Raw genomic sequence first — 61,346 nt, forward strand, 5'->3', positions numbered from 1 at the left:
AGTTCTACGATAATTGAGAATTTCAATAAGCATTTTTCTACGGCTGGCCATGCTTTCCACCTGGCTACCCCTACCCCGGCCAACAGCCCTGCATCCCCACAGAAACTTACCCAAACCTCCCCCATTTCTCCTTCACCCAAATCCAGATAGCCGATGTTCTTAAAGAGCTGCAAAATATGAACCACTACAAATCAGCTGGGCTAGACAATCTGGACCCTCTCTTTCTAAAATTACCTGCCGAAATTGTTGCCACCCCTATTTACTAGCCTGTTCAACGACTCTTTCACATCGTCTGAGATCCCCAAAGATTGGAAAGCTGCCACGGTCATCCCTCTCTTCAAAGGGGGAGACACTCTAGACCCAAACTGCTACAGACCTATATCTATCCTACCCTGCCTTTCTAAGGTCTTCGAAAGCCAAGTTAACAAACAGATCACCGACCATTTTGAATCCGCCATGCAATCTGGTTTCCGAGCTGATCACGGGTGCACCTCAGCCACGCTCAAGGTCCTGAACTATATCATAACTGCCATCGATAAGAGACATTACTATGCAGTACTGTGCAGCTGTATTCATTGACCTGGCCAAGGCTTTCGACTCTGTCATTCACCACATTCTTATCGGCAGACTCAACAGCCTTGGTATCTCAAATGACTGCCTCGCCTGGTTCACCAACTACTTCTCTGATAGAGTTCAGTGTGAAATCGGAGGGCCTGTTGTCCGGACCTCTGGCAGTCTGTATGGGGGTGCCACAGGGTTCAATCCTCGGGCCAACTCTTTTCTCTGTATACATCAATGATGTCGTTCTTGCTGCTGGTGATTTTCTGATCCACCTCTACGCAGACGACACCATTCTGTATACATCTGGCCCTTGGACACTGTGGACACCTTTGGACACTGTGTTAACTAACCTCCAGACGAGCTTCAATGCCATACAACTCTCCTTCCGTGGCCGCAAACTGCTCTTAAATGCAAGTAACACATGACTCCAGTTCTCCAGTTCTCTGCTGCCAATGACTGGAACGAACTGCAAAAATCACTGAAGCTGGAGACTCATATTTCCCTCAGTAACTTTAAGCACCAGCTGTCAGAGCAACTCACATATCACTGCACCTGTACACAGCCCATCTGTAAATAGCCCATCTGTAAATAGCCCATCCAACTACCTCATCCCCATACTGTATTTATTTATTTATTCTGCTCCTTTGCACCCCCAGTATCTCTACTTGCACATTCATCTTCTGCACATCTATCAATCCAGTGTTTAATTGCTAAATTATAATTATTTTGCTACTTCGGCCTATTTATTGCCTTACCTCCCTTATCCTACCTCATTTCCACACACTGTATATAGACACAGTTGTAAATGAGAACTTGTTCTCAACTGGTTAAATAAAGGAGAAATAAAATAATACATCCATTACAGATGAAACCAAAACAACATAATAATATAATAATAATGATAATAATAATAATAATGGTACAGATGTTTTATATCCTAATCCAAGAATCGAGGCTAAGATAGTATTACCAGCCTCTTCCTCAACACACGCCAACATACCACACACACACACAAACAACACACACACACACCAAAATACCACACACACACACCAACATACCACACACGCACACACACAAACACCAACATACCACACACACACACACACATACACCAACATTCCACACACACACGCACACACACACCACACACACGCACACACCAACACACACCACACACGCACACACACACACCGCACTCACATACATACATACACACACACACACCAACACAAGCACACCCACACACACACCACACATACATACACACACACCGCACTCACGCACATCTTGTGCGTTGTGTACCATCCTCTGGGCTTCACACACTGACAGCTGTCTATTCTGAGCGAATAGAGATTAGATTGATCTGTAGTGCACACGCGCGCACACACACACACACACACCGCATGCACACACACCACACACGCGCACACACACACCGCATGCACACACTCAACCTCTGCATCAGATATCCCCAGAAGCTTCTCATCAGTGTTTCCTTCCACAGTATGTCACACACTAAGTCTCTCCTTCCTTCACTGTCTCTCCTTCCTTCCTTCACTGTCTCTCCTTCCTTCACTGTCTCTGTCTCTCCTTCCTTCCTTCTCTGTCTCTCCTTCCTTCACTGTCTCTCCTTCCTTCACTGTCTCTGTCTCTCCATCGTTCACTGTCTCTCCTTCCTTCACTGTCTCTCCTTCCTTCACTGTCTCTCCTTCCTTCCTTCACTGTCTCTCCTTCCTTCACTGTCTCTGTCTCTCCATCCTTCACTGTCTCTCCTTCCTTCACTGTCTCTGTCTCTCCTTCCTTCACTGTCTCTCCTTCCTTCACTGTCTCTCCTTCCTTCCTTCACTGTCTCTCCTTCCTTCACTGTCTCTCCTTCCTTCCTTCACTGTCTCTCCTTCCTTCACTGTCTCTCCTTCCTTCACTGTCTCTCCTTCCTTCCTTCACTGTCTCTCCTTCCTTCACTGTCTCGGTCTCTCCTTCCTTCACTGTCTCTCCTTCCTTCCTTCACTGTCTCTCCTTCCTTCACTGTCTCGGTCTCTCCTTCCTTCACTGTCTCTCCTTCCTTCCTTCACTGTCTCTGTATCTCCTTCCTTCACTGTCTCTCCTTCCTTCACTGTCTCTGTCTCTCCTTCCTTCCTTCACTGTCTCTGTCTCTCCTTCCTTCACTGTCTCTCCTTCCTTCACTGTCTCTGTCTCTCCTTCCTTCCTTCACTGTCTCTGTCTATCCTTCCTTCACTGTCTCTGTCTCTCCTTCCTTCACTGTCTCTGTCTCTCCTTCCTTCCTTCACGGTCTCTGTCTCTCCTTCCTTCACTGTCTCTGTCTCTCCTTCCTTCCTCTCACTGTCTCTCCTTCCTTCCTTCACTGTCTCTCCTTCCTTCCTTCACTGTCTCTGTCTCTCCTTCCTTCCTTCACTGTCTCTGTCTCTCCTTCCTTCACTGTCTCTCCTTCCTTCCTTCACTGTCTCTCCTTCCTTCACTGTCTCTCCTTCCTTCACTGTCTCTCCTTCCTTCACTGTCTCTCCTTCCTTCACTGTCTCTCCTTCCTTCACTGTCTCTCCTTCCTTCACTGTCTCTGTCTCTCCTTCCTTCACTGTCTCTGTCTCTCCTTCCTTCCTTCACGGTCTCTGTCTCTCCTTCCTTCACTCTCTCTGTCTCTCCTTCCTTCCTTCACTGTCTCTCCTTCCTTCCTTCACTGTCTCTCCTTCCTTCCTTCACTGTCTCTGTCTCTCCTTCCTTCACTGTCTCTGTCTCTCCTTCCTTCCTTCACTGTCTCTGTCTCTCCTTCCTTCACTGTCTCTCCTTCCTTCCTTCACTGTCTCTCCTTCCTTCACTGTCTCTTCCTTCCTTCACTGTCTCTGCTCTCCTTCCTTCACTGTCTCTCCTTCCTTCACTGTCTCTGTCTCTCCTTCCTTCCTTCACTGTCTCTGTCTATCCTTCCTTCACTGTCTCTGTCTCTCCTTCCTTCACTGTCTCTGTCTCTCCTTCCTTCCTTCACGGTCTCTGTCTCTCCTTCCTTCACTGTCTCTGTCTCTCCTTCCTTCCTTCACTGTCTCTCCTTCCTTCCTTCACTGTCTCTCCTTCCTTCCTTCACTGTCTCTGTCTCTCCTTCCTTCCTTCACTGTCTCTGTCTCTCCTTCCTTCCTTCACTGTCTCTGTCTCTCCTTCCTTCACTGTCTCTCCTTCCTTCCTTCACTGTCTCTCCTTCCTTCACTGTCTCTCCTTCCTTCACTGTCTCTCCTTCCTTCACTGTCTCTGTCTCTCCTTCCTTCACTGTCTCTGTCTCTCCTTCCTTCCTTCACGGTCTCTGTCTCTCCTTCCTTCACTCTCTCTGTCTCTCCTTCCTTCCTTCACTGTCTCTCCTTCCTTCCTTCACTGTCTCTCCTTCCTTCCTTCACGGTCTCTGTCTCTCCTTCCTTCACTGTCTCTGTCTCTCCTTCCTTCCTTCACTGTCTCTGTCTCTCCTTCCTTCACTGTCTCTGTCTCTCCTTCCTTCCTTCACTGTCTCTCCTTCCTTCACTGTCTCTCCTTCCTTCACTGTCTCTCCTTCCTTCACTGTCTCTCCTTCCTTCACTGTCTCTCCTTCCTTCCTTCACTGTCTCTCCTTCCTTCCTTCACTGTCTCTGTCTCTCCTTCCTTCACTGTCTCTCCTTCCTTCACTGTCTCTCCTTACTTTACTGTCTCTCCTTCCTTCACTGTCTCTGTCTCTCCTTCCTTCACTGTCTCTCCTTCCTTCACTGTCTCTCCTTCCTTCACTGTCTCTCCTTCCTTCCTTCACTGTCTCTCCTTCCTTCCTTCACTGTCTCTCCTTCCTTCCTTCACTGTCTCTCCTTCCTTCCTTCACTGTCTCTCCTTCCTTCCTTCACTGTCTCTCCTTCCTTCACTGTCTCTCCTTCCTTCCTTCCTTCCTTCACTGTCTCTCCTTCCTTCCTTCACTGTCTCTCCTTCCTTCCTTCACTGTCTCTCCTACTCTACTCCACTCCACTACACAATCAATACTCTTCCATTGTAGCTGATGAATGGCTGGCCTCCTGCTGGTCCCAGAGAACACTGAAACCGATTCTCACCAGGCTCTAGTTTAATGGAAACATGGGAGATCAATAAAGGTCATATGTAGTTTCAGTCGTCCTCATCAGACACTGTGCAGGACAGGGCTATACCAGAGGACATATTGAGAAAAACCCATTTACAGCCCACACTGTTGAAATACAACATCAAACTAGTAGTGACTAAGCTGCCACACATGATGTTTTGAAACATTACTTAATTAAGCGTTGTACAGCGCCTTGCCAGGGACTGGGAGTACTACCGAGTACTACCGGGTACTACCGAGTACTACCGAAAAAGATTGAGAGTTGGTGGTGTTTCCTCCTCATAGCCTCTAAACACTGAGGGTGTTTCCTCCATAGCCTCTAAACACTGAGGGTGTTTCCTCTATAGCCTCTAAACACTGAGGGTGTTTCCTCTCTCTATAGCCTCTAAACACTGAGGGTGTTTCCTCTATAGCCTCTAAACACTGAGGGTGTTTCCTCTCTCTATAGCCTCTAAACACTGAGGGTGTTTCCTCTCTCTATAGCCTCTAAACACTGAGGGTGTTTCCTCTCTCTATAGCCTCTAAACACTGAGGGTGTTTCCTCTCTCTATCGCCTCTAAACACTGATGGTGTCTCCTCTATAGCCTCTAAACACGGAGGGTGTTTCCTCTATAGGCTCTACACACTGATGGTGTCTCCTCTACAGCCTCTAAACACTGAGGGTGTTTCCTCTATCTCAAGCCTCTAAACACTGAGGGTGTCTCCTCTATAGCCTCTAAACACTGAGGGTGGTTCCTCTCTCTATAGCCTCTAAACACTGAGGGTGTTTCCTCTCTCTATAGCCTCTAAACACTGATGGTGTTTCCTCTATAGCCTCTAAACACTGAGGGTGTCTCCTCTATAGTCTCTAAACACTGAGGGTGTTTCCTCTCTCTATAGTCTCTAAACACTGAGGGTGTTTCCTCTCTCTATAGCCTCTAAACACTGAGAGTGTTTCCTCTATAGCCTCTAAACACTGAGGGTGTTTCCTCTCTCTATAGCCTCTAAACACTGAGAGTGTTTCCTCTATAGTCTCTAAACACTGAGGGTGTTTCCTCTCTCTATAGTCTCTAAACACTGAGGGTGTTTCCTCTATAGCCTCTAAACACTGAGAGTGTTTCCTCTATAGCCTCTAAACACTGAGGGTGTTTCCTCTCTCTATAGCCTCTAAACACTAAGGGTGTTTCCTCTCTCTATGGCCTCTAAACACTGAGGGTGTTTCCTCTCTCTATAGCCTCTAAACACTGAGGGTGTCTCCTCTATAGCCTCTAAACACTGAGGGTGTTTCCTCTCTCTATAGCCTCTAAACACTGAGGGTGTTTCCTCTCTCTATAGCCTCTAAACACTGATGTTGTTTCCTCTCTCTATAGCCTCTAAACACCGAGGGTGTCTCCTCTATAGCCTCTAAACACTGAGGGTGTTTCCTCTCTCTATAGCCTCTAAACACTGAGGGTGTCTCCTCTATAGCCTCTACACACTGAGGGTGTTTCCTCTCTCTCAAGCCTCTAAACACTGAGGGTGTTTCCTCTCTCTCTAGCCTCTAAACACTGAGGGTGTTTCCACTCTCTATAGCCTCTAAACACTGAGGGTGTTTCCTCTCTCTATGGCCTCTAAACACTGAGGGTGTCTCCTCTATAGCCTCTAAACACTGAGGGTGTCTCCTCTATAACCTCTAAACACTGAGGGTGTTTCCTCTCTCTATAGCCTCTAAACACTGAGGGTGTCTCCTCTATAGCCTCTAAACACGGAGGGTGTTTCCTCTCTCTATAGCCTCTAAACACTGAGGGTGTCTCCTCTATAGCCTCTAAACACTGAGGGTGTCTCCTCTATAGCCTCTAAACACTGAGGGTGTTTAACATCCTGTCTAGTGGAGAATTAGATCCTTCTGGAGTATATAGTTTAACGTCGTTTCTGATCATTTCACAGTTTAACTCATTTTGTCCGGCATTGCTGATCACTTTGCTCAGACCACCAGCCGTGACTAGAGGTTTTACAGTAAGCACTGCAGGGTACTGTATTTGCCTCTACAATTAAATGTTGGAAATATGGGAATGGGTCGTCTCATCATTACACCTCATTCTGCCTGCTGGTTCTGATATCCATTGATCACGCTAGTTCTGATATCCCTTCATCACACTGGTTCTGATATCCCTTCATCACACTGGTTCTGATATCCATTCATCACGCTGGTTCTGATATCCATTCATCACGCTGGTTCTGATATCCATTCATCACGCTGGTTCTGATATCCATTCATCACGCTGGTTCTGATATCCATTCATCACGCTGGTTCTGATATCCATTCATCACGCTGGTTCTGATATCCATTCATCACGCTGGTTCTGATATCCATTCATCACGCTGGTTCTGATATCCATTCATCACGCTGGTTCTGATATCCATTCATCACGCTGGTTCTGATATCCATTCATCTGGCTGGTTGTGATATCCATTCATCACACTGGTTCTGATATCCATTCATCTGGCTGGTTCTGATATCCATTCATCACGCTGGTTCTGATATCCATTCATCACGCTGGTTCTGATATCCATTCATCACGCTGGTTCTGATATCCATTCATCACACTGGTTCTGATATCCATTCATCACGCTGGTTCTGATATCCATTCATCACGCTGGTTCTGATATCCATTCATCACGCTGGTTCTGATATCCATTCATCACGCTGGTTCTGATATCCATTCATCACGCTGGTTCTGATATCCATTCATCACGCTGGTTCTGATATCCATTCATCACACTGGTTCTGATATCCATTCATCACGCTGGTTCTGATATCCATTCATCACGCTGGTTCTGATATCCATTCATCACGCTGGTTCTGATATCCATTCATCACGCTGGTTCTGATATCCATTCATCTGGCTGGTTCTGATATCCATTCATCACGCTGGTTCTGATATCCATTCATCACGCTGGTTCTGATATCCATTCATCACGCTGGTTCTGATATCCATTCATCACGCTGGTTCTGATATCCATTCATCACACTGGTTCTGATATCCATTCATCACGCTGGTTCTGATATCCATTCATCACACTGGTTCTGATATCCATTCATCACGCTGGTTCTGATATCCATTCATCACACTGGTTCTGATATCCATTCATCACGCTGGTTCTGATATCCATTCATCACGCTGGTTCTGATATCCATTCATCACACTGGTTCTGATATCCATTCATCACACTGGTTCTGATATCCATTCATCACGCTGGTTCTGATATCCATTCATCACACTGGTTCTGATATCCATTCATCACACTGGTTCTGATATCCATTCATCACGCTGGTTCTGATATCCATTCATCACACTGGTTCTGATATCCATTCATCACGCTGGTTCTGATATCCATTCATCACACTGGTTCTGATATCCATTCATCACACTGGTTCTGATATCCATTCATCACGCTGGTTCTGATATCCATTCATCACACTGGTTCTGATATCCATTCATCACATTGGTTCTGATATCCATTCATCACGCTGGTTCTGATATCCATTCATCACACTGGTTCTGATATCCATTCATCACGCTGGTTCTGATATCCATTCATCACGCTGGTTCTGATATCCATTCATCACGCTGGTTCTGATATCCATTCATCACGCTGGTTCTGATATCCATTCATCACACTGGTGCTGATATCCATTCATCACGCTGGTTGTGATATCCATTCATCACGCTGGTTCTGATATCCATTCATCACACTGGTTCTGATATCCATTCATCACACTGGTTCTGATATCCATTCATCACGCTGGTTCTGATATCCATTCATCACGCTGGTTCTGATATCCATTCATCACGCTGGTTCTGATATCCATTCATCACACTGGTGCTGATATCCATTCATCACGCTGGTTCTGATATCCATTCATCACACTGGTTCTGATATCCATTCATCTGGCTGGTTGTGATATCCATTCATCTGGCTGGTTGTGATATCCATTCATCACGCTGGTTCTGATATCCATTCATCTGGCTGGTTGTGATATCCATTCATCACGCTGGTTCTGATATCCATTCATCTGGCTGGTTCTGATATCCATTCATCACGCTGGTTCTGATATCCATTCATCTGGCTGGTTGTGATATCCATTCATCACACTGGTTCTGATATCCATTCATCTGGCTGGTTCTGATATCCATTCATCACGCTGGTTCTGATATCCATTCATCACGCTGGTTCTGATATCCATTCATCACACTGGTTCTGATATCCATTCATCACACTGGTTCTGATATCCATTCATCACACTGGTTCTGATATCCATTCATCACACTGGTGCTGATATCCATTCATCACGCTGGTTCTGATATCCATTCATCACGCTGGTTCTGATATCCATTCATCACGCTGGTTCTGATATCCATTCATCACACTGGTTCTGATATCCATTCATCTGGCTGGTTCTGATATCCATTCATCACGCTGGTTCTGATATCCATTCATCACGCTGGTTCTGATATCCATTCATCACGCTGGTTCTGATATCCATTCATCACACTGGTGCTGATATCCATTCATCACGCTGGTTCTGATATCCATTCATCACACTGGTTCTGATATCCATTCATCTGGCTGGTTGTGATATCCATTCATCTGGCTGGTTGTGATATCCATTCATCACGCTGGTTCTGATATCCATTCATCTGGCTGGTTGTGATATCCATTCATCACGCTGGTTCTGATATCCATTCATCTGGCTGGTTCTGATATCCATTCATCACGCTGGTTCTGATATCCATTCATCTGGCTGGTTGTGATATCCATTCATCACACTGGTTCTGATATCCATTCATCTGGCTGGTTCTGATATCCATTCATCACGCTGGTTCTGATATCCATTCATCACGCTGGTTCTGATATCCATTCATCACACTGGTTCTGATATCCATTCATCACACTGGTTCTGATATCCATTCATCACACTGGTTCTGATATCCATTCATCACACTGGTGCTGATATCCATTCATCACGCTGGTTCTGATATCCATTCATCACGCTGGTTCTGATATCCATTCATCACGCTGGTTCTGATATCCATTCATCACACTGGTTCTGATATCCATTCATCACACTGGTTCTGATATCCATTCATCACGCTGGTTCTGATATCCATTCATCACGCTGGTTCTGATATCCATTCATCACGCTGGTTCTGATATCCATTCATCACACTGGTTCTGATATCCATTCATCACGCTGGTTCTGATATCCATTCATCACGCTGGTTCTGATATCCATTCATCACGCTGGTTCTGATATCCATTCATCACGCTGGTTCTGATATCCATTCATCACGCTGGTTCTGATATCCTTCATCACGCTGGTTCTGATATCCATTCATCACGCTGGTTCTGATATCCATTCATCACGCTGGTTCTGATATCCATTCATCACACTGGTGCTGATATCCATTCATCACACTGGTGCTGATATCCATTCATCACACTGGTTCTGATATCCATTCATCACACTGGTGCTGATATCCATTCATCACGCTGGTTCTGATATCCATTCATCACACTGGTTCTGATATCCATTCATCACGCTGGTTCTGATATCCATTCATCACACTGGTTCTGATATCCATTCATCACACTGGTGCTGATATCCATTCATCACACTGGTTCTGATATCCATTCATCACACTGGTTCTGATATCCATTCATCACGCTGGTTCTGATATCCATTCATCACGCTGGTTCTGATATCCATTCATCACACTGGTTCTGATATCCATTCATCACGCTGGTTCTGATATCCATTCATCACACTGGTTCTGATATCCATTCATCACACTGGTTCTGATATCCATTCATCTGGCTGGTTCTGATATCCATTCATCACACTGGTTCTGATATCCATTCATCACACTGGTTCTGATATCCATTCATCACACTGGTTCTGATATCCATTCATCTGGCTGGTTCTGATATCCATTCATCTGGCTGGTTCTGATATCCATTCATCACACTGGTTCTGATATCCATTCATCACACTGGTTCTGATATCCATTCATCACACTGGTGCTGATATCCATTCATCACACTGGTGCTGATATCCATTCATCACACTGGTATCCCTCACAAACGGCTTAATACTTATATAGATGAAATGTTTATTTCTTCAAACATGCAACATTGTGTAACATAATCATTACTTAAAAATAAAAATAAACATTGAATTACCCACAATCCTATGAGAACAGAGCCTCTTGGCAAGATAGGAAATACAAGAAGATTAAAATTAGACTTCCAATGTGTTCAATCCCTTAATTATCTCTTTCTTTGGTTGTCCTCATAAAAGATACTTTTTACATTTTGAGCAAAAAATTAAGTTGGATTTATTCTGATTGTTGGTATGCTTTTCTGATGACGATGTCTATAATTTATTTAGAACTCAAGGCACACTTAACCAGCATGGCTACCACAGCATTCTGCAGCGATACGCCACCCCATCCGGTTTGCACTTAGTGGGACTAATGATTTGTTTTTCAACAGGAAAATGACCGAACACACCTCCAGGCTGTGTAAGGGCTATTTGACCAAAAAGGAGAGTGATGGAGTTCTGCATCAGATGACCTGGCCTCCACAATCACCCGACTTCAACCCAGTTGAGATGGATTTGGATGAGTTGGACCGCAGAGTGAAGGAAAAGCAGCCAACAAGTGCTCAGTATATGTGGGAACTCCTTCAAGACTGTTGGAAAAGCATTCCTCATGAAGCTGGTTGAGAGAATGCCAAGAGTGCGCAAAGCTTTCAGAAAGGCAAACGGTGGCTACTTTGAAGAATCTAAAATCTAAAATATATTTTGATTTGTTTAACACTTTTTTGGTTACTACATGATTCCATAATGTGTTATTTAATACTCTTGATGTTTTCACTATTATTCTACAATGTAGAAAATAGTAAATAGTAAAAGAAAAACCCTTGAATGAGTAGGTGTATCCAAACCTTTGACTGGTACTGTAAATATTTACTGAGTTTCTTTTATATCTCCTAGATTTAAGGACAGACTCTTCAAAACCTTGTTTCTAATTGATTTATTTTTTGACTGTCCCTTTTGTATAAATGTGTTATTCAATGCTTTTCTATGGGCTTTAGAAGTGAAGTCCAAAATCAATATTTTATCGAATAATCTTTTTCTATATGTGTTTTTACCTAAAAGTGTCCTAAGATTCTACATCTATATGATCCATAGTATAAGCATCCTAAAACAATTCCATATGTCTTAGACTCTAAAGAATTAAAAGATAAACATATACATGAAAACATTTCACAGCGAGAAAGAGAGGAGTTGACACATTTAGCCAATAAACCCTTTTTTCCCCGTAACGTTTTTGAGTGATTTAAGAAGGAATCTCAGATGTAACTTCTAACGATCTAAAAAAAAAAAGCTAAATTCAGTTTTCCATCAAAATAAGAATTATTGTGAGCTAATTGGACTAATATATCACAAGAGAACAGATCATTTGCCCTTATGAAAATGTAAAAAGGAATGTTAGACTATTTTCTGATAATTGTGCTGTTAATATGTGCCTGATGTTAAGACTACGGACTGTTTATAAAGGGCCTATTTGCGAGATTGCCTTGTCATTTTAACAGACATAGGCTAGGTCTACTGACTAAAATCAGGGGTTTTGATTGTAATTCAACTTGCCATGGTTTAGTTAGCTAGATGCAGGTAGCCTATAGCACCTGATAGCCTACAGTAAGTAGCCTAGACATAATGTGAAATTAACGATTTAGGAGCTTGCTTGGTTCAAATTGACAGACTGATTTATTCACCATGTACAGCGAGGTAATACGTGCTCCCGTTACCCAGTAGCCTGCTATAGGCTACTGGGGATGTGGTGGTAATTTCAATCACTGAATCAAATATTAAAATATAGATATGACCTGAATAGGCTTGTCAACAACAGACAGTTTTTTTCTTTTTTACCTGGAGCCTAATCTGACTGTTACCTTCAATCTAATGCAGTTATTCCCCAGGGGTACGCGCAATGCCGTCGGGGTACGCGCAATGCCGTCGGGGTACGCGCAATGCCGTCGGGGTACGCGCAATGCCGTCGGGGTACGCGCAATGCCGTCGGGGTACGCGCAATGCCGTCGGGGTACGCGCAATGCCGTCTGGGTACGCGCAATGCCGTCGGGGTACGCGCAATGCCGTCGGGGTACGCGCAATGCCGTCGGGGTACGCGCAATGCCGTCGGGGTACGCGCAATGCCGTCGGGGTACGCGCAATGCCGTCGGGGTACGCGCAATGCCGTCGGGGTACGCGCAATGCCGTCGGGGTACGCGCAATGCCGTCGGGGTACGCGCAATGCCGCCGGGGTACGCGCAATGCCGTCGGGGTACGCGCAATGCCGTCGGGGTACGCGCAATGCCGTCGGGGTACGCGCAATGCCGTCGGGGTACGCGCAATGCCGTCGGGGTACGCGCAATGCCGTCGGGGTACGCGCAATGCCGTCGGGGTACGCGCAATGCCGTCGGGGTACGCGCAATGCCGTCGGGGTACGCGCAATGCCGTCGGGGTACGCGCAATGCCGTCGGGGTACGCGCAATGCCGTCGGGGTACGCGCAATGCCGTCGGAGTACGCGCAATGCCGTCGGAGTACGCGCAATGCCGTCGGGGTACGCGCAATGCCGTCGGGGTACGCGCAATGCCGTCGGGGTACACGCAATGCCGTCGGGGTACACGCAATGCCGCCTGAGTACGCGCAATGCCGTCGGGGTACGCGCAATGCCGTCGGGGTACGCGCAATGCCGTCGGGGTACGCGCAATGCCGTCGGGGTACGCGCAATGCCGTCGGGGTACGCGCAATGCCGTCGGGGTACGCGCAATGCCGTCGGGGTACGCGCAATGCCGTCGGGGTACGCGCAATGCCGTCTGGGTACGCGCAATGCCGTCGGGGTACGCGCAATGCCGTCGGGGTACGCGCAATGCCGTCGGGGTACACGCAATGCCGCCTGAGTAGCCTCGTTTTACCGCCAAAAATAAAATGTAACCATCTAGAGTTCAGCCAAATAACAACACAATGTCAAATACAGGAAGTCAAATAATTAACATCCAATCACATTAACCTTCAATCTCTAATCTTACCTCATTTACTCACACTGTATATAGATTTTTCTACTGTTTTATTGACTGTATGTTTGTTTTACTCCATGTGTAACTCTGTGTCGTTGTTTATGTCCCACTGCTATGCTTTATCTTGACCAGGTCGCAGTTGTAAATGAGAACTTGTTCTCAACTGACCTACCTGGTTCAGTTAAGTAAAGGTGAAATAAAATTTAAATAAAAACTCTCTCGCGGGAATTCCACTAACGGTCCGTATGTAGCCATGATGTTGGTGTTGGTATCTGTACTGATGGAGCAAAAGCCATGACAGGGAGACATAGCGGAGAGGTAACGCGTGTACAAGCAGTTGCTCCTGACGCCACTTGGGTACACTGCAGCATCATTATTATTATTATTATATTATTATATTTATAATTATTATATTATTATTATATTTATCACAATTATATTATTATTATATTTATCATTATTATATTATTATTTGTGCTCTGGTCCTTTAAGAGCTCTTTGTCACTTCCCACGAGCCGGTTTGTGACAGAAACTCACATTCATTCTTACATTTATTAAACGTATCGTATAGTGTGTGTGTGGCAGGCTTACAATGATGGCAAAACAACATTTGAGAGTGCGCTGCCCCTGGTGTTAGAGGGGGTACAGCTGGAGGTTGAATGTTTGAAGGGGTACGGGACTATAAAACGTGTGTGAACCACTGCTCTAATGGATTCTAACAACAGCTGATCACCTGGAGCCTAATCTGACTGACTGTTACATTCAATGTAATGTATTCTCTGACTAGGTATCCACCTTTCCCTTTCTAATAGCTGATCGGCAGTTGTGATAGAACTGTGACCATGATCACAATTGATATCTTCCAATTTAATTCATTAAAAATGTCCATTAATAATACATTTATAACAAGGCTACAACGACAAAAAATAAAACTGAAGTTATAGGCTATTTATTAAATCCGTTTGTCAGCTCCAGGTAGCCTACGCAAGTGGCACAAATTGTTGGCAATGACTCCAGTGATATCGTCATTTCAACATATTTATTGTATAAAATGGTAGGCTACAGATGGCCAACAGATGTTTCATTCTCCAGATTTAATGTCAGTTTCATTGTGAACTTTTCCCCATAACAGAAGCAGGAGAGGGAGTTCCACAACTTCCATTTGGAATGTCCACTCGAGGCCCGAGAACTGAGCATGCGTAAAACCCCTCGCTTGATATTGTTTTCTAGAAGCAACGCTGATATTAGATGGAGTTTAAACCCCTTCCCGAACGAATTTATCTAATGCGCCTAAATTCGTTTTCCGGTGCTTTGCCACCGTTATTTCTTGATCAGCTCTGTTTATTTAATCTTTATTTAACTAGGCAAGCCAGTTAGGAACAAATTCTTATGTACAATAACTGACATCGCTGGGCCAATTGTGCGCCGCACTATGGGTCTCCCAATCACGGCCGGTTGTGATACAGCCTGGACTTGAACCAGAGTTTGTAATGACGCCTCTAGCACTGAGATGCAGTGCCTTAGGCCCGTGTCTTGATGGCTTGGGAGCTTCCTTGAAGGAATATTGTATTTCGGTTTGCAGCGCTTCACAGCGGTGTTGCTGAGGAGACGCTGATGGAAACAAGACCCAGGACTGGACTGAAGAGATCTAAATATGGAGATAGCGTAAGTTCAGTGATGGGGAAACGAAGCTTTCTGAAGCATTGAGCATTTATAGCCAATTGTGTCGAAAATGGGTTGATTACTCGGGGCGTTGGTCAACACAGTGTACAGTAGCGACATCTGCTGGTCAAAACCATTTAAACAGACAAAGTATAGATGACGTAGAACACGCCGTAACGCGTGCCCAGTGTAGCCATTTTTCTCTTCTACGGAAACCAATACTAAACCAATCAGGTTTTTTATTTTATAATAATGTAGAAGCACACAAATAGACAATGAAACATATGCTAGGGGGTACAACAAATGGCATATTATACAAAAACCTTAAAAGAAACAACCATATTGATTGTTTTAACAGCTTTCTGATTAGAAGAATGTAGAATGGTCTTAATGTACTGGTGGAATTCTTTATAGAAAACACGGAGGAGTGGTTTTATATTAGTGAATTTACATTTCTGAATATGACATTTTGCCATTAGCACAATTAGATTTATGAGGTAAAATTGTTTTTCTTTATCTTTATGGATATTAAATTCTGAATAAGGAAACACCTCTAAATAACATGAGAGTTCCAGACGGAACAGCATCAAAGACTATGGAGAACCCTCTAGGTGTTACAGGGATATGGTGATGAGATTTTTATTTTTTTAAGTCCTCAATTAACAATCCTTCTGCATTAAAAAGTTGACTCACCAGCAGGATATGATTATTGAACCAATTCTTAAAAAATAAAGACTTGTTTCTATACAAAATGTCCTTATTGTTACAAATGAAATACTTAAGCGGGAAAAACATGCTTATATATTAACGACCACGCTATGAATACTTGTCTATGAAACGCAGATCATTTTGCAGGAATCTTATCAGTGTTATAGTTACTATAGTTACAAAGTAACGTAAAATTGAAGCCACCAAAACAGGAGAAGATATAATGAGGGATGAAAATCTAACATTGAAGTTGGATTCTTTAAGAAATGTTTAGCCCAATTTATCTTAAAAGTATTATTCAAAGTAGGAACATCTAAAAAAAATTGAGCCAACCATATTTATATGTGTTCATAACGACAGATTTTGGAAAATAAGGTGTACGATTTTTCCAGATGAAGTTGGTGGTCAACTGTTTTACCTATTTAGTTGTCAAGATATCGGGACTGGGCTGCATATAGGGACTGGGCTGTATGTAGGGACTGGGCTGTATGTAGGGACTGGGCTGTATATAGGGGACTGGGCTGTATGTAGGGACTGGGCTGTATGTAGGGACTGGGCTGTATGTAGGGACTGGGCTGTATGTAGGGACTGGGCTGTATATAGGGGACTGGGTTGTATATAGGGGACTGGGCTGTATGTAGGGACTGGGCTGTATGTAGGGACTGGGCTGTATGTAGGGGACTGGGCTGTATGTAGGGACTGGGCTGTATGTAGGGGACTGGGCTGTATATAGGGACTGGGCTGTATGTAGGGACTGGGCTGTATGTAGGGGACTGGGCTGTATATAGGGGACTGGGCTGTATGTAGGGACTGGGCTGTATGTAGGGACTGGGCTGTATGTAGGGACTGGGCTGTATGTAGGGACTGGGCTGTATGTAGGGACTGGGCTGTATGTAGGGACTGGGCTGTATGTAGGGACTGGGCTGTATATAGGGGACTGGGCTGTATGTAGGGGACTGGGCTGTATATAGGGGACTGGGCTGTATGTAGGGGACTGGGCTGTATATAGGGGACTGGGCTGTATGCAGGGACTGGGCTGTATGTAGGGACTGGGCTGTATGTAGGGGACTGGGCTGTATATAGGGACTGGGCTGTATGTAGGGGACTGGGCTGTATATAGGGGACTGGGCTGTATGTAGGGACTGGGCTGTATGTAGGGACTGGGCTGTATGTAGGGGACTGGGCTGTATGTAGGGACTGGGCTGTCTGTAGGGACTGGGCTTTATGTAGGGACTGGGCTGTATATAGGGACTGGGCTGTATGTAGGGACTGGGCTGCATGTAGGGACTGGGCTGCATGTAGGGACTGGGCTGTTTGTAGGGGACTGGGCTGTATGTAGGGGACTGGGCTGTTTGTAGGGGACTGGGCTGTATGTAGGGACTGGGCTGTATGTAGGGACTGGGCTGTATGGAGGGACTGGGCTGTATGTAGGGGACTGGAGATACCTTCATCTTTAGAAAGCAATACTCAACCTTTCAAGGATAAATCCCTCTGCAACCAATGGTTCATCTTCTTTTAGTTTTTTTTCAATAATAGTTATGAAATGTAATGAGCATCTTTCCTGTTGATCCTTAGACATGGCAATCCCAAGGTATGGTACCTTTTCCTTGACTGGAAAATTGAATATAGAGGGTATCACAGAGTCTTAACAGCAAACATTTCACACTTATTAACTCTTGATACTCCCCGTCCCGGATCCGGGAGCGTAATCATCGACTGACGCTAATTAGCATAACGCAACAGACATAAATATTACTAGAAAATATTCCTTTTCATGAAAATCACAAGTGAAATATATTGAGACACAGCTTAGCCTTTTGTTGATCACCCTGTCATCTCAGATTTTGAAAATATGCTTTACAGCCAAAGCAAGACAAGCATTTGTGTAAGTTTATCGATAGCCTAGCATAGCATTATGTCCAGCTAGCAGCAGGTAACTTGGTCACGAAAATCAGAAAATCAATCAAATTAAATCGTTTACCTTTGATGAGCTTCGGATGTTTTCACTCACAAGACTCCCAGTTAGATAGCCAATGTTCCTTTTTTCCCAAAATATTATTTTTGTAGGCGAAATAGTTCTTCACGTTTGGCTGAGAAATCGACCGGAAATTACGATCACGAAAATGCCGTAAAATATTCCAAATTAGCTCCATAATATCGACAGAAACATGGCAAATGTTGTTTATAATCAATCCTCAAGGTGTTTTTCAAATATCTATTCGATAATATATCCACCGGGACAATTGGTTTTTCAGTAGGACCGATTGGAAAAATGGCTACCTCTGTATTTTACGCGAGAATCACTCTGAGAGCCATCAGGTGACCACTTACACAATGTAGCTGTTTACGGGTATTCTTCAACACAAATGCATAAAACTATGTCACAATGCTGTAGACACCTTGGGGAATATGTAGAAAAAGTAATCTGGTTGATAGCCCATTCACTGCTCAATAGGGACGCATTGGAACGCAGAGCTTTCAAAACACGAGGCACTTACGGATTGGATTTTTCTCAGGCTGCAAAATCAGTTCTGTTATACTCACAGACAATATTTTTACAGTTTTAGAAACTTTAGAGTGTTTTCTATCCTAAGCTGTCAATTATATGCATATTCTAGCATCTTGTCCTGACAAAATATCCTGTTTACTTTGGGTACGTTATTTTTCCAAAAATGAAAATACTGCAACCTAGTCACAACAGGTTTAAGGTTTAGGCAAAGACCAGATGCTTTGGAAAATATATTTATCACATCGACTGCTCTAGGAATCTTGTCAGCATCTTTAATAAAGTTGCTGTTATCTGCTAGCTGACTGATGACTGATGACTGACTGATGATAATATCTCTGTCAGCAACAGAGATCCCTTTTATATCGCTATATAGATCCCTTTTATATCGACCAATCAGGTGGTTGTTCAACAAAAAAACGAAGCTTCTGACGTCATTGAACACGTGCTTCTGATAAAGTGATACAACCGTCGGATTACTGCTTCCACTTTCAGTAGTTGATCCATCTGGAGAGACTTCAGAAAGATAGGGAGGGTGTTGATCCATCTGGAGAGACTACAGAAAGATAGGGAGGGTGTTGATCCATCTGATTTGTTTAAGAGACGTCTGGATACTGTGTATCAGGATGTTGTGTCCATTTACACAGATGGTTCAAAGGATCCAAGGACAGGATGTACTGGGTCAGCATTTGTAGTGCAGGAATGTTGGGTGGCAGTCAGGAAATGTATTACAGATCATGTGCAGTGTGCATGTGCACCGAAGGACAGTCTCCTGTCCTTTATATCACGTAGCAGACAAGACCTGCTTTATGAGGTGCTACAAACCCATGGCAGGAGTAAACAAATGGATATACAGATCATATTTACATGGGTCCCAGCTCATGTGGTAGTGGCAGGGAACGAGGCAGTTGATGTACTGGCTAAACAAGCACTAAGTAGTGGGGATGTTGATGTGGTAGTTTCAATGAGGAAGGCAGAGGCAAAAAGCTTGATATGGACAGTGAGGGTGCAGAAATGGCAGGAGCAGTGGATTAGAGATACTAAGGGCAGGCATTTATTTCAAGTACAGAGGAAAGTTGGGGAGGGGAGAACAGCAGGAAGGGACAGAAGAAAGGAGGCTATATTTACAAGATGAAGGGTGGGACACAGCCAGTTGATTAAGGCTGGGACACAGCCAGTTGATTAAGGCTGGGACACAGCCAGTTGATTAAGGGTGGGACACAGCCAGTTGATTAAGGCTGGGACACAGCCAGTTGATTAAGGCTGGGACACAGCCAGTTGATTAAGGGTGGGACACAGCCAGTTGATTAAGGCTGGGACACAGCCAGTTGATTAAGGCTGGGACACAGCCAGTTGATTAAGGCTGGGACACAGCCAGTTGATTAAGGCTGGGACACAGCCAGTTGATTAAGGGTGGGACACAGCCAGTTGATTAAGGCTGGGACACAGCCAGTTGATTAAGGCTGGGACACAGCCAGTTGATTAAGGCTGGGACACAGCCAGTTGATTAAGGCTGGGACACAGCCAGTTGATTAAGGCTGGGACACAGCCAGTTGATTAAGGCTGGGACACAGCCAGTTGATTAAGGCTGGGACACCGCCAGTTGATTAAGGCTGGGACACAGCCAGTTGATTAAGGCTGGGACACAGCCAGTAGAATAAGACATGTGAAATGAAAGCATCCAACAGGAAAATGTGAGTATTGCCAGGAAACAGAGACAGTGGAGCGTGTATTGATACAGTGTGGACATTATTGTAGAGAAAGAGAGAGGATGAGATCTAGTATGAGGGAGAAGGGGGATACAGGAAATTAGTTTAAAGAGTATATTGAGTAGAACGTCATTAGATATAGTCGCAAATATTGTATATTTTTTAAGAGCAACGGGGCTGACAGGTAGGATTTAGTTTCTCCGTGTCTCTGGCTACACTCCAGTACAGTAGGTGGCGGTAATGCACCATAATAATGGATGCCAACCGCCGAAAAACCCCACCGAAGAAGACGGAATACTGCTTAGTGATTTCAACGCATACCTCGGAGCTCCGGTATCAAATGTAACATAACTATATAAACATTTAGAATAGGTTTTACTTGACTTGGGAAGTTGTGAATTCCACACGTGACTGATTTTTTTGTCGAGGGAGAGTGACAGCTACACAGATTTGTTTGATAAATATCTGCTCTTCAAATCTATTTCTGTAATTGTTTTCTCAGCCTGAACTGCAGCTCGGAGTTTCAGGATAAGACGGTGAACGTGCAGTGTTGATTTCGGGACAAGAAGTTTCTGATCAAAACAGTCAGGTAGGTTTGTTATTACTAAACTTCAACGTTGGTCTGCGCTGTCCACTGTGAGTTCATGTCATTTCTAAGTTTGCTTAAAAATGTGTTAATATCTCATTCACATTTGGAAGACTATAACATGGGTGGGTATAATTTGTGGAACTTTCCAACAGTAATCTGTTCCAAAAACTAAGTAAATAACAAGGTTTCCAACAAACAACGCATACAAAGTTGTATTGCGGCCGAATAAGATACCGGGTAGGGAGTGGGCTAATTCATTAAGTGTTTAACTCACCACGTTTATTCCGAAAAATGTCTGTCCTCACTCTGGTAGCCTATGGACAAAATTTAAGAATAAACTACGTGGTGAGTTGATGCCTATTCGTTCGCAAGGTTAATTGATCGTGCTACATTGTATGCATTATTTGTTGGCAACGACGTTTTTGGAACATATCCCTGTTGGAACGTTCCACAAATTATACCCACCCCTATAACATCTCTACTGTGCCACTTTTATATGGAGGGGAGGCTAATCTACATTTCCCCCTTTTTAAATACAAACTGAGTGTACAAAACATTACATGCTCTTTCTATGACCAGGTGAATCCAGGTGAAAGCTATGATCCCTTATTGATGTCACTTAAATCCACTTCAAATCAGTGTACATTTGTTGAGGAGACGGGTTAAAGAGGGATTTTTAAGCTTTCAAACATGGATTGTGTATGTGGCATTAAGGGTGAATGGCCAAGACAATAGTCTGAATGACTAAAACCAGGTAGAAAGTGTGCAGAAATGATCATTCAACTTTTAATTTTTTTTTACCTCTGAACTCTTTTTCTTTCAATTAGTATTTTCAACAGTTATTAGCAGCACTATTTAGTGAATTTGGTAGATTTTTGATCTCAAACCAGTGAATTTAACATTCAAGTATATGGGCAAAACTGAATTATTGACAATGGAAAAGTTGTTCCCTTGTCATGTAATTGGTACATTTACTATCAATCTAGTTTTCCAGATTGCATTTTGACCCCCCACCCCCCAAAATGGATCACGACAGACAACCTGGTTCAATTTGGGTCTGAGGCAAAACCAGTTGAGAACCACTGTATTAGGCTAGCCCAATACTGGACTACAGGGGCTTATCGTTACTCCGTATAGTCCAAGGACCTTAGCTAGCTGCATGTTCTGTTTAAAGGCCAATTTGGCTCTGGAAGCCGGAACAGACAAATACTACATCCTGAACGTGAATCGATTCTCAATTGCGGTACGGTTTCTAGAAGCAAAAATCCCTTTACTTTCTTATCACATCAAAATAATTTCACAACTGAAAAATACACTCTTACCGGTTGGTGCCAACAGTATTTTTCTGTGACAACATGTTGGTGACATCATTCTCCTGTTTAGGAGACGTAGATGGCTAACTGGCATCTGTCTTCCATTAACACGCTCTTATATGGACATATGACTGTGTTGGGACACTAACCCTAACCATATATCAATTTCACACTAAACCTAACCTAGTGTATCAATTTAACCTTATTTATATATACAGTGGGGCAAAAAAGTATTTAGTCAGCCACCAATTGTGCAAGTTCTCCCACTTAAAAAGATGAGAGAGGCCTGTAATTTTCATCATAGGTACACTTCAGCTATGACAGACAAAATGAGAGAGGAAAATCACATTGTTGGATTTTTAATTAATTTATTTGCAAAGTATGGTGGAAAATAAGTATTTTAAAAATGTACATACAAAAAACGACTTCAGGGGATTCTCAAGTTGGATTTGATTTACCTTGAATATTGCAAGCCATTTGTGTAGACTATTATCCAGACAACCTGCTGAGTTTAACCATAGAGACTGAATTTATCTACCAGGCGACCACTTTTTCCTCATTGTTAGGCTATTTGATGTGGAATCTTTACAAAAGTTTATAAATGGAAGCTAAATCCGGTATATAGATAATATACTGCATAATCAAACACTCCCTAGTCAGCTAGTGTTTTGAGGGTGGACTGACAGTATTATTTGGCGTTAAATAGACTGGTTTTACGCACGACAACTTTCTAACCAAGCTGGGAGATAATTCGAGGACGGCTCATGTCACTCGGGTTCAGCTAGAATATATATGCAAAACAATCTATTGGTAGCTGATCAGTGTGTTGCATAAAAAGTATTTTTTTACCGAGGGGCTCCAACAGTCACACTGTTTAGTGAGTTCAACAGATCATATCAAATAAAGGTTCAATAAATCAAATCTGAGGCAGTAAGGGATGACCAGGGATGTGCTCTTGATTAGTGTGTGAATTAGACCATTTTCCTGTCCTGCTTAGCATTCAAAACATTTACTTTTGGGTTTGAGGGAAAATGTATGGAGTAAAAAGTACATCATTTTCTTTAGGAATGTAGTGAAGTAAAAGTTGTCAAAAATATAAATAGTAAAGTACAGATAAATACATAAACTACTTCAGTAAAAATACTTGAAAGTACTACTTAAGTACTTTACACCACTACAAGTGAGCCAGCTGTGATCAGTACCATCAGGAACTCGAGGTGGGCCGGCTGGAAGCTGGGTATACCCCACTTGGGTTCTTGAGAGCTAATCTAAAGTAGGACTTGTGGGGCGATAGATGTACATACTGTTCCAGCTAACCCTGTCCATGAATCATTCACACCTACCAGGTTTCTACAAACCACCTTTCAAGCTGAACCTGTTCTTATTTATTTCAAATCCCCACATAGCTGATGTGCCCTTGTAATGAAGGCAGCCAGGCATGTCTGTGTAGTTGTCTACACCCTGGTAACCCTGCTGAAACTATTTGCCTGCCTGCCTGTATTGCTGTCTGTCTGTCTTGCTGTATTGCTGTCTGTATGTCTGTCTGTCTGTATTGCTGTCATGTAACACTACCTCTCCCCCTTCTCCAGGGAGATGTTACTGTGGGTGTTAGGAGTGTTGCTGCTGCTGTTCTCCAGTCTGGATGTGTGGTACTTCGTGCGTGCGGCGGTCACGCTGGTCAGGGCCTGGTTCCAGAAGCCGGTGTGGGACGTCCTGGGGGAACAGAGTGTGTCGGGACGCGTCCTGCTTCACGATATCGACCTGGGACACATGAACAATGCCAGATACCTCCGGGAGTGTGACTTCGCCAGGTTAGATGGGTCCCAGGAAGCTGAGTTCTCTGTTAGTTTTAACATATTCCTTTACCCCAGTAGCTCCTAACCCCTAGAGGATTCCTTTACCTCAGTAGCTCCTAACCCCTAGAGGATTCCTTTACCTCAGTAGCTCCTAACCCCTAGAGGATTCCTTTACCCTAGTAGCTCCTAACCCCTAGAGGATTCCTTTACCTCAGTAGCTCCTAACCCCAAGACGATTGTGTGTGTGTAACGTCCTGTACTTCCCCAGTACACCCACACAGGGTGTATGATGGTGATGTGGAAATGTTGTCCTCTCTCAGGTTCTCCCTGTACAGTCGTAACGGGGTGTTTAAAGCCTGCAGAGCCCTGAGGGCCACCATGGTGGTAGGGGCCACTACTATCCGCCTGCGCCGGGCCCTGTGCCTGGGGGAAGCATTTGAGCTGCGCACCAGAATCATGGTCTGGGATGAGAAGGCCTTTTACCTAGAGCAGCGTTTCGTCTCCTGCAGGTGTGTCTGCTAGTATAATGCCTTATGGACTTCAATGGAACTGTGTATGGCATGGGGACAACTGTGTTGTTTACAACCTGTTTTGGCTTCATGTGTTACATCCCATATTAATCAGTCTATCATTCTTTCCTCTTCCAGGGACGGTCTGGTGGCAGCTGTCATGTTGTGTAAACAGAACGTCATGCGCAGCAGTCCTGACAAGATCCTACAGTTCCTCTGCAAGAGAAAAGTAAGAGGAGGTGGAAGGGAAGTGGGGGAGATGGTGGAGGGGAGGAAGATGAATGAGTGGATGGGTGGACGAGCGACTGATGTAGAAGTTGAGAATTTTAAAGGAGGGCTGATATAAGTTTTAGTCCTCATAAGGAAATAAGGGCTTGGAGGCGTGGCTCTCTCCTGTGTGTGTGTATGTTTGAACGTGGGAAGAGTTGGGACATCTGCCAAAACACTACAGTTACAGGCACTCAGCCTTCTAGATAACTTTAAACTGTCTAACCAGGAAGTAGTCTGTAACTTTAAACCGTCTAACCAGGAAGTAGCCTGTAACTTTAAACCGTCTAACCAGGAAGTAGCCTGTAACTTTAAACCGTCTAACCAGGAAGTAGCCTGTAACTTTAAACCGTCTAACCAGGAAGTAGCCTGTAACTTTAAACCGTCTAACCAGGAAGTAGCCTGTAACTTTAAACCGTCTAACCAGGAAGTAGCCTGTAACTTTAAACCGTCTAACCAGGAAGTAGCCTGTAACTTTAAACCGTCTAACCAGGAAGTAGCCTAGACTATCTAGCAAGCTAGCCAACTTTCTTCAGCCGGTTTGACTTTGGATAGCCTCTCTGGGGCTAGTTAGGAACGTCAATATATTCCACAATGTAAATGGGACAATATTTTCATGTTGCACACCTTTTCTCATTAAATGCTTTCAATATTTGTATATGAATTTCTACAATTCATAGTATCAGGTTTTTACGTGATTGAATTTGAACATATTGTCCCATGTACAGTGTGTAATTTACTGATGGGTATATCCAAAGTCAAACCAACATACCACAGTCAGTGTGCGTTCCATTCCCAGGTGTTATGGCATTGTGTAATTTACTGATGGGTATATCCAAAGTCAAACCAACATACCACAGTCAGTGTGCGTTCCATTCCCAGGTGTTATGGCATTGTGTAATTTACTGATGGGTATATCCAAAGTCAAACCAACATACCACAGTCAGTGTGCGTTCCATTCCCAGGTGTTATGGCATTGTGTAATTTACTGATGGGTATACCCAAAGTCAAACCAACATACCACAGTCAGTGTGCGTTCCATTCCCAGGTGTTATGGCATTGTGTAATTTACTGATGGGTATATCCAAAGTCAAACCAACATACCACAGTCAGTGTGCGTTCCATTCCCAGGTGTTATGGCATTGTGTAATTTACTGATGGGTATATCCAAAGTCAAACCAACATACCACAGTCAGTGTGCGTTCCATTCCCAGGTGTTATGGCATTGTGTAATTTACTGATGGGTATATCCAAAGTCAAACCAACATACCACAGTCAGTGTGTGTTCCATTCCCAGGTGTTATGGCATTGTGTAATTTACTGATGGGTATATCCAAAGTCAAACCAACATACCACAGTCAGTGTGCGTTCCATTCCCAGGTGTTATGGCATTATGATCGGGTTGCCTCCAGCTCCAAATGGATGATAACTTGGGTACAGCTTTGAGCATGTGGGCAGGAATGAAATAAACTCAACCCAGGGTTACACTTATACATAGTCTACCCTTCATCTGTCTGGCAAATCTCCACTTTGGACGAGACCTGACTTTATGACCAAAATGATCCTATTTCCACTTCCTAGTGTATTTTGACACTAAAATACATGGGATATCACTCAGTCCTCTTCTCTCACTCAGTCCTCTTCTCTCACTCAGTCCTCTTCTCTCACTCAGTCCTCTTCTCTCACTCAGTCCTCTTCTCTCACTCAGTCCTCTTCTCTCACTCAGTCCTCTTCTCTCACTCAGTCCTCTTCTCTCACTCAGTCCTCTTCTCTCACTCAGTCCTCTTCTCTCTGTGTGTTCAGGTGGAGTGTCCCGACTACCCTGAGGATCTGCAGCACTGGATCAGCTTCATCTCAGCCAGCAGCCAGGCCCTGAGAGCCCAGAGTGGTCTAGAGGACAAGACTGGAGCGCAGGAAGACAAAGACAAGTGATTGAGTGCTGTGCTGTTGTCGACGATATGGGACAATGAAGGCTCTCTCTGACAGATCTGGGGTGTAATTCATTAGTGTCGACTGTATGAAAACATTTCTCATTTGAAAATAAGAGTTACTATTAGATGAATGTAGGTAGGTTTGTTCCGTTTGGTTCCTAGTGAATACACCCAAGCTTCAGACTGCTGGACGCTCTATCTCTTCCACTCTGACCTCCTGCTGACTAGGGCTGTGTTTACACAGACCGCCCAATTCTGATATTTTTTGCCACTTAATTGGTCTTTTGACCCATTGGACCAGCGCTTTTGCCAATAATTGGACAAAAAGATCAGATTTGGGCTGTCTGTGTAAACACAGCCCATGAGACTTCACTTCACTGGTGCCTTCTCTCTTCTAGGCTCAGTCCCAAATGGACCATACGCCATGTGCACTTGTGGAGATCTGAGAGGATTTGATTGGTATAAGCGATACGGTGAAACTTCTACCGAGCCTATCAAAGTGGAAGTTGGATCCATTTCCATATCGATTGCATCTGACCAATCATCTCACATCTGTACTAGGGCGTAGGGTCCATTGTGGGACTTGACCTAGAGTCAAATAGGACAGACCTGTCTATCGACCTTCTGCTGTATCCTGGATACTCCTTGTGGAGGGTGGCATGGACAATGGTCTGTTACTACTGACCATTCCATATAGGAATTGGAACATAGGAATCTATAGGAAAGAGGTCAAATGAATTCATCTATATTTTCTATGTTGTAAAATAAAAATCAATTGATTTGAGTTTGTTTGTTTGTTATAGGCTTACTTAATAAAGATCTCCTGATAAAATGGAAACTAAGGTTGATTGTGAAATATTGGGAATAGAAACCTGGTTAAAATGTATTATAGTTTAAGATCTAATCGGGAGAATTTAAAGATTCTCTTGATGCAGACAGTGGGGTCTTTTCTCAACTCCTCGTGTCCTCTCGCCTCCTGCGGGACCTCTGATTTTCTCATCCAATGGGTTTTGAGGATGAGGAAAGAGGACGCGAGGGGTATGCAATTGAGAGAAGGCCAGACTCTCCTCGACCACTCATCGGTTTCCGGGTCACGGAGGAGAGAGGGAGGATGGACTTTTCCACAAATGAGAAAAGGTCAGGGTTTTGGTTGTGATTAAAAATCAGCGAAGCATTTGACATTATTTGGTTCGTGGAGTTCCTCCCTGGTTCAGCTGGGATGTGTACTACCCTCTCAGAGCTTTTGTATCCAGGCCATTGCAGTCAATGTTTTCTCATGTAGACAGTGTTGGCAGACAGGAGCTGAGCTGTAGGATGTCTGGGGAAGATCACTTTGATGTTGATTGTATAGCAGAAGAGAATTACAAAGGAATAAAGTGTAGTAACTGTGGAGGAGAACATGAGGAGATCCTTGGAATGCCAAAATCAGGGCAGTGGTATAGCGGAAGACGGTGCTTGACTTGGGCAGGAGTTCATCGGAGCTGAGTACCGGCACATCAAATGTTTGATTGCTTGAGCTGCTGTTCCTGTTATGGAATAGATGTAGCTGCTGTTCCTGTTATGGAATAGATGTAGCTGCTGTTCCTGTTATAGAATAGATGTAGCTGCTGTTCCTGTTATGGAATGGATGTAGCTGCTGTTCCTGTTATGGAATAGATGTAGCTGCTGTTCCTGTTATAGAATGGATGTAGCTGCTGTTCCTGTTATGGAATGGATGTAGCTGCTGTTCCTGTTATGGAATGGATGTAGCTGCTGTTCCTGTTATGGAATGGATGTAGCTGCTGTTCCTGTTATAGAATGGATGTAGCTGCTGTTCCTGTTATGGAATGGATGTAGCTGCTGTTCCTGTTATGGAATAGATGTAGCTGCTGTTCCTGTTATAGAATGGATGTAGCTGCTGTTCCTGTTATGAAATGGATGTAGCTGCTGTTCCTGTTATGGAATGGATGTAGCTGCTGTTCCTGTTATGGAATGGATGTAGCTGCTGTTCCTGTTATAGAATAGATGTAGCTGCTGTTCCTGTTATAGAATAGATGTAGCTGCTGTTCCTGTTATAGAATAGATGTAGCTGCTGTTCCTGTTACAGAATAGATGTAGGTCCTGCACCTACATGTCAATGTTGCCGGCACTGAAAATGAGTATGGGAACTCTTTCAATCCAAGTCAAGCACTTGGAGGAGCTAAACAACAATATGCACTGAGGCCTGCGTATTACCAGCAGGATCCAGACAGGCTTCAAGTGAAGAACGTGGACTTTATTGCTTTAAAAGCAATGCTCAAATTGGAGGAAAAAAGTCAGCTGAGCTGTTTCTGGGATTAAAAGACTACATGCATTACTGACTCGTGCAGTCCCACCCTCACAGGCCCCAGAGCCTGAACAAGGGATTTGAAGTTTAGAATGACTAAAGGAGTGGAAATATATTTTATTAAATTATTTTGTGTAGATTAATGTTCATTTTCTCACACCAGTACTATAATTCACTTTTCTTAGTGTTTATTTTTTTCACCCCCGTCCAGTTGGTGGCGAGAATATACATTTTGCGTGTAGTTCGCAAACAAACCCGAAGAAGACAATGTTTGAACCAATCGAATTGTGGCAGGGTGACCGGCTGAAAGTAAGCACACCGTATATTACCGTTCTCCTAGCAGCAGGATATTATGCTGACAGCACGATAGAGGATTTTTCTATTTCTCTTCGAAATAAGAGTCCCTGTGGAAAACACAAGCTACATTTGAGAATATCGATATTTTTTTTCACTCCAGTGCAGTACAACGTTTAATCACAACATTACAACCACCTCTTAAAAAGACAATGGGAAATTTGATGTATTTTATTATTGTATTATTTAACCCAGAATTGTTTTTTTAAAAGTTGACATAAATACTCATATGTTGAAAGCTATTGGGTCAGCTATATTTAAAGAAATACACTGTTAATAAAATACAAATATATGTTATTAGAATTACTCAATACAGTCTGCAAAACTTAAATGGGTCTCTTGTGCTGACAGAGTACTGGTGAGCCTTTACTCCACCCACTCCTTTCACTGCACCACAGGACGCGGTATAAGGGATACTTATTATAGGGACGGCAGGTAGCCTAGTGGTTAGAGTGTAGAGGCGGCAGGTAGCCTAGTGGTTAGAGTGTAGAGGCAGCAGGTAGCCTAGTGGTTAGAGTGTAGGGGAGGCAGGTAGCCTAGTGGTTAGAGTGTAGAGGTGGCAGGTAGTCTAGTGGTTAGAGTGTAGAGGCAGCAGGTAGCCTAGTGGTTAGAGTGTAGGGGAGGCAGGTAGCCTAGTGGTTAGAGTGTAGAGGCGGCAGGTAGCCTAGTGGTTAGAGCGTGGGGACGGCAGGTAGCCTAGTGGTTAGAGCGTGGGGACGGCAGGTAGCCTAGTGGTTAGAGCGTGGGGACGGCAGGTAGCCTAGTGGTTAGAGCGTGGGGACGGCAGGTAGCCTAGTGGTTAGAGCGTGGGGACGGCAGGTAGCCTAGTGGTTAGAGTGTAGAGGCGGCAGGTAGCCTAGTGGTTAGAGCGTGGGGACGGCAGGTAGCCTAGTGGTTAGAGCGTGGGGACGGCAGGTAGCCTAGTGGTTAGAGCGTGGGGACGGCAGGTAGCCTAGTGGTTAGAGCGTGGGGACGGCAGGTAGCCTAGTGGTTAGAGCGTGGGGACGGCAGGTAGCCTAGTGGTTAGAGTGTAGGGGCGGCAGGTAGCCTAGTGGTTAGAGTGTAGAGGCGGCAGGTAGCCTAGTGGTTAGAGCGTGGGGACGGCAGGTAGCCTAGTGGTTAGAGTGTAGGGGCGGCAGGTAGCCTAGTGGTTAGAGTGTAGAGGTGGCAGGTAGTCTAGTGGTTAGAGTGTAGAGGCAGCAGGTAGCCTAGTGGTTAGAGTGTAGGGGAGGCAGGTAGCCTAGTGGTTAGAGTGTAGAGGCGGCAGGTAGCCTAGTGGTTAGAGCGTGGGGACGGCAGGTAGCCTAGTGGTTAGAATGTAGAGGCGGCAGGTAGCCTAGTGGTTAGAATGTAGAGGCGGCAGGTAGCCTAGTGGTTAGAGTGTAGAGGAGGCAGGTAGCCTAATGGTTAGAGTGTAGAGGCGGCAGGTAGCCTAGTGGTTAGAGCGTAGGGACGGCAGGTAGCCTAGTGGTTAGAATGTAGAGGCGGCAGGTAGCCTAGTGGTTAGAATGTAGAGGCGGCAGGTAGCCTAGTGGTTAGAGTGTAGGGACAGCAGGGTAGCCTAGTGGTTAGAGTGTAGGGACGGCAGGTAGCCTAGTGGTTAGAGTGTAGGGGCGGCAGGGTAACCTAGTGGTTAGAGCGTTGGACTAGTAACCGAAAGGTTTCAAGTTCATATCCTGAGCTGACAAGGTTAAATAAAGTTAAAGGTAAAATAAAATAAAATTGGCTTCTAGAGAAACTTTCTACCTGCTTCAGCTAAATTGGTCTGGGAAATACTCAGTACGGTCTCTACTAACCAAATATGTATAGTTTTGAAGGGGGGCTGTGCTGCACTATGGTGGGAACCATAAGCATACAGAAAGTCTGGAAAGATGCAATGTAATTCATATGATTTTGGCCTACATATCACTAGAACAACACAATTTGCCAAGTGACGACTGAAGGTGATTCCTCATGAATTTAGAACAAAACAGGACCATGATGATTATTTATTTTTATGAAATGTAGGCCTGTACACTTTTTGAATGACTAACAACAATAACAAAGAAACTAACTATTGATAGCTGTCTACTTGAACTTCAAATGAATGTGCCTGTAAAAAAAAGCTGTTTATTATTTGTAGTTAATCATATCAGTAATGTAGGATCAATATATCCGAGCTGTAGCTCCACCCACTGGTGAAGTGGAGCAGAGCATGCTGGGTGATCTCCAGCCCAGAGATCAGTGAGAGAAAGCTCCAGCCATCCTTGTGTTTCCACCAGTTAGCTTTCATTGTGTTAGACAAGGCCAGTGGGCATCCTTGTCTTTTCACCAGTTAGCTTTCATTGTGTTAGACAAGACCAGTGGGCATCCTTGTCTTTTCACCAGTTAGCTTTCATTGTGTTAGACAAGACCAGTGGGCATCCTTGTCTTTTCACCAGTTAGCTTTCATTGTGTTAGTTGTAACTTTTTTTTATACCAAGAATGAAAATGTTGACACCGTTATGTTGAGAATAGTGGGCTGTAGAGAAGTGTTCTACTGTCTCAGCTAAAGTGGGGTGGGAAATAATCAGTAAGGTTTCTCTTATGTGTATTTTTAGAGGGGGTCGGTGTCGTACATTACCATAAGCAGCACTTCAAATCACTGTAGGGGAGGACTTGGTGGCCTGTATATTCTTTTAATTAGTTATACACGTTGCAATGTTTTGAAATGCGGGCTTTTATTTTTAACATTTCCTCATTACCATACCAACCGGAAGTCATCGTTTGTGCTGCTGGCAGAATACCGGCTCGTCATTTACGGCTTCTTCCACTTCGCAGCACATCTCCAGATAAACGCTGTAAGTTTACCGGCTATTCAATTATGAAAATTAAAAACATACCTTGTACATGTTAACATCTGTCTAGAAATATGTATAATACAACTTCAATGATAAAATAATGGTCAATACAATCCCGACACCACATTTGAGCTGGCTAATTTAGCTAGCAGATTACCTGAGGTAGCGCGCTAACGTTTGTTGGTCTGTACTTGAACGTTATTGAACAAGCTAACGCTAGTCAGCTAGTAATTCAATTACATTTTGCTCAGTGTTTGATTTCAGGTTGAATGTGTAGTTTACGCTGCTGATGATTTACAGTGGTTGCCAAGGGAAAGCCACGTTTCCCCAAATAATATATCATTATTTTAAACAACCATATATATAATAATTTCGGGAATCTCTTGTTTCATAAATGTCCAATCAATTCGCAAGAGGCTGAATGTGTCTCACCGGAGAAAGCGAACGAAACAACGCCCCTCTGTCTCAGTATGTGTAGTGTATCTATCTGATGCTGTCTGGTCAGAAAGAGTATGACATTGAAGACACCCGTAGCATTAAAATGCAAGGGAAGCCAGTGAGCATTTGGCCTCCCTTGATAAAAAACATATCAAATAATAGCCAATCAGTGTTCTTTTCCTCTCGTCCTGCAAGTGTATACTCGTCAGATGTCATGATACGTCATTAGAAGTGTCCACTTCATTTGAGGGCTCAGGGGAGATAGGGTGTGTCTTATAAGTGTTTGGGCTACAGCCAGGGATTTGTACAGTTTTACTTAATTCTCTGTACTGGCCAATGATGATAACGGGGATTCAGATCCTACCATTAATTCATACATTATGCCCCTGGTCTGGGAGGATGGAAGTTCAATATGTAGCTGGAGGTAGTATGCGAGCAAGCATTTTAGACGGGTTGCTTAGGACAACAAAACTGAAAGGTTGTACTGTATGACAGAGACATAGACTGTTTAGACAACATGAAAGATGAAGATGGCTTTGGTGTTTCTCTACAAGTAGGGTTAGTCAACATGTATTTTTCTTCTACACACAGATGTGCAAAAATCAGTACAATTGACAGCCACATCTGATTTAGCTTACTTTGATTGGACTAAATAGTTTTTGGTATCTTTTAGTTGTCACTGTATTAGACTAAGAGGAGGTGATTAGATGCTGATATGGTGTGGGTTTGTCATGCAATAGAATCCAACTGATGCGTTCTGCCTACAACAAAATCTGTTTCATAGTTTGTTTTGGTATGTTGCATTGAAAGTAGCTAATAGGGCTTTGATTTGATCACAATTCCCACAATAGAGGGGAATGTTGATACTGTTAACTAAGGGGGAAAATGAGAAAGGTGAGAAGTTCAATCTTGTGCTTCTCTGCGTGGGCTGATGCTTCTCTGTGCAGCAGTACCAGGGAGCTGCACACTCGCCACTTAGGGGGAACATTGATCACAACACATACGTTGTAATATGGCATTATCTTCTGGATTGGCTTCCCCGGTGATTTAACCCACGCTAATGTTGATTTAACAAATGACCTAGCTAGCTAGTGAGTAGCCATAATCCCAATAGACATTCATTACCTTCTCTCTCTACTGTTAATTTAGCAAATGACCTAGCTAGCTAGCGAGTAGCCATAATCACAATAAACGTCATTAACATCTCTCTCTAGTCACATCACATTTTAATTGTCACATGCTTCGTAAACAAGTGTAGACTAACATTGAAATGCTTACTTTCAATCAATGCAGAATACAATGAAAAAATATATGCTAACACGAGGAATAAATATACAATGAGCAATGATAGCTTGGCTATATACATGGAGTACCAGTACCTAGTCAATGATAGCTTGGCTATATACATGGAGTACCAGTACCTAGTCAATGATAGCTTGGCTATATACATGAAGTACCAGTACCTAGTCAATGATAGCTTGGCTATATACAGGGAGTACCAGTACCTAGTCAATGATAGCTTGGCTATATACATGAAGTACCAGTACCTAGTCAATGATAGCTTGGCTATATACATGAAGTACCAGTACCTAGTCAATGATAGCTTGGCTATATACAGGGAGTACCAGTACCTAGTCAATGATAGCTTGGCTAGATATACAGGCTGCACTGTATATGTAAATACTGCGCTGTGTACATGCCTACCCTTGACACATTCCCCCTCTTTTCCGAAGTTGATTTAAACCCCCCTGCAAAAAAAGTAGGTTTCATACATTGTAAAATACAGTGCATTCAGAAAGTATTCAGACCCCTTGACTTTTTTCCACATTTTGTTACGCTACATCCTTATTCTAAAATGGATTAAAAACAAACAAATCCTCAGCCAACTACACACAATACCCCATAATGACATCACAATACCCCATAATGACATCACAATACCCCATAATGACATCACAATACCCCATAATGACATCACAATACCCCATAATGACAGAGTGAAAACAGGTTTTTAGAAATGTTTGCAAATGTATTAAAAACAAACAACAGATACCTTGTTTATGTAAGTATTCAGACCCTTTGCTATGAAACTTCTTTTTCCATTGATCATCCTTGAGATGTTTCTACAACTGAATTGCAGTCCACCTGTGGTAAATTCAATTGATTGGAGATGATTTGGAAAGGCACACACCTGTCTATATAAGGTCCCAAAGTTGACAGTGCGTGTCAGAGCAAAGAGCAGAGCTCCCTTGGAGTTTGCCAAATGGCACCTAAAGACTCTCAGACCATAAGAAACAAGATTCTCTGGTCTGATGAAACCAATATTGAACTCTTTGGCCTGAATGCCAAGCGTCACATCTGGAGGAAATCTTGCACTATCCCTACGGTGAAGCATGGTGGTGGCAGCATCATGCTGTGGGGATGTTTTTCAGCGGCAGGGACTGGGAGACTAGTCAGGATCAAGGGAAAGATGACCGGAGCAAAGTACAAAGAGATCCTTGATGAAAACCTGCTCCAGAGCCTCAGGACCTCAGACTGGGGCGAAGGTCCACCATCCAACAGGACAACGACCCTAAGCACACAGCCAAGACAACGCAGGAGTGGCTTCGTGACAAGTCTCTAAATGTCATTGAGTGGCCCAGCCAGAGCCCAGACTTGAACCCGATCGAACATCTCTGGAGAGACCTGGAAATATCTGTGCAGCGCCGCTCCCCATCCAACCTGACAGAGCTTGAGAGGATCTGCAGAGAAGAATGGGAGAAACTCCCCAAATACAGGTGTGCCAAGCTTATAGCGTCATACCCAAGAAGACTGGAGACTGTAATCACTCCCAAAGGTGCTTCAACAAAGTACTGAGTAAAGAGTCTGAATATAAATGTGATATTTATGTTTTTTTATTTCTAATAAATTTGCAAATATGTCAACCTGTTTTAGCTTTGTCATTATGGGATATTGTTTGTAGATTGAGGGGGAAATAACTAATCGATTTTAGAAAAAGGCTGAAACGTAACAAAATGAGGGAAAAATCGGAATACTTTCCGAATGCACTGTATTCAACAGTGCAAATACAACATTTCACTGTATTCAACAGTGCAAATACAACATTTCACTGTATTCAACAGTGCAAATACAACATTTCACTGTATTCAACAGTGCAAATACAACATTTCACTGTATTCAACAGTGCAAATACAACATTTCACTGTATTCAACAGTGCAAATACAACATTTCACTGTATTCAACAGTGCAAATACAACATTTCACTGTATTCAACAGCGCAAATACAACATTTCACTGCATTCAACAGCGCAAATACAACATTTCACTGCACTCAACAGCGCAAATACAACATTTCACTGCATTCAACAGCGCAAATACAACATTTCACTGCACTCAACAGCGCAAATACAACATTTCACTGCACTCAACAGCGCGCATACAACATTTCACTGCACTCAACAGCGCGCATACAACATTTCACTGCACTCAACAGCGCGCATACAACATTTCACTATATATACAGCAATATGAGGACACCCCTTCATATACTATATATATACCATAGACTATATAGTATAGCCACGCCAGTTGCTGACAGGTGTATAAAGTCAAGCACACAAACATTGGCAGTAGAATGGGCCTTACTGAAGAGCTCAGTGACTTTCAACATGGCACCGTCATAGGATACCATCTTTCCAACAAGTCAGTTTGTCAAATTTCTGCCCTGCTAGAGCTGCCCCAGTCTACTGAGATTGTGACGTGAAAATGTCTTGGAGCAACAATGGCTCAGCCGCAAAGTGGTAGGCCACACAAGCTGACAGAACGGAACTTCTTGAGGATCTGACGGCCCATGCCAAATCTTTACAGCCTCCCGAGGCTAGCTCCTTAGACAGATTTTTACCTTGTCGGCTCGCGGATTCGATCTTGCAACCTTTCGGTGACTAGTCCAACACTCTAACCACTAGGCTACCAAGACCAGTGAAACCAGAGGCCCTGTCTTTCCTGCCAGTGAAACCTGACATGTGAGATAGAGATACTTCAGAGCTGGTCTCGTGTAACACCTGTCTGTCTCTCCCCTCTCTTTCCATTTAACCATTTAAAATGGAAGATCACTAAAGTTCATATTTAGTTTAGATCAACACAATGTTTAGCATATCCGGGGTTTCTGTACAATTTCCAGTGTTCTGTTTGGGACACTTAAATGGTGCTGATGGTCACTAGAATTGTTTTGCCCCAATGCTTACAGAACATTTGGTATTGTCTGATTAGGATATAGAGGGCCTGGCTGGTGTTTACAGAACATTTGGTGTTGTCTGATTAGGATATAGAGGGCCTGGCTGGTGTTTACAGAACATTTGGTGTTGTCTGATTAGGATATAGAGGGCCTGGCTGGTGTTTACAGAACATTTGGTACTGTCTGAATAGGATATAGAGGGCCTGTCTCAAAAAAAGCCAGTTAGAAACTTGTCATAAACCAGTTTTTTTTGTTGACTTTATCTGTGACTTCTCTTCTGTTCACCTAGAAATTCAAACCCTTTGTTGCTCTCCTCGATCCCTCTCTCTCTCCTCCAGAGAGATGTTGCTGTGTGCTCTGGTGGGTCTGCTGCTGCTGTTCTCCTGTCTGGATGTGTGGTACTTCCTGCGGGGGGTGGTGGTGGTGGTGCAGGCCTGGTTCCAACCCCCAGTCTGGGATGTCCTGGCAGAGCAGAGTGTTGCTGGGAGGGTCCTACCTCATGACCTGGACTATATGGGTCACATGAATAACGCCAGATACCTCCGGGAGTGTGACTTCGCCAGGTTAGACGAACACACTCACATAGGCCTGCTACTTTACTACTTTACTTTAAAAACATATTTAAGTGTTTTGTATGTTTTATAGAGAGAGAGCGGTGAAAGGCACATTACCAGTCAAAAGTTTGGACACACCTACTCATTCAAGGGTTTTTCTATATTTTTACAATTTTCTACATTGTAGAATAATATTGAAGACATCAAAACTATGAAATAACACACATGGAATCATGTAGTAACCAAAAAAGTGTTAAACAAATTAAAATATGTTTTATTCTTCCAGTAGCCACCCTTTGTCTTGATGACAGCTTTGTATACTCTTAGCCTTTTCTCAACCAGCTTCATGAGGAATGCTTTTCCAACAGTCTTGAAGAACTTCCCACATATGCTGAGCACTTGTTGGCTGCTTTTCCTTCACTCTGCGGTCCAACTCAGCCAAGTCATCTGATGCAGCCCTCCATCACTCTCCTTCTTGGTCAAATTGCCCTTAAACAGTCTGGAGGTGTGTTGGGTCATTGTCCTGTTGAAAAACAAATTTTATTTTTATTTTATCAGGCAAGTCAGTTAAGAACAAATTCTAATTTTCAATAACGGCCTAGGAACAGTGGGTTAACTGCCTGTTCAGGGGCAGAACGACAGATTTGTACCTTGTCAGCTCGGGGGTTTGAACTTGCAACCTTCCGGTTACTAGTCCAACGCTCTAACCACTAGGCTACCCTGGCGCCCCGATAGTCCAACTAAGCGCAATCCTGAATGCTGTGGTAGCCATGCTGATTAAGTGTGCCTTGAATTCCAAATAAATCACTGACCGTGTCACCAGCAAAGCACCATCACACCACCACCTCCATGTTTCATTGTGGGAACCACACATGTGGAGATCATTCGTTCAACTACTCTGCCTCTCAAAGACATTCTGGTTGGAACCAGAAATCTCAAATTTGGACTCATCAGAAGGACAGATTTCCACCGGTCTAATGTCCTTCGCCCAAGTCTCTTCTTCGTATTGGTGTACTTTAGTATCTGGACCCTCTCTTTCTATAATAATCCACTGCCATTGTTGCAACGCCTAGTCTGTTCAACCTGTTTCGTATCGTCTAAGATTCCTAAAGATTGGAAAGCTGCTGCGGTCATCTCCCTCTTCAAAGGGGGTGACACTCTAGACCCAAACTGTTACAGACCTATATCCATCCTGCCCTGTCTTTCTAAATTCTTCGAAAGCCAAGTTAATAAACATATCACTGACCATTTCGAATCGCACCGTACCTTCTCCACTGCAATCTGGTTTCCGAGCTGGTCATGGGTGCACCTCAGCTGCGCTCAAGGTACTAAACAATATCATAACCGCCATCGATAAACGACAGTACTGTGCAGCCGGCTTCATTGATCTGGCCAAGGCTTTCGACTCTGTCAATCACCGCTTTCGTATCGGCAGACTCAACAGCCTTGGTTTCTCAAATGACTTCCTCGCCTGGTTCACCAACTACTTTGCAGACAGAGTTCAGTGTGTCAAATCGGAAGGTCTGCTGTCCGGACCTCTGGCAGTCTCTATGGGGGTGCCACAGGGTTCAATCCTTGGACCGACTATTTTCTCTGTATACATCAATGATGTTGCTCTTGCTGCTGGTGATTCCTTGAGCCACCTCTACGCAGACGACACCATTCTGTATACATCTGGTTTTTCTAGCATCACTATTCTGGACGGTTCTGACTTAGAATATGTGGACAACTACAAATACCTAGGTGTCTGGCTAGACTATAAATGATCCTTCCAGACTAATATTATGCATCTCCAATACAAAATTAAATCTAGAATCTGTTTCCTATTTCGCAACAAAGCATCCTTCACTCACACCGCCAAACATACCCTCGTAAAACTGACTATCCTACCGATCCTCGACTTCGGCAATTTAATTTACAAAATAGCCTCCCAACACTCAGCAAACTGGATGTTGTCTATCACAGTGCCATCCGTTTTGTCACCAAAGCCCCATATACCACCCACCACTGCGACCTGTATGCTCTCGTCGGCTGGCCCACGATATATATTCATATTTCATAGTTTTGATGGCTGCACTATTATTCTACAATGTAGAAAATAGTAAAAAAATTAAGAAACTCAATGATGTGTCCAAACTTTTGACTGGTACTGTATATATGCAGTGCATCCAGAAAGTATGCAGACCCATTGATTTTTTCCACATTTTGTTAACAGCCTTTTTCTATAATGGATCAAATTAATTGTTTTCCTCATCAATTTACACACAATACCCCATAATGGCAAAGGAAAAACAGGTTTTTAGACATTTTTGCAAATGTATTATAAATAAAAATCTGAAATATCACATTTATATAAGTATTCAGACCCTTTACTCAGAACTTTGTTGAAGCACCTTTGGCAGCGATTACAGCCTCAAGTCTTATTGGGAATGACGCTACAAGTTTCTCCAATTCTTCTCTGCGAATCCTCTCAAGCTCTGTCAGGTTGGATCGGGAGCGTCGCTGCACAGCTTTTTTCAGGTCTCTCCAGAGATGTTCGATCGGGTTCAAGTCCGATCTCTGGCTGCGACACTGAAGGACATTCAGAGACTTGTCCCGAAGCCCCTCCTGCATTGTCTTGGCTGTGTGCTTAGGGTCATTGTCCTGTTGGAAGGTGAACCTTCGCCCCAGTCTGAGGTCCTGAGCGCTGGAGCAGGTTTTCATCAAGGAGATATCTGTACTTTGCTCCGTTCATCTTTCCCTCGATCCTGACTAGTCTCCCAGTCCCTGCCGCTGAAAAACATCCCAATAACATGATGCTGCCACCACCATGCTTCACTGTAGGGATGGTGCCAGGTTTCCTCCAGATGTGACGCTTGGGATTCAGGCCAAAGAGTTCAAACTTGGTTTCATCAGTCCATAGAATCTTGTTTCTCATGGTCTGAGTCCTTTAGGTGACTCTTGGTAAACTCCAAGCGGCCTGTCATGTGCCTTTTACTGCGGAGTGACTTCCGTCTGGCCACTCTACCATAAAGGCCTGAATGGTGGAGTGCTGCAGAGATGTGGTTGTCCTTCTGGGAGGTTCTCCCATCTCCACAGGGGATCTCTGGAGCTCAGTTTGGCTGGGCGGCCAGCTCTAGAAAGTCTTGGTGGTTCCAAACTTCCATTTAAGAATGATGAAGGCCACTGTGTTCTTGGGGACCTTCAATGCTTCTGAATTGTTTTGGTACCTTTCCCCAGATCTGTGCCTTGACTCAATCCTGTCTCGGAGCGCTATGGACAATTCCTTCGACCTTTGCTCTGACATGCACTGTCAACTGTGGGACCTTATATAGACAGGTGTGTTCCTTTCCAAATCATCTCCAATCAATTGAATTGACCACAGGTGGACTTCAATCAAGTTGTAGAAACATCCTCAAGGATGATCAATGGAAACAGGATGCACCTGAGCTCAATTTCGAGTCTCATAGCAAAGGGTCTGAATACTGATGTAAATAGGGTATTTTTGTTTTTTAAATTTTTAATAATATCTATCCATGGTGTTTACAGTTAATATTGGTGAGGTAGGACATGGATATTTTGGGGTTTTAAGGTATTTTAGATATTTTTGGATTGAATGGGATCCAAAATGGCGTACGTTTCAAAATTGGTGAGATACCAAAAACAACAGTAGGATAAATATATATATATATATATATATATATCCTATATTATAAACAACAGTAGGATATTATAAACAACAGTAGGATATTATAAACAACAGTAGGATATTATAAACAACAGTAGGATATTATAAACAACAGTACGAAGGTACGTTTGAAATCTGGTACACTTGAAAATGAGGGATATACTCTTAAGTAGTAACGCTGCTCTTTGCTGAAACACAAACTGACAGTTGTGACTTAAAGTAAAATAACTGTTTACACATGCCATATTTGTTGACAAACCCTACTTAATTAAATAACTGTTGTTTTACAACAACAAAATCTATCCATGTATGTTTAAGACGTGGTCTTAGTAAATACGTAACTTTACTTGCACTGCACACCGATTGACTATATATTACAATTAGCTTATTATCATTACCGAAAACAATGTTCTCATTACCGAAACGGACCTAAAAAAGGACGTGGTAATGCGAAATGTGTGTTTCTTTAATGAGGCTCAATCAATCAAATACACTGCTCAAAAAAATAAAGGGAACTCTAAAATAACACATCCTAGATCTGAATGAATGAAATATTCTTATTAAATACTTTTTTCTTTACATAGTTGAATGTGCTGACAACAAAATCACACAAATGATCAATGGAAATCAAATTTATCAACCCATGGAGGTCTGGATTTGGAGTCACACTCAAAATTAAAGTGGAAAACCACACTACAGGCTGATCCAACTTTGATGTAATGTCCTTAAAACAAGTCAAAATAAGGCTCAGTAGTGTGTGTGGCCTCCACTTGGCCTGTATGACCTCCCTACAACGCCTGGGCATGCTCCTAATGAGGTGGCGGGATCTCCTGAGATCTTCTGGGATCTCCTCCCAGACCTGGACTAAAGCATCCGCCAACTCCTGGACAGTCTGTGGTGCAACGTGGCGTTGGTGGATGGAGCGAGACATGATGACCCAGATGTGCTCAATTGGATTCAGGTCTGGGGAACGGGCGGGCCAGTCCATAGCATCAATGCCTTCCTCTTGCAGGAACTGCTGACACACTCCAGCCACATGAGGTCTAGCATTGTCTTGCATTAGGAGGAACCCAGGGCCAACCGCACCAGCATATGGTCTCACAAGGGGTCTGAGGATCTCATCTCGGTACCTAATGGCAGTCAGGCTACCTCTGGCGAGCACATGGAGGGCTGTGCGGCCCCCCAAAGAAATGCCACCCCACACCACAACTGACCCACTGCCAAACCGGTCATGCTGGAGGATGTTGCAGGCAGCAGAACGTTCTCCACAGCGTCTCCAGACTGTCACATGTGCTCAGTGTGAACCTGCTTTCATCTGTGAAGAGCACAGGGCGCCAGTGGCGAATTTGCCAATCTTGGTGCTCTCTGGCAAATGAAAAACGTCCTGCACGGTGTAGGGCTGTAAGCACAACCCACACCTGTGGACGTCGGGCCCTCATACCACCCTCATGGAGTCTGTTTCTGACCGTTTGAGCAGACACATGCACATTTGTGGCCTGCTGGAGGTCATTTTGCAGGGCTCTGGCAGTACTCCTCCTGCTCCTCCTTGCACAAAGGCGGAGGTAGCGGTCCTGCTTCTGGGTTGTTGCCCTCCTACGGCCTCCTCCATGTCTCCTGATGTACTGGCCTGTCTCCTGGTAGCGCCTCCATGCTTTGGACACTACGCTGACAGACACAGCAAACCTTCTTGCCACAGCTCGCATTGATGTGCCATCCTGGATGAGCTGCACTACCTGAGCCACTTGTGCAGGTTGTAGACTCCGTCTCATGCTACCACTAGAGTGAAAGCACCGCCAGCATTCAAAAGTGACCAAAACATCAGCCAGGAAGCATAGGAACTGAGAAGTGGTCTGTGGTCACCACCTGCAGAACCACTCCTTTATTGGGGGTGTCTTGCTAATTACCTATAATTTCCACCTGTTGTCTATTCCATTTGCACAACAGCATGTGACATTTATTGTCAATCAGTGTTGCTTCCTAAGTGGACAGTTTGATTTCACAGAAGTGTGATTGACTTGGAGTTACATTGTGTTGTTTAAGTGTTCCCTTTATTTTTTTGAGCAGTGTAAAAGGAGACAGCCAATTTGAATCAGCAAACAATTGACCACATCACTGAAACCCATTCATGCCTCCATGTTGGTAAGGTAATGGCTCTCTGACTTTTTCCCAATTTAGCTTTTTAGCCGTTTCGGTAATGAGAAGGCCAAGTGAGTTAAAGGGGTGTTTAGAGAATGAGCTCCTCATTCGGAAGGTTAACTTGACCTGAGGACCTCTCTAGACCAGGTTTCCCAGAGTGACCCTGGGCAGGTGAGTCCTGAGAATACATCTATATTCACACACTTTCTTCTTTGGGTTAATGGAGGACGATTTGGGTCACGGGAGGATGGCCAATGTCTCATTTCACGGGAGGACGGTCAATGTCTCATTTCACGGGAGGACGGTCAATGTCTCATTTGGGTCACGGGAGGACGGTCAATGTCTCATTTGGGTCACGGGAGGACGGTCAATGTCTCATTTGGGTCACGGGGGGGCTGTCAATGTCTCATTTGGGTCACGGGGGGGCTGTCAATGTCTCATTTGGGTCACGGGGGGGGCGGTCAATGACTCATTTGGGTCACGGGGGGGGCGTTCAATGTCTCATTTGGGTCACGGGGGGTCGATCAATGTCTCATTTGGGTCACGGGGGGGCGATCAATGTCTCATTTGGGTCACGGGGGGGCGATCAATGTCTCATTTGGGTCACGGGGGGGCGATCAATGTCTCATTTGGGTCACGGGGGGGCGGTCAATGTCTCATTTGGGTCACGGGGGGGCGGTCAATGTCTCATTTGGGTCACGGGGGGGGCGGTCAATGTCTCATTTGGGTCACGGGGGGGCGGTCAATGTCTCATTTGGGTCACGGGAGGACGGTCAATGTCTCATTTGGGTCACGGGGGGCCGTCAATGTCTCATTTGGGTCACGGGGGGACCGTCAATGTCTCATTTGGGTCACGGGGGGACCGTCAATGTCTCATTTGGGTCACGGGAGGACCGTCAATGTCTCATTTGGGTCACGGGAGGACCGTCAATGTCTCATTTGGGTCACGGGAGGACCGTCAATGTCTCATTTGGGTCACGGGAGGACCGTCAATGTCTCATTTGGGTCACGGGAGGACCGTCAATGTCTCATTTGGGTCACGGGAGGACCGTCAATGTCTCATTTGGGTCACGGGAGGACCGTCAATGTCTCATTTGGGTCACGGGAGGACCGTCAATGTCTCATTTGGGTCACGGGAGGACCGTCAATGTCTCATTTGGGTCACGGGAGGACCGTCAATGTCTCATTTGGGTCACGGGAGGACCGTCAATGTCTCATTTGGGTCACGGGAGGACCGTCAATGTCTCATTTGGGTCACGGGAGGACCGTCAATGTCTCATTTGGGTCACGGGAGGACCGTCAGTGTCTCATTTGGGTCACGGGAGGACCGTCAGTGTCTCATTTGGGTCACGGGAGGACCGTCAATGTCTCATTTGGGTCACGGGAGGACCGTCAATGTCTCATTTGGGTCACGGGAGGACCGTCAATGTCTCATTTGGGTCACGGGAGGACCGTCAATGTCTCATTTGGGTCACGGGAGGACCGTCAATGTCTCATTTGGGTCACGGGAGGACCGTCAATGTCTCATTTGGGTCACGGGAGGACCGTCAATGTCTCATTTGGGTCACGGGAGGACCGTCAATGTCTCATTTGGGTCACGGGAGGACCGTCAATGTCTCATTTGGGTCACGGGAGGACCGTCAATGTCTCATTTGGGTCACGGGGGGGCCGTCAATGTCTCATTTGGGTCACGGGGGGGGCCGTCAATGTCTCATTTGGGTCACGGGGGGGCCGTCAATGTCTCATTTGGGTCACGGGAGGACGGTCAATGTCTCATTTGGGTCACGGGGGGGCGGTCAATGTCTCATTCGGGTCACGGGGGGCGGTCAATGTCTCATTCGGGTCACGGGAGGACCGTCAATGTCTCATTCGGGTCACGGGAGGACGGTCAATGTCTCATTTGGGTCACGGGGGGACGGTCAATGTCTCATTTGGGTCACGGGAGGACGGTCAATGTCTCATTTGGGTCACGGGAGGACGGTCAATGTCTCATTTGGGTCACGGGAGGACGGTCAATGTCTCATTTGGGTCACGGGGGGGCGGTCAATGTCTCATTTGGGTCACGGGAGGACGGTCAATGTCTCATTTGGGTCACGGGAGGACCGTCAATGTCTCATTTGGGTCACGGGAGGACCGTCAATGTCTCATTTGGGTCACGGGGGGACGGTCAATGTCTCGGGTCTGGAGCTGAAATAGTTTAAGAACCCCTGATGTAGATGATGCATCCTGGGTGTGCTTTTATGTAATAAACTTATTTTAATGTCAACTTCACCTAGTATACCATTTTTATGATTCATGGACAAACTAAAGCAACATATTTTGTATTCAAATAAGTTAGGTTTTTGTAAAGTCAAATTGTATTAAAATAACTCCTTTGAATACGGATATATTACGGAAATGAGAATTTGTGGTGAAAATTGTAAAAAACAAAAACATGATCTGGCAAATGTATTTAAATGAAGACACTTCCCCTACACCTAAGACATCCTAGTTCTCTGAATGACACCTAAGACATCCTAGTTCTCTGAATGACACCTAAGACATCCTAGTTCTCTGAATGACACCTAAGACATCCTAGTTCTCTGAATGACACCTAAGACATCCTAGTTCTCTGAATGACACCTAAGACATCCTAGTTCTCTGAATGACACCTAAGACATCCTAGTTCTCTGAATGACACCTAAGACATCCTAGTTCTCTGAATGACACCTAAGACATCCTAGTTCTCTGAATGACACCTAAGACATCCTGGTTCTCAGAATGACAGTTGATTTTTTGCAGATGCATCATGGTTCTGTAACTCAAATTTGCTAAGGACATTTTGAAACTGGTTTTGTGAGAATCACTCAGGCGGACGTAAGGCATTAGGTAATGTCTGTACTGGTTCCTTATCCTCCTCCAGGTTCCACCATTATATGCGGAACGGGATCTTTAAGGCCCTACGGACCCTGAAGGCCACCATGGTGGTGGGGGCCTCCACGATTCGCTACCGACGCTCGCTGGCCTTCGGGGAAGCGTTTGACTTGCGCACTCGCATCGTGGCATGGGACGACAAGTCATTCTTCGTGGAGCAGCGGTTTGTCTCCCAGGGCGACGGGTTCATCTCCGCGGTGATGCTATGCAGACAGAATGTTCTCCGTAGCAACCCTGAGAGCATCCTACAGCTGCTCTGCAAGAGGAAGGTAGGAGAGGAATGAAGGAGAGGAAGGGATGAGAGGGGGGGGGTGAGAGGAAGGGAGGGATGAGAGGGGGCCTTTGATGCATAGAATATCACTCGGTCCTCTTCTCTGTGTGTTCAGGTGGAGTGTCCCGACTACCCTGAGGATCTGCAGCACTGGATCAGCTTCATCTCAGCCAGCAGCCAGGCCCTGAGAGCCCAGAGTGGTCTAGAGGACAAGACTGGAGCGCAGGAAGACAAAGACAAGTGATACACACATTCCTTGAGTAGCCCTAACATTACACATTGTTGTAGCCCGGCCCCAAGCACACCTGATTCAACTAATCTGCTTATCATTCAGCTGTTGATTAGTTGAATCAGGTGAGGGCCCAGACATGACTGACAGCTCCCTCAGAATACAGGAACTAAACTGACATGACTGACAGCTCCCTCCGAATACAGGAACTAAACAGACATGACTGACAGCTCCCTCAGAATACAGGAACTAAACTGACATGACTGACAGCTCCCTCCAAATACAGGAACTAAACAGACATGACTGACAGCTCCCTCCAGAATACAGGAACTTATTCATTATGATTTTAAAATACAAAACTGATCCTAGATCAGTACAACTGCTACAGGCCAAGTGGCTTTAACCTTGTACTGCAGTGGGCTAAATCAGGGTCACACAGAGTGATTCTGGGTAGTCTTAAACAGATCTACATTGAAACAAAAGTATACACCTCACACACTTATGGGTTAATGGCTTAAACAAAGACACCTGTACCATGTCAGATATGGAGTTGAAATGTATAACATGTTGAGTTTGCATCCCAATATTACACTTTATATACGTCACAGAAGACTGAAATATAACAAAACTGCTTGACATAGAAACACCAGATTTCTACATTTAAATTTAAAAAAAAGTTTTTCTTAATTATGAAAAATATGAGTCACATTTCACCCAGGAGGCCACTAGAGAGCACTTTGGTCATTGGCCTGCAGGATAGAGGACCATCGTGTTGTTAAGGGATTCATCCTAACCTGAGATGCAAAACCTTTTCCCATTGACATGAAACTCTTACCATAATAGTTTTAGTTACGTGTGCATGTATCTCGAGAATAGTTTCGTCATCTGTGGGATTCACCAGAATTTCCTAAGTAGCTCGAAGGACCAATCATAAATGTCTGTCGGAGACTGACGGGTCGAGTGGCGAATGACGGAGTCCCTCCCATCATACTAAAGAGCCAGTCACCTGCCCTCTGATCATTCTCACCTCTCTTCCACACAGAGGAGTTCTACTCAGCTCTCCTCAGCACCACTAGATCTGTTTTCCTGTTCACAGGCTTAACGGTTACACAGCCGAGCGATGGGTTATTCGTCTTTTGTGTTGGGTGACCTTGAGCAAGGCACTTAACCCTAATTGCTCCCTGTAAGTCGCTCTGGATAAGAGTTTTTGCTAAATTACTCAAATGCAGAATGAACGTTTTCGCTTCACTGCTTTTTCTTCATTCGTCTCCTGTTGTAGCTAGCGTGAAACGGCTAGCGTGAAAACGGCTAGCGTGAAAACGGCTAGCGTGAAAACAACTAGCGTGAAACAGCTAGCGTGAAACAGCTAGCGTGAAACAGCTAGCTAAGGAGACTTGGCTAGCTTAGCTGCAAGGCCAGCTCCCCTACTGACCTGGAAGGGTAGAATTACTAGTTTGCTCTCTCGTTTAGTTCAACCCACTACCGATGTTGACCAGACCGACCATCCTAGCGTCACTGCTTATCGATCGAGAAGCACACTTTTGTTCATCACAAGACCAACATAGCGCCATCTTCCTTTGGCTAGCCATGCTACTAGCTCTTGTGACGAACGCTAGCTGCGCTCACATTGTTAAAGGGATTGGCTTCTCCGGCCAGCACTGTGCTAACTCGCTAGCCTACCACACTCGCTAGCCTACCACACTCGCTAGCCTACCACACTCGCTAGCCTACCACGCACACTAGCCTACCACGCTCGCTAGCCTACCACGCACGCTAGCCTACCACACACTCGCTAGCCTACCACGCTAGCCTACCATCGTTTCACTTTGTTCTCGAATTAGCCTTTTTTTTGAGCCATGGAACATGCTAACTCGGCCCAAGATTTACCGAACAAGGCCTCTACCGGCACACCTGTGCCCATGCTGGGCTACCATATATTTTATACGGGATGACTTTACTCCGCATAAAAGTAACGTTGTAGCCCCTTGGTGGCAAGGCAAGCTGTGGATAGCGGAGATCATTCACCCGCTGTACAACAAGCCTGGGTAACTCCTGTTACGCACAGATCAGCTGACCAAAGCGAACTGAGAGACTGTCCCTCACCCGGAAGCCATGGCCCTCTGGCCCTTGAGAGGTTAAATGTGGACTATTGAGTCTATCCAGAGTGCTAGGGCTCATTCTACACGCTCACTGTATGGAAACAAGTGGTGTTTTTTTTTTTTTTAAATGGTGACCTAAAAACAGATAATTCCTTACCAATGTTCTCTATCTGAGGTTTTACACTTCCTGCAGGACCTTTTGGACAGAAGGAAGGCTTTCTCTACTGTTAAGGTCTATTTAGTTGCTATCTCTGCCTGTCATATAACCTTTGACGATAACACGGTTCTCAAAACACCTATTTTATGTCATTTTCATGAAGGGGGCGTGTCACTGACGTCCAGTTCCCAAGGCGTTAGTCCCGTCATGGGGTTTGTCTATTGTGCTCGAGGTTATTTCACAGCAGACTAAGCTGTTGCAGAGCATGGAGAGCATGTCTGTAGAGCCAGTGAGCTACATCCCCTTTCAGTTCTCCATTCCTGTCTGCAGTTTGCCTTGGGCTTTTCCAAGGTCACCTTGTTGCTCAACCCCACCTTTATACTCAAGGTTGGCTGCAATTACAAATGTCTGGCCTTGGAGCTTGTGGTTTTCCACATGCTGTCTGGCCTTTCTATGGAAGAGGATAGGCTACCCCATTTCTGTCCAGTACTCGCATTGTGTGTATAATTGGATTGGACGACAGCTTTGCGCAAGCGCAACCAACCCTTTGTCCTGGGTGCCTCCCTGCAAGGGCTCAACGGTTGTCTCATTGGATGGGGAAGCTTTTTATATTGGCCTTCAATAGCAAGGAGTTACAGCCTCCGGAGGGCCAGAGGGCTCACTACCTCTTGGACACTGTTGAAGGGCATCTCCTAACAGGAGATCTGCCATGTGGCTTGTTGGGCATCCCCTCATATATTTATGAGGTTCTACCAACCAGACGTCACTCCGCTTTCATTGGCACATACTCTCCTCGGTGGTGGGGCGTCTGAGGGATGGTATTGAGGACTGCCTGGCTTCAGAGATCATCTGAGGGATGGTATTGAGGACTGCCTGGCTTCAGAGATCATCTGAGGGATGGTATTGAGGACTGCCTGGCTTCAGAGATCATCTGAGGGATGGTATTGAGGACTGCCTAGCTTCAGAGATCATCTGAGGGATGGTATTGAGGACTGCTTAGCTTCAGAGATCATCTGAGGGATGGTATTGAAGACTGCCTAGCTTCAGAGAGCATCTGAGGGATGGTATTGAAGACTGCCTGGCTTCAGAGAGCATCTGAGGGTTGCTATTGAAGACTGCCTGGCTTCAGAGATCATCTGAGGGATGGTATTGAGGACTGCTTAGCTTCAGAGATCATCTGAGGGATGGTATTGAGGACTGCTTAGCTTCAGAGATCATCTGAGGGATGGTATTGAAGACTGCCTAGCTTCAGAGAGCATCTGAGGGATGGTATTGAAGACTGCCTGGCTTCAGAGAGCATCTGAGGGTTGCTATTGAAGACTGCCTGGCTTCAGAGAGCATCTGAGGGTTGCTATTGAAACTGTCCCTGACAGATGTGTATGATTGGTTCCCCCGAGCTATTTAGGAGATTCTGGTGAATTCCACGGTGAGACGTCTCACTCGTAATATCAGAGAACCGTGGTTACGCAGGTAACCTTACGTTAGGGAACTCTATCTTGTGTGTACTGCGTATAAATTATGCACCAAAGCTTCTCCATTCTGTGTTTGTATTACAATTAGTGTTTCTATAATTTATTGATGATGATGTTCATTGTCTATTTATTTTTTTACTTTATTTATGTTGCGGTCTATAGATTTTAAATATTGAATTGGATGCAGAGTATATCATGATTGGAATTGAATGTCAATTATTTTGAATGCAATTTTGAATAAAATATATATGTAACCTCCTGGTTACTTTTAGTCTTGACTGCTTTGATTTACTGTGTTCAACACTAGACGACAGTCCGACGCGAAAGGGAGACTGGAAAACCCGCGCACTCCGAGCTAGCAATGCTGCTAATTTGTTGTTTTGAGTATTTAAGTTGATAACTCACTGTTCATTAACTAAATAGCTATACAAAAATAGTTAATACAACGATAGCCGCGAGGACAATGGGAGAGTTTTAGTCTCCCACCCTCCTCAACTGTCATCGAAAGACCAGGCGCATCTCTCTGCCCCTGCCTATTCCCACCCAGAGATTTAACTGTTGGGGTGCTGCTAGATGGACTGAGTTGGGATGATACTGCTCGTGAGTAACCACTCATTGTAAAAGTGACCTGTTTTCAGATTTATTTTCAGACAATTGAGACGTAGATTGTATGTGTGCCATTCAGAGGGTGAATGGGCGAGACAAAATATTTAGGTGCCTTTGAACGGGGTATGGTGATAAGTGCCAGGTGCACTGGTTTGTGTCAACAACTGCAACGCTGCTGGGTTTTTCACGCTCAACAGTTTCTTGCGTGTATCAAGAATGGTCCACCACCCGAAGGACATCCAGCCAACTGGACAACTGTGGGAAGCATTGGAGTGAACATGGGCCAGCATCCCTGTGGAACGCTTTCAACACCTTGTAGAGTCAACGGGGACCAGCATCCCTGTGGAACGCTTTCAACACCTTGTAGAGTCAACATGGGCCAGCATCCCTGTGGAACGCTTTCAACACCTTGTAGAGTCAACATGGGCCAGCATCCCTGTGGAACGCTTTCAACACCTTGTAGAGTCAACATGGACCAGCATCCCTGTGGAACGCTTTCAACACCTTGTAGAGTCAACATGGACCAGCATCCCTGTGGAACGCTTTCAACACCTTGTAGAGTCAATGGGGACCAGCATCCCTGTGGAACGCTTTCAACACCTTGTAGAGTCAACATGGGACCAGCATCCCTGTGGAACGCTTTCGGCATCTTGCAATTGATGAATGTATGTAGATATTCTAAATTAAGTGTTTTGGTAACAGGTCCATGTAGAATAAACCTTTTATATAATACCATAGAAGAAGTGTTCTGACAGTATAACAATGTAACAGATACTGTGCCTATATGCATCCTGTCTGGTGGTAATGGGGTTACCATGGTAACATGTCAGAGTGATCCTCACCCCATTACCACCAGACAATGGTAACATGTCAGAGTGGTCATACCTTCCTGTCTGGTGGTAATGGGGTTACCATGGTAATGTGTCAGTGGTCATGCCTTCCTGTCTGGTGGTAATGGGTTACCTTGGTAACATGTCAGTGGTCATACCTTCCTGTCTGGTGGTAATGGGGTTACCTTGGTAACATGTCAGTCATGTCATACCGTCTGGTGGTAATGGGGCGGCAGGGTAGCCTAGTGGTTGGAGCGTTGGACTAGTAACCGGAAGGTTGCAAGTTCAAACCCCCGAGCTGACAAGGTACAAATCTGTTGTTCTGCCCCTGAACAAGGCAGTTAACCCACTGTTCCTAGGCTGTCATTGAAAATAAGAATTTGTTCTTAACTGACTTGCCTAGTTAAATAAAGGTACAAATAAATACCTTCCTGTCTGGTGGTAATGGGGTTACAATGGTAACATGTCAGTGTGGTTGAATCTTTCCGTTGTGGTGTCCCATATAGAACAGGAGTCCCTGATCCTGGTCCAGAATACACAGGGTTTCTCCCTCCCCATATTGACTGATCCTGGTCCAGAATACACAGGGTTTCTCCCTCCCCATATTGACTGATCCTGGTCCAGAATACACAGGGTTTCTCCCTCCCCATATTGACTGATACCTGATCCTGGTCCAGAATACACAGGGTTTCTCCCTCCCCATATTGACTGATCCTGGTCCAGAATACACAGGGTTTCTCCCTCATGTTGACTGATCCTGGTTCAGAATACACAGGGTTTCTCCCTCCTCATATCGACTGATCCTGGTCCAGAATACACAGGGTTTCTCCCTCCTCATATCGACTGATCCTGGTCCAGAATACACAGGGTTTCTCCCTCCTCATATTGACTGATCCTGGTCCAGAATACACAGGGTTTCTCCCTCCTCATATTGACTGATCCTGGTTCAGAATACACAGGGTTTCTCCCTCCTCATATCGACTGATCCTGGTTCAGAATACACAGGGTTTCTCCCTCCCCATATTGACTGATCCTGGTCCAGAATACACAGGGTTTCTCCCTCCTCATATTGACTGATCCTGGTCCAGAATACACAGGGTTTCTCCCTCCCATATTGACTGATACCTGATCCTGGTCCAGAATACACAGGGTTTCTCCCTCCCATATTGACTGATACCATTCAAATAAATAAAGACAATACAAGTAAAAGTGGTCTAGTAACATGTATGCAGAGTGTCTGGCATCAGTATCAAACCTGTCTGTCAGAGTGCCAGGTCTCTGTCCATTCAGAGACATCAGTATCAAGCCTGTCTGTCAGAGTGCCATTCAGAGTCTTTAAATTAAAGATCCAGGCAGCCTCTCGTTTTAACAATAAATTGTCGAGGTCACCTCCTCTCCTAGGGAGGGTGACATGTTCGATGCCGATATAACGTAGGGACGAAATCGAGTGGTTCGCTTCCAAAAAGTTGACCACAACTGGGTAAGTCCAGTTTTTGCACCTAATGGTGCTACGATGCTCCAAGATTCATACTTTTAATTCGCTCTTCGTTTTACCCACATCATTTATACCACAAGGACAAGTTATAAGATAAATAACACCTTTGATTGGGGGTGTTTGAAGGATCTACATTTTTAAGTTCCATTACATTGAGCACAGCCTTTACATTTGTAGTTTCCATCCACTAGGGGGCGCAAAACATTTTTTATGCATTATGTCACCAGGTAAGTTGACTGAGAACATGTTCTCATTTACAGCAACGACCTGGGAAATAGTTACAGGGGAGAGGAGGGGGATGAATGAGCCACTTGTAAACTGGGGATTACTAGGTGACTGTGATGGTTTGAGGGCCAGATTGGGAATTTAGCCAGGACACCGGGGGTTAACACCCCTACTCTTACGATAAGTGCCATGGGATCTTTAATGACCACAGAGAGTCAGGACACCGGGGTTAACACCCCTACTCTTACGATAAGTGCCATGGGATCTTTAATGACCTCAGAGAGTCAGGACACCCTTTTAACATCCCATCCGAAAGACTGGCACCCTACACAGGGCAGTGTCCCCAATCACTACCCTGGGGCATTGGGATATTTTTTTTAGACCAGAGGAAAGAGTGCCTCCTACTGGCCCTCCGACACCACTTCCAGCAGAATCTGGTCTCCCATCCAGGGACCGACCAGGACAACATTGCTTAGCTTCAGAAGCAAGCCAGCAGTGGTATGCAGGGTGTTATGTTGCTGGCTTTGATAGACGTTGTGCAGGGATATCTTGGGGTGGTAAATCAGAGTGTACCAATTGATCTCTGAGGTTTCTGCCCCGTGAGAATACAACCAAGGGAAGGCCAGACAACACATTACCAACCTATCATCGGGTCTTAGAATGTGCCATTGTTTGTGGTCAATTCCCTTAACTTGTTCAGAGCACTTTGAATAGTGAGTAGTTAGAAGGCTGCTTTTTGTGTGACTGTCCTAGAAAAAGGATCACGTCTCGGTTTGTTTTGAATTTTCTCAACGGCTGTATTAATCTGACCATTTATTGTACCCATTTATTGTAGCCCCTCTCCTTGAATTTTCTTTGCATCTCAGCCATATTTCTGTCAAAATCTGATTTGGTTTTTTTTGCAAATTCTTTTCATTCGACAGAATTGTCTGTAGGGAAAACTGTTTTTCAAGGGAAGTGGGTGCCAACTGTCAAGTCCTCAACAAACTGTTACGATCAGTAGGTTTCCTGTAAAGATCAGTGTATAGAACATTATCCTCACACAAGATCAGAAGATCAAGGAGGCTGATTTGACGTGTGTCAGATTGCATAGTAAATCTCAGATGCTCAGAACAGGAGTTAAGAAAAACATGGAACGCCTGGAGCTGTTTCGCATCACTCCTCCAAAGAACACAAATATCATCAATATACCGTTTCCAAATAATGATGTAAGGCAAGAAAACATTTTGGAGAGGATTGAAAATAGACTGTTTCTCCATGTAACCCACATACAAATTAACCATAGTTAGGAGCCATGGGGGGATCCCATAGCAGCACCCTTCGTCTGAATAAACAAATCATTTAGAAACATGAAGTAGTTGTGTGTGAGTACTATTTCAGACAATGTTATAATGCATGCAGTGGAAGGTAGTTCATTAGGGTCACGTTGTAGAAGAAGATGTTCCATAGCGCCAATACCGCCCTCGTGTGGAGAGAATTTGTATTTATTTGTGTTAAACGACTGTTAAGTCATTTTGTAATCAATGTTCAAAGATTCCAATTTATGTGTATCTGTTTGATACCCAGAGGTTGTGAAGTCCTGGTCTTAAAATAAAACAGACAGAATTCCCAGCTCACAATTGATCAGATCCCGATTTATTTGCGAGAGCTCTCCAGTTTTCACAAATACATTCCTTCTTATACCATCCTAACCTACGCACATACATACACACCAACATAGGGATTTTCTCATGAGTCTCATCACAGTTTATAACCCCTCAGCTGACAGTTCCAAGCCCCCCCCAGAGCTCTGGAGGGGCTCTCCCTGTCCTCTCTTATCTCCACATACATTCCTTTCTTCCTAGGTACATGGTACATACAGGTACATACATTTCTTCCTAGGTACATGCCATAGAACCCCTTCCTAATGAACAAACATTATTTATGAACAAACATTATTTAACACGACAAGAAAGACAGGGTAGATTTCTTGCCCGTTATAGTGCCGTATACCTCATTTAGTCATTATTCTTTTTTTAAAAATCGCATAACAACGAATCGACATCAAAAGTAACTAACAAAGTATTCTCCGGGAGAGGATCAAGAGATTCAATAATAGAGATCATACTGCTGGTGTCCTTTAGGAGGGGAGCTGTTCTGAAACCATACTGCTGGTGTCCTTTAGGAGGGGAGCTGTTCTGAGACCATACTGCTGGTGTCCTTTAGGAGGGGAGCTGTTCTGAGACCATACTGTTGGTGTCCTTTACAAAGGAGGGGAGCTGTTCTGAGATCATACTGCTGGTGTCCTTTAGGAGGGGAGCTGTTCTTAGACCATACTGCTGGTGTCCTTTAGGAGGGGAGCTGTTCTGAGACCATACTGCTGGTGTCCTTTACAAAGGAGGGGAGCTGTTCTGAGACCATACTGCTGGTGTCCTTTAGGAGGGGAGCTGTTCTGAGATCATACTGCTGGTGTCCTTTAGGAGGGGAGCTGTTCTGAGATCATACTGCTGGTGTCCTTTAGGAGGAGAGCTGTTCTGAGACCATACTGCTGGTGTCCTTTAGGAGGGGAGCTGGTCTGAGACCATACTGTTGGTGTCCTTTACAAAGGAGGGGAGCTGGTCTGAGACCATACTGCTGGTGTCCTTTACAAAGGAGGGCCGCCGAGGTGTTTCAGGGTTCAATCTTGAATACCAGGGGCCGAGGTGTTTCAGGGTTCAGTCTTGAATACCAGGGGCCGAGGTGTTTCAGGGTTCAGTCTTGAATACCAGGGGCCGAGGTGTTTCAGGGTTCAGTCTTGAATACAAGGGGCCGAGGTGTTTCAGGGTTCAGTCTTGAATACCAGGGGCCGAGGTGTTTCAGGGTTCCGTCTTGAATACCAGGGGCCGAGGTGTTTCAGGGTTCAGTCTTGAATACCAGGGGCCGAGGTGTTTCAGGGTTCAGTCTTGAATACCAGGGGCCGAGGTGTTTCAGGGTTCAGTCTTGAATACCAGGGGCCGAGGTGTTTCAGGGTTCAGTCTTGAATACCAGGGGCTGAGGTTTTGTGGGTCCTAAAAAAAGGGGAGGTGTTTTTTAAATTTTACATGACTGCAGACATTACAACAATATTACAACAAATGACCAGCTACTCTGATATTTACATACTGAGATCAATAAAACGAACGACCCATGTTTTAAATACAACCAATAGGCTAATGAAAAGTAAATGTAATTTGTATCTCACTTAATCTGCAGCCCTTCTTGTGTTTTCTTCCATGTGTGCTGTCTCTCCCCAAGATAATCACCACTTCTTATTATGAATTCAATGGATGGGGGTCAGTAACCCCATGTGAGGTTATTGTGTAGGTAGGCCTACTGTTAAAATAATCTGCCAGCAAATAGCCTAGCCTACAATTAATTACAAGAAGAGGTGTGTTATGATCATCCTCGTGATCGTGGTTGAGTGCACTTGAATGCAGATCACAGACCTGTTATTAGAGCTTGCCACATTGTTAGTTTGTTCTTGCTAGCTAGACGCTAATCCTGATACCAGCCATAAAGGTACAATCTGGGATGTCCTGGTTTGTCTGTGCGCAGCTACAACTCACCTCTCGTGTAAAGCTCCGTTCAACCTTCAGCGCGTGCGAACCGTGCGCAGTGTGATGTTCCTGAAAAAACAGCGCTGGGTGGACTCTGATGCCTCAAAAAGACGATAAATAACGAACTCCTCTATTCATCAATACCATATACCCCTCAAATTCAACTCTGGACCTCTAAACCAGTTCCACTGATTTATTTTCCCATTTTACCCCTGATTTTAACATGTGACATCAGCTGTGTGTAATTCATTATCAGGTAGAAAACCAGCAGTAATCTGAACCTCGTAGGGTAATATTTGAATCCCCTTGCTATATCGTTTTATCTACTATCAGTCAGGGATGACATGAATAGGAATGCTGGCCATGTTTATTTAGGACATTTATAGATGAAATATAGTCTATTCTATCGCATCCAGGGATGCTGCTGCATCTGCTCCAGGGTTGGCCGGTCGTCTGGACTGACAGCGAGGCACCGGCGAATCAGGTGACGGCAATCTGCAACACAAAATGGTGACGTCATGTCAGTCTCATAACACATGCAGGTGAAGTGTTTTAGCCCGTTATTAAACTAAAGCCTAGGCATTGGGTCGGCATTGAGTCGTCAGGCGAGTTTAACACGTAAGTACGGTTCACAAACCTAACTTCGTTACACAGAGACACACAAAAAAATCTAAATGAAATAACATTTTATTTGTCACACAGTAGACAGTATGCATATAAGGTGAAATGCTTGCGTGCTAGCGCAACATTGCACTACAATAATCAATATCGATATTTAAAACAAAAAAAAATTAAGAAGTAAAATATGAAGTACTTAGAAGGATAGCCTAGTAATGAACGGACATGTATACAATATAATATACTGTATAGATGATGAATGTGCTATGTCAAATATGACTGTATTTACCAACAAAGTGGATAGTGTCTTGGTCTCGCAGTTTAATCAGTAGTAAAGAATAGAACAGCAGCGTTGAATGTGTGTTGTGTGTGTTGTGTGTGTGTGTGTTGTGTGTGTGTGTGTGTGTGTGTTGTGTGTGTGTGTGTGTGTTGTGTGTGTGTGTGTGTTGTGTGTGTGGTGTGTGTTGTGTGTGTTGTGTGTGTGTGTGTGTTGTGTGTGTTGTGTGTGTGTTGTGTGTGTTTATTCTGTGCTTGTTTGTAAGGCTTGGATGTGTTTAGGGTCAGTGTAAGTAGTCTCCAGGAGCAGATAGTCTTTAAGGTCGCTACACACACGCTCACCTCTGGATATTCCACGTGGAAAGTAGAGGGTTGCTTTGACGATGCTTGCGTCACTGTAGAATGGAACATCACCCCACACCATCTAGACAAAAACAGTTCCACAGAAAAGCCTTATTACAGAAATCTGCTATCTCTTTATTAACGCAGCGGTGTTACTATTATTAAAGAGGGGAGAGGGGTGTTACTATTATTAAAGAGGGGTATTACTATTATTAAAGAGGGGAGAGGGGTGTTACTATTATTAAAGAGGGGTATTACTATTATTAAAGAGGGGTATTACTATTATTAAAGAGGGGGAGAGGGGTGTTACTATTATTAAAGAGGGGGAGAGGGGTGTTACTATTATTAAAGAGGGGTATTACTATTATTAAAGAGGGGGAGAGGGGTATTACTATTATTAAAGAGGGGTATTACTATTATTAAAGAGGGGGAGAGGGGGTATTACTATTATTAAAGAGGGGTATTACTATTATTAAAGAGGGGTGTTACTATTATTAAAGAGGGGAGAGGGGTGTTACTATTATTAAAGAGGGGTATTACTATTATTAAAGAGGGGGGAGAGGGGTGTTACTATTATTAAGAGGGGGAGAGGGGTATTACTATTATTAAAGAGGGGGAGAGGGGTATTACTATTATTAAAGAGGGGGAGAGGGGTATTACTATTATTAAAGAGGGGGAGAGGGGTAATTACTATTATTAAAGAGGGGAGAGGGGTATTACTATTATTAAAGAGGGGTATTACTATTATTAAAGAGGGGGAGAGGGGTGTTACTATATTAAGAGGGTGTTACTATTATTAAAGGAGGGGTGTTACTATTATTAAAGAGGGGGAAGAGGGTATTACTATTATTAAAGAGGGGGAGAGGGGTGTTACTATTTTAAAGAGGGGTGTTACTATTATTAAAGAGGGAGAGGGGTATTACTATTATTAAAGAGTGGGTGTTACTATTATTAAAGAGGGGGAGAGGGGTGTTACTATTATTAAAGGGAGGGGTGTTACTATTATTAAAGAGGGGTGTTACATTATTAAAGAGGGGGAGAGGGGTATTACTATTATTAAAAGAGGGGGGAGAGGGGGTTTACTATTATTAAAGAGGGGTATTACTATTATAAGAGAGGGTATTACTATTATTAAAGAGGGGTATTACTATTATTAAAGAGGGGAGAGGGGTATTACTATTATTAAAGAGGGGTATTACTATTATTAAAGAGGGGTATTACTATTATTAAAGAGGGGTATTACTATTATTAAAGGAGGGGGAGAGGGGTATTACTATTATTAAAGAGGGGGTATTACTTATAATTAACGCAGCGGTTGTTACTATTAAGTTAAGAAGGGGGAGAGGGGTATAACTATGATTAAAGAGGTGGGGGGGGGGGGAGAGGGGTGTTACTATTATTAAAGAGGGGTATTACTTATGATTAAAGGGTGTAGGGGAGAAGGGTGTTACTATTATTCAAGAGGGGGTATTAGCTATTCATTAACGAGGGGATATTACTATTATTAAAGAGGGGGTATTTACTATTATTAAAGAGAGGGGAGAGGGGGATTACTATATTAAAGAGGGGGTAGTACTATTATTAAAGAGGGGTATTACTGATTATTAAAAGAGGGGAGAGGGGATTACCTTATTATTAAAGAAGGGGGAGAGGGTATTACCGATTATTAGAAAAGAGGGGTATTACGATTATTAAAGATGGAGAGGGATACGAGTGGTAATTTATAAGAGGGGGAGAGGGGTGTTACTATTATTAAAGAGGGGTATTACTATTATTAAAGAGGGGGAGAGGGGTATTACTATTATTAAAGAGGGGGAGAGGGTATTACTATTATTAAAGAGGGGTATTACTATTATTAAGAGGGGAGAGGGTATTACTATTATTAAAGAGGGGGAGAGGGGTGTTACTATTATTAAAGAGGGGTATTACTATTATTAAAGAGGGGTATTACTATTATTAAAGAGGGGTATTACTATTATTAAAGAGGGGGAGAGGGGTGTTACTATTATTAAAGAGGGGTATTACTATTATTAAAGAGGGGAGAGGGGTATTACTATTATTAAAGAGGGGGAGAGGGGTGTTACTATTATTAAAGAGGGGTATTACTATTATTAAAGAGGGGTATTACTATTATTAAAGAGGGGTATTACTATTATTAAAGAGGGGTATTACTATTATTAAAGAGGGGAGAGGGGTATTACTATTATTAAAGAGGGGGAGAGGGGTGTTACTATTATTAAAGAGGGGTATTACTATTATTAAAGAGGGGGAGAGGGGTATTACTATTATTAAAGAGGGGTATTACTATTATTAAAGAGGGGTATTACTATTATTAAAGAGGGGTGTTACTATTATTAAAGAGGGGAGAGGGGTATTACTATTATTAAAGAGGGGGAGGGGTGTTACTATTATTAAAGAGGGGTATTACTATTATTAAAGAGGGGGAGAGGGGTATTACTATTATTAAAGAGGGGTATTACTATTATTAAAGAGGGGTATTACTATTATTAAAGAGGGGGAGAGGGGTATTACTATTATTAAAGAGGGGTATTACTATTATTAAAGAGGGGGAGAGGGGTATTACTATTATTAAAGAGGGGGAGAGGGGTGTTACTATTATTAAAGAGGGGTGTTACTATTATTAAAGAGGGGTATTACTATTATTAAAGAGGGGTATTACTATTATTAAAGAGGGGGAGAGGGTATTACTATTATTAAAGAGGGGAGAGGGGTATTACTATTATTAAGAGGGGAGAGGGTATTACTATTATTAAAGAGGGGTGTTACTATTATTAAAGAGGGGAGAGGGTATTACTATTATTAAAGAGGGGTGTTACTATTATTAAGAGGGGGAGAGGGTATTACTATTATTAAAGAGGGGGGAAGGGGTGTTACTATTTTAAAGAATGGGTATTACTATTATTAAAGAAGGGGGAGAGGGTATTACTATTATTAAAGAGGGTATTACTATTATTAAAGAGGGGTATTACTATTATTAAAG

At 44.0% G+C, this 61,346-nt stretch overlaps 2 protein-coding genes and 1 long non-coding RNA gene across 5 annotated transcripts; 2 read left to right on the plus strand and 1 right to left on the minus strand.

The window, feature by feature from the left end:
* Positions 1 to 20,201: 20,201 nt before the first annotated feature.
* LOC109872086 (protein THEM6-like) lies at positions 20,202 to 27,534 on the plus strand. Of its 3 annotated transcripts, none has more exons than XM_031806909.1 (6): positions 20,202 to 20,330; positions 20,848 to 20,934; positions 23,837 to 24,058; positions 24,364 to 24,552; positions 24,691 to 24,781; positions 26,623 to 27,534. In XM_031806909.1, exons 3-6 carry the CDS (start codon positions 23,841 to 23,843, stop codon positions 26,749 to 26,751), a joined length of 627 nt encoding a protein of 208 aa, XP_031662769.1. In that variant the 5' UTR covers positions 20,202 to 20,330; positions 20,848 to 20,934; positions 23,837 to 23,840; the 3' UTR covers positions 26,752 to 27,534. The 3 variants fall into 3 exon arrangements, with proteins under 3 accessions (XP_031662769.1, XP_020318777.1, XP_031662768.1); XM_020463188.2 differs by lacking the exon at positions 20,202 to 20,330 and adding an exon at positions 20,569 to 20,687; XM_031806908.1 differs by lacking the exon at positions 20,202 to 20,330 and adding an exon at positions 20,569 to 20,678.
* Positions 27,535 to 32,140: 4,606 nt separating this feature from the next.
* On the plus strand, positions 32,141 to 50,677 carry LOC109872085 (protein THEM6-like). The gene is made up of 4 exons (XM_020463187.2): positions 32,141 to 32,228; positions 37,240 to 37,464; positions 46,161 to 46,440; positions 46,558 to 50,677. The coding sequence occupies exons 2-4, from the start codon at positions 37,244 to 37,246 to the stop codon at positions 46,684 to 46,686; spliced, it is 630 nt and encodes a 209-aa protein (XP_020318776.1). The 5' UTR covers positions 32,141 to 32,228; positions 37,240 to 37,243; the 3' UTR covers positions 46,687 to 50,677.
* A 4,491-nt stretch (positions 50,678 to 55,168) lies between these two features.
* Positions 55,169 to 57,554, minus strand: LOC116357789 (uncharacterized). Its single transcript, XR_004205743.1, has 2 exons — positions 57,119 to 57,554; positions 55,169 to 56,581 (listed from the first exon to the last, which is right to left on the minus strand). It is a non-coding gene; the product is annotated as an uncharacterized LOC116357789 (long non-coding RNA).
* Between the last annotated feature and the right edge of the window lie 3,792 nt (positions 57,555 to 61,346).

The sequence above is a fragment of the Oncorhynchus kisutch genome, linkage group LG27 (assembly GCF_002021735.2).
Source record: "Oncorhynchus kisutch isolate 150728-3 linkage group LG27, Okis_V2, whole genome shotgun sequence".
NCBI classification, from domain to species: Eukaryota; Metazoa; Chordata; class Actinopteri; order Salmoniformes; family Salmonidae; genus Oncorhynchus; species Oncorhynchus kisutch.

Bases quoted from the DNA above. Each gene is read 5' to 3' on its own strand.
- LOC109872086 (XM_031806909.1), top strand. From the start codon at position 23,841: ATGTTACTGTGGGTGTTAGGAGTGTTGCTGCTGCTGTTCTCCAGTCTG. The intron at 24,553-24,690 runs GTGTGTCTGCTA...TTCCTCTTCCAG, and splicing joins CAGCGTTTCGTCTCCTGCAG to GGACGGTCTGGTGGCAGCTG. The intron at 24,782-26,622 runs GTAAGAGGAGGT...CTGTGTGTTCAG, and splicing joins AGTTCCTCTGCAAGAGAAAA to GTGGAGTGTCCCGACTACCC.
- LOC109872085 (XM_020463187.2), top strand. From the start codon at position 37,244: ATGTTGCTGTGTGCTCTGGTGGGTCTGCTGCTGCTGTTCTCCTGTCTG. The intron at 37,465-46,160 runs GTTAGACGAACA...ATCCTCCTCCAG, and splicing joins CGGGAGTGTGACTTCGCCAG to GTTCCACCATTATATGCGGA. The intron at 46,441-46,557 runs GTAGGAGAGGAA...CTGTGTGTTCAG, and splicing joins AGCTGCTCTGCAAGAGGAAG to GTGGAGTGTCCCGACTACCC.